The 72,089-nt window shown below is 40.7% G+C and overlaps 2 protein-coding genes and 1 long non-coding RNA gene across 15 annotated transcripts in view; all 3 read right to left on the minus strand.

The window, feature by feature from the left end:
* Positions 1-20,493: 20,493 nt before the first annotated feature.
* Positions 20,494-52,241, minus strand: LOC133461632 (uncharacterized). 3 transcript variants are annotated; one of them, XR_009784196.1, is made up of 5 exons: positions 52,116-52,241; positions 35,779-35,892; positions 34,088-34,194; positions 27,747-27,860; positions 20,494-20,619 (listed from the first exon to the last, which is right to left on the minus strand). It is a non-coding gene; the product is annotated as an uncharacterized LOC133461632 (long non-coding RNA). The 3 variants fall into 3 exon arrangements; XR_009784198.1 differs by having other exon boundaries at positions 34,084-34,194; XR_009784197.1 differs by having other exon boundaries at positions 34,074-34,194.
* A 4,157-nt stretch (positions 52,242-56,398) lies between these two features.
* Positions 56,399-58,435, minus strand: hoxa1a (homeobox A1a). Its single transcript, XM_061742756.1, has 2 exons — positions 57,817-58,435; positions 56,399-57,431 (listed from the first exon to the last, which is right to left on the minus strand). The coding sequence occupies exons 1-2, from the start codon at positions 58,427-58,429 to the stop codon at positions 57,052-57,054; spliced, it is 993 nt and encodes a 330-aa protein (XP_061598740.1). The 5' UTR covers positions 58,430-58,435; the 3' UTR covers positions 56,399-57,051.
* A 3,823-nt stretch (positions 58,436-62,258) lies between these two features.
* hoxa3a (homeobox A3a) overlaps positions 62,259-72,089 on the minus strand; it is a 35,213-nt gene continuing 25,382 nt past the window's right edge. For 5 of the 11 annotated variants that reach the window (XM_061742747.1, XM_061742750.1, XM_061742746.1 and 2 more), the window contains 2 exons: positions 63,935-64,139; positions 62,260-63,310 (listed from right to left, as the gene is read on the minus strand). In XM_061742747.1, the coding sequence (XP_061598731.1) occupies positions 62,595-63,310; positions 63,935-64,139 (921 nt within the window). In that variant the 3' untranslated portion in view covers positions 62,260-62,594. Of the gene's footprint in view, positions 63,311-63,934; positions 69,471-71,752 lie in introns of those variants that run through there. The other 6 variants (XM_061742738.1, XM_061742742.1, XM_061742743.1 and 3 more) reach the window with 2 other exon arrangements.

Consider the following 72,089-nt stretch of genomic DNA (forward strand, 5'->3'; position numbering starts at 1 on the left):
CTGCTGTTCTTCACATTTGAATGCTGAAAAATGTCCTCTTAGGGGGCTACTGTTGAATTTCATTTTTTTATTTGCGCTAATGCGAACTGACATTCATGAGTTTGTTCTTCAACGGCCGATGATGCCTGAATGTTCCTGGAGGTTTGGGAGTGTTATTGTCTGTTTGAATGAAGACGCGTAATTCAATTCACCACATATAAATGTCATGTTATTGTTTTTATCCCACTTGTTCAGTGAGGATTGGAGAAGATGAAAGCCAGAGAGTTTTTTTTTCAAAGTAAAAGCTGGAGATTTTAAATCACTGTTCTTAAAAACATAGATGATTGAAAAATGAGACAGACAGTTTGAAGCAGTAATTTTATTTGCTCTTGCTTTACTACATCATGTTAAGAAAAATATTAATGGGTTTGGGGTAAGTATCTCCTGTCCCAATAAAGTTTAAAACATGTTTTTTGATGCAGTGGTGAATAATAAAAAATAAAACAACTCAGAATAACCATCTGTGAACCTTAATTCATTATTTATTTTTTTTTACTTTCAGACTCCTCACATGTCCTAAAACTGCATATAATTATTAGCGTTCACCAAATATACAAGTTGATTAACATAGACATTAATCATTGTATACAATAACATAGAACTATGTTTATGGCTCAAGGGGTTTATGGCCTTTGGCAGTTTATTCGGTTCTGAGAAAGTGTGAAAAATGTGACCAGAGAAGACTTTTATGTTGAAGGTGAACTCTCCGGCCAGTGAGTTTCTTACTCAGCTTCATTGTTTCTTTGTAAATGAATAAAAGAGCCAACGTCCTGATTCCCTGAGACAATAACATAAGCAAACTGTTAATAACTTTAGGCAACATAGGCCTCACCTGCAGAGCAAGCGCGCACATACATCTGCATTAGTGAAAGTGGCACTATGAAATAGCCAGTCGCCCCTTTCCACGGCCATTTTTCAGCTTTAACAACTGCAGATGAATTTTACTTCATGTGTGGACCTCGTCCTAATCCTTTTTAGCTGTTGTTACCCCAGGCTGCTGGGGGGGACGTTATATGTTACCAGAGCCTGGGCTATGTATATATTTGTGTTTCTTTTTTTATACTTCTTTCACATCTGAGAGCCAGCCTAGCTCACCCTCTTCACCTCCCACTTCTCTCTGACCATTTAGCTCTAACAAGTGCTCTCATAGTTAATGAAATTTCCCTGTCTCTGCTCAAATTTCTGCAATTAATCTTACTGTCCCTTCTCCCACTTTTCATCCTCTCACCTCTTAATAACAGCCCCCTTTTCTCTTCTCCACAGAGAAACAAGGATTCCTGGCCGCGCTGCTCTTCCTCCCTTCTCACAGCCATCTCTTCCTCCTCACTCAGTTTCAGCCCCGTATTTTAATTTGCTGACATTTAATCATATGCACAGAAGAGGAGGACACGGCGGAGGAAGAGAATGAGGAAAGCTCAGCCAACATTTGCCTTAGGCTCTGAAGCTTGGATCGATAAGTGGTCTTAAGTTTATCTGATTTTATCAGCAGAGCCGACAGGGGGGTAGGTCAATGGGCTGTGCCCGCGTCAAGTTGACCTTTTCAGGGACGATGGTATGAGAGCTCCTCTGGAGACCCCCACGGTCCCCTGTCACCGCCTGACTGGCACAAGTCTGTTGCGCTCAACGACAAAGTCTGCAGAGACATCTATATCAGCGCCCGGTCCGGCTGACAGGGCCCGGCTGTTGTATTTATAAACTGTCCTTTGGCCGTGACACTTTGCCAATGATCGGGTCCTAATTTATGCAGGCAAATCTCCTCTGTGCAAAAATGAAAGCTAATAGAGTCATTAGCCGCTAATTCGTGCTGAGATACCTTGTATAAATTGGCTTACTTTGTAAAGCCCTCCCCTGATAATACCCCCCACCCCTTCCTCTAAATGCACCACCGTCCCTCTGTTTTCCTCCCTCTTTCGTTTTTCACTCGGACCATAGCATAATACACACACTGAGCACAGAAACAATATTTTAGTGCCTAAATGGTTGATGGTGTGTGTTTGTTTAATGGTGTGTGAGCCAAGACATTAAATGTGTGCGGAGACCAGAGGCTCTCTCTACATAGGTTAACCGTATTAGACAGAATATACAAACTCAATGTAGCAGAGACATAACACTGCAGAAGTGCCTCCCTGCATGCATTTGTGCTTGAACATGCGTGTTGCCATCCTGCTCTCGGTGCCCAAAGCTGTTAGTGCTGATGTGTTATTGTGCCGCCTGATGGCTGATTATGACATTAAATGTTTATGAGCATTGATCAGCAATTGCCCCAAAGTGTGAACCATTTCATATCCTCACCGGCCACTGCTTAACAGCATACTGATGGATGCACAATGATCTCCAATACGATGCAGCAGGGAGATCTGCACACATCGCATATAAACACTCACAGTCAACCCCTCATGGCTGATTCAAGCACGTGTTTATGGACTCACAGACATTAGAGGAGCCATTTTCATTCTGAACATTTGTTTTTTTCGGATATTTTTGTTGCGATAATCACGAAAAAAGACCCGGGGATGTTTGCCTCAATAGGCTAACCTGTTCTCTTTAAGACAAGCAGGAAGAAAACTTCAAAACTTTTGTCCACAGCCCTTCTATGCAAATCCTCCAGAGGTGTCAAAAGTATTCACATTCATTACTCAGGTAGAAGTATAGATACTAGAGTTTAAAAATACTCCTGTAGAAGTTGAAGTATCAACTCAAGTTTTTTACTCAAGTAAAAGTATAAAAGTACTGGTTTCAAAACTACTTAAAGTATAAAAGTAAAAGTAATGTAAGGGGGAAAAAAGCCCTTAAGGACAAAAGCCATTGAAAATGAATGCATCTTAGTATAATGCAAATATATTAAAGAACCATATATGTGTACTATTGAGCATTAACATGTGTTTCAGAGAGCAGAAGATATGATGACCAGTTGATATGATATAAGTATTGTAATGGTGCAAAAAGTCAAACTTCAGAGGCATGTTATCATTTATCCTAACCTTTATTGGAATGTACATCCAAGTTTAGTTGCAGGAATCTGAGGGAACGGATGTAAGAACAAAACTGGACAAGAACATCTGAAACAACCACAACCAAATTCACTCTATCCGGATGGAGCAATTTAACTGGATAGTTTTTTTTTAAAGGCCAAATGAAATAAAGTAACGAGGCTGTTTTTAAAATGTAAGGAGTAAAAAGTACAGATAATTGCGTGAAAATGTAAGGAGTAAAAGTAAAAAGTCATCTGAAAAATAATTACTCCAGTGAAGTATAGATAACCAAAATTTCTACTTAAGTAAGGTAACAAAGTATTTGTACTTCGTTACTTGACACCTCTGAAATCCTCACATATTAACCTCTTGCAGGAAAAAAAACCTCAGTCTGTACAGCAAAAACGACTGATCAAGTGGGGAGGTTTCACAGAGATACTTTAGTTTTCAGACTAAGTATACAGCCTATCTCTATAAAGAAATTGAGAAGTTTAAGGTGGGAGCTCCAACCGCTTCTCAGGAGAAACTGAGTCTGAATGGGTCATGTTTCATGCCTCTGGTGTTGAGGCAGCTGACCAGAGCTGTGGCTGCAAAATCATCTGTGCCTGATGCAGCCTCAGTGTTTGCTGAAACAAAAACTTGGGTGTGGAAGGAGTTTAGAGAATCCACAGGCAACAACTTTTGATTGGCTTTGAGAAGCTACTGGCAAATCATCAAACCTCAGGCGAGGAAAGCAGTGCATCACCAACACTGTGTAAACTGGGGAGCGGGGGGGGAGGGGGGTGCTGTTGACCTCAAGTGAGGGTGTCATTCGATGGAAAAGGAATGATCAGGATCTTCCTTATCCCCACCAACATGTCTTCTCCCAGAGGAGGCTGAGTCTGGGGACTGAGGGATGGGATCACCCTTTTCTGGAAACCAGAGCGTGAGTTCCAGTTATAGGAAAACTGCCCTCCTATATAACCTCAGCCTTTTTCATGTTGGGCGTTTACGTTTTCGTAGCTCATATAAGAAATTGGGGAGTTTCAGCAGCTGGGAAACTGACGAGGAAGTACTTGCTCCTTATACCTTTTCACCATTCAAGCTGTTGTGCTAATGACAAGTCATCCTACAGCCCTCAAATTCCAAAACATGAGCTGTATCACTGCAAAAACTGATTCCTAAGAAAGCAGGGGGAGAGTTCTTTTTGCTTAATATAAGACAGTTTGACTGGGTTTAGGAATATTACGCTTATTTCTAGAAGGGGCTGTTTTTTGCAGTACAAGCCATAATTTATTTAAGTTAAATCAGTAGACTGGTTGAGCAACTGCAAGTCAAAAGTCTGATGAAAATAAAGCAATTCTTTTCTCACCTTTAAAAGTACATTACACTGTAAGAAATGCCATAGATCAAATTCATTCTGTGTTGTATTGCTGGGAAAGAACACCTGAAGATGTCAGGACCAAATAAAGGGACTATGTGTCACTTTGTGCCAGTGTCCCTGAGAAAAAGGATGCACCTTTCCGTAGGAGGCAACAGACTCGTTGCAGGAGCTTGCAGAACATCGGTTCTGGGATGGAGTCAGGTGCCACAGGTGGAGGAAATAAAGGTTCTTCAAGTCTTGTTCACAAGTGAGGGAAGAATGGGGACGATCTACTCACAGATTTTACTCGCTCACATGATCACAAACCCTGAGTATAGCGACAGAAACAATAATATTGAGAATAAAATGATTTTCCTCCTAAAGGAGTCTGTACTGTCCCTCAGAGATGGGGAGAAGTTTGGTCATGTGGGAGGGACTTGAAGTAGAATTGCTGCTCCTCCACATCGAGATAAGCCCACTGAGGTAGATGATTTTCAGGAGATGACATCCACTGGACACCTCCCTGGGGAGGCGTTTTGGGTACGTCCAACTGGAAGGAGACCCGAGGCAGACCTATGACCAGACAAATGATATGTCTCTGCTGGCCTGAGAAGGCCTCAGTATCTCCCTGGAAGAGCTCGATGAGGAGAGGGAGAAGGAGGTCTGAGACTCTGCTTACGCTGCTGCCCCTGCAACAGTAACCTGGAAAGGCAGGGAGTGATGGATGGATGGATCTTTACAAAGGTAATTTTCAGAAAATTAGCATTTTAATGCTGTTATTTCTCCACTTCAGGAGCACTTACATACTTCACTAAACTGTCCACTTTCATTGTAGTATCTGCTGGGTAAAACTATAAATGTGGTACAGTTTTCTCTAGTTTCCCCTTACTATAGGTCTAACTCCTTAGTTTGATAGACTAACAACCTGCCATTCTTTTTACTCGTTATACCCTGGAGCCCCGGGACAGGGGGCAAATGTCATATAAGAACATAAGCCTGATATCAGGCAGGGCATATTTACTATTCAGTCAAACAGAAGAGCATTGTTTACAGTTATGATGGGCAGGTCCCTTTTTTTTAAGACGACTCTCATTGGATGTTTTAGGTTCATTTAATGTGTGGACTCCATCATAAAAACATAGCAAGATACTTTCTATCAAATTACAGTTGTAACAGGATATAAGCACTTTAGGCCCAATAACTGAACTGGGCCCAAGTGCCAGACAATTTTAAATTATATAACAGCAATATGTCAGTTTTTATCCACAGAGTTTGTTTTGTGAAGAAATGCTTTGTACTGGACTGGATCCTCTGCACTTTTGCTATCTGAATCATTTCCATTTGTGCCTAACTAAGAGGCTTACTGGGGATTTGTGTTGCTTATAATAACTCTTTTTGTTTCTTTTTTGGTGTTTCTTTTCATTTTCTGGCAAGTTTAATTCACATGTCTTTCCAGCTTTATTTCACATGTGCAACCAGCAAAGTTGTGTGGAAGCAGCTGAAGGGATGTTATTTGGAAGTTATTTGGTAAAGAAATATATAATTAGAATAAACAATTAGTTATTCTGTAATGCTGTTGATAACCTGTGGTGGAATATCATGACATCTGTTGGGTGCTTGCAGTCGCTTGTATGTTTTTTGTATGACGCTTGGCATAAATTAAGAAAAAAAATCACCCACACTCAGGAAAGTAATTTGTAAAAATCTTTCTCTGACTTTGATTAAAGCAGAGGCAAAGCGGGAACGCACTAATAGATGTGCAGCTGAAGAACATGACTTGGAGCTTGCAGGCCCTGGTAGTCCCTGGTGTTATATACTGTAGGTTAACCTAAGCAGAGCCAGCTGCTGCGTTTTACCCAGTAGCTGTAAATTTCACCTTGCCTCCCAAGCTGAACGAAAAAGAGCCGGCGTTCTTCTTGTGATGTCAGTTATGGGAAATGTGAATCGTTTTTTTTCCATTTACATTAGTGTGAAGTTAAAGCTCTAATGCCAGGCATTACACACGCAGATGCTCGTGGACGTAAACTGTGCCAGCTTTTTAAGAGAACATCCAAAATTGCTGCATGTGTTTCCTGGAAAAAGCTCACGGTCCTCACAGTGTAGGTCCAGGAAACACCCCCCCCCCCACACACATACACACACACACACACACACACACACACACACACACCATTCGCAGCAAGCAGCAGATGGAAAAGATGAAATGGAATCACCAAATCTCTTTCCAGACACGCTGGGAGTCACACATGGGAATACAATCACATAGTTATCTCTCTGTTATGATCGTTAATCATTGATATTATTAAGAATAACAACAAAAACTACAAAAACACTTTGAAGAAAAGATGTGTAGTTTAACCTGGAGAGCTCAGATGACCATTAATCTTATAGAAGTTGAAAATCATCCTACAGCTTTGGAAATCTTTTTTCACTTTGTCATATCTTGGAAGCTGCTTTCTGTCATCTGGAAAGTCTCCCAGAAATGCGCTAAAAGAAAGGTAAAGTCTTGGTTTCCTGGCTACAGCGATGCATATTATGCACTTTCTTATGTATAACGGATGCCCAGCTGGAGTTGAATCACTGCCCTCACTCTCACACAGCATCGAAACGCAGCACACCTCACTGTGTGCCGTTTTGAATATGCAATCTAAATTTTCTCCAAATTCAGGGCTTCGGGAAATAAATAATTAACACTATCCAATTAGTTAATTAATTATTTCATTAATCACAAATTTCCCTCACCTCAATTTGTCATGCAGCTCAATGGCTTCATTACAGATCAATGTGGAGCCGTCGCCCATCAGGAGTCGTACTGTCATCTTCCAGATTAATCAAGATGCTGCCTGCATGCAGAATGGGCCTTCCAGCCATCTCCGTGGCAACCTGCATGTAACACTGAACAAAATCATGGAGCAGTAACATAGTGACCAAATGCTGTTTGAATTGGATCAAATTTATTTTCACTTTGTAGTTGTTCTGCTTTTGTTTTTCTACATGCTGTGCTTGTACATAGCAGTTTAGTGCCGTGCGATCTCTTTATGTCGTTTGCCTTATGACACGATGCTTCATCATCGGTGAAAAAGAAGAGATCATCACCTAATTTACTCCTGCATTATTGGAAGAAGTTGCTCCCGGAGGACGTTTTGATACCATTCTTTGGCCTTTTGGCAGTGTCTTCGGCACGAATCGCAAGTACACTCACTGCCTTAAATGAAAACTTACCCCGAGCATGATTGGTCTTGGGATGCTTCAATGTTGGCACGATTTAGCACTCATGGTAGGGTTCATCTTGTCTTCTGTGAAAAATCGATTTTCCAGATTTCCCAAACATTTCAAAAGGGGCTTCATCTGTGAAAATAACTTTTTACCACAGTCGAGCTGTCCAAGTTTGCTTTTCCTGCAGAATGTCAGTCCGTCTTGGATGTTTTATTGAGAGAAGTGGCCTGTCTGCTGCCCTTCTCAACACCAGGCCATTGTCCTGTAGTTTTTGCCTCACTGTGCAGATATATTCAGACAAACACCAGCTGCCATTGTTCAGCGAGCACTGCGCTGGTGTTGACATGATTACTTAGCTGAATCCTCACAAGGAAACAATCCTGGCACTTGCTGAACATTTCTGGACTTCCTGATCCTCTCTTTGCAGCAATTTGGTTTTTTATATGTGACCGTTGTGATGCAGGGCAGTAGTATCTCCACACGGTCTATGATCTCCAACACTAACAGTGAAGCCATTCTGGATTTTCTTTTGTAACAATTTGTCTCATTTTATTACTCAATCAGAATGAATAGTTGTATTAGCTGACTTATATTTGTTAATAATTACTCCTGAGCTGATTACGGGGTTAAATAGTTGTTGAAATGATGATCAGCAAGGACTAAAATAAGGCTAAAATTGTTTGGTGATTTGCAATTAAGTAAATTTTTTTAATCAACAGAGTTATTTGCAATATATACAAGTACATTTGTTCACTTTACACAGTAGAAAACAATGACAATCACCACTTTAAAAACTGAAGCGGCAAATGATCAAACATATAATCTGCCAAAGGTTCTGGCTACGGCTTTACGTTTGGCCACATGTCCATTATGCAGCGTCACAATAAAGACAGAAATTGTATCATGGTTTTACTTGGACACTTTTGTATAAGACAGGCAATATGATGCGATGACGTTAAGCTGTAATAATCTAAGACAATGTGCCCCTTAACTGTAACCAACTGCAGGCGACAGCGATTTGGAAAAGTGGACAGTTTTAGGATGTTGGGCTTTAATGCCATTTCCCACCGTCCATTCCATCCTACATTCTTTTAAACATTTTTTAATATGTAATAGTTGTATGATATTGTGGGCCAGGGGGAAGTTATCATTTTTACTTTTTTAGTGTTCATTGTGTGACTACGACGTTCTGAATTGTGAACCAATATCACTATCACAAACCCAGATGTGAGACTGCACGCTAAAATTACAAGGAAGACTTAAAGTATGTAAAAACGATGTGTGAAATGTGTCTGCAGTTTAGTTTTATGAATATTGACATATCTTTCTATGATTTGGACATAAGATTTGAGAGCTGGATCTCCCCTCTTTGGTTGGGAGACTGGTGTTGCTGAGCATATGAGCCACTTAGTCATACGACCATGCATCTTCGTAGCAAAGAGCAGAAAACGAGCTGGAAGCTCATTAGTCATGCTACGGTTTTCATGCTGTTAAACATTTCAAAGCTACAACACATTACTTCTGATCAATCTGATGAAAAATTAGGCGTCTAAGTGTACTGCATTTGACCAGGCTCATAGGAAATGGGTTGATTTACTTATATTTGAGTATAAATATTGAAATGAAGAAATGCATTTTATGGATTTAAGACTTGCTTTTCAACATTTGTGCCAGGAAACATCAGTTCTGCAGAGTAAATTAGGCTTGATAGTGGTAAAATTGAAGTTTGAAACTGGACTGACTTAAGTTTTAGAGGTCTTTGCTACTGTAGCTATGACTACAGAGACTGCATATTTGCATAAATATGAGCTTACATCCAGTGTTGTAGGTATTTTTATTTGTGTGTGCCACAGAGCGCAAACAAGGGACACAAAACACGAGCTTTGAGACAAGAGGGGAAATGAGAGAGGGAGAAAACCTCCCTGTTTAAGTCTAAATTCCTCGTTTATTTGTTTGATTAATTTGCGCAACGGCGTGCTGTAACCCCGTTCTGTCACATGCTTCCTTCACGAGGGTTTATTTTAGCAGGGCGGTAAGTGGCCTCATAATGTCAATGTAATACTGGGTCAGGCTTTTCCGAACGCAGGGATGAGACTGAGGGAAAAGACAGGCCGGCAAAGTGTGAGATGGGAGAAGGAGGAAAATGTCCCTCGTTCATCTTCTGAAACTGAGCGTTAAAATAACACCTGGTCTGACTGTGGGTGTGCTAGAAGGATCAACACGTCAGGCTAACAGGAACCGTGAGTGGATATGCCCATGTATGCTGCCTGAACAGGGAAGGTATAGAAATTAAGAGGGAGAATTTGTGTTCCCAGCATCCATACTCATTCTCTATCATTTCTTAGTATATTGTATGGGGAAAACCTCTGGTTACATATATATATTAGGGCTGTCCAAGTTAATGCGTTAACGACGCGTTAACTTAACGTTCTCTTAACGCCGTACATTTTTTTAACGAAGGGGATATTTTTTGAGCCTTTTATTTTCCTCCATATGAGATTAGACATAATTACATGGAAAATTTAACTGACCAATGCACTTCTTGTACAATGTTCGTTATGCATATGGTTCATTGTTTTACTTTGAGCTGCTTAAAAAAACAAGGAATCTTAAGTTAGTCTTTACAAGTGTAAAGTTGGGGACTACATTGTGTTTTTATTTATGAAGGAATGTTACATTCAGGTCAAAAGCTTCTTTTGTGGAAAATTGAATAAACATTGGCATAAAGCAGCATATTTGCCCTTTCTCATGTTGTTAACAGTATTAAAAAACATTAAAAAAAATACCTTGAGGTAATTTAGAACCCAAAATGTGTGAATAAATTTGCAATTAATATGCGATTAATCGCAGTTAATTACAGAAATCATGGATTAATTAAGATTAAAAATTGTAATCGTTGGCCAGCACTAATATATATATATATATATATATATATATATATATATATATATATATATATATATATATATATATTAGTGCCATATATATTAGTGCTGGCCAACGATTAAAATGTTTAATCTTAATTAATCCATGATTTCTGTAATTAACTGCGATTAATCGCATATTAATTGCAAATTTATTGAATATATATATATATATATATATATATATATATATATATATATATATATATATATATATATATATATATATATATATATATATATATATATATATATATATATAAATATTTGCGTGTGTGTGTCTGAGGTAGTCTAAACCATGACAGGGTTCACAACCGAGGTAGATGGAAGACTTAAGAGGGATGGAGGTAGAGCCATCTTGCATATTCAACGCTCTGTCGCCCGGCTGTCATCGGCCAACTGAGCTCCGAGGAGATAGCGAACTAGTCAAATTACCGGACGTGCTTGATTCTGTCTCCTGCTCTGACAAGACTGTCAGAGATGGGATTTAATCTCTTAATAACGCACAGGCTGGAGATTTTCTGCCCCCCCGCCCCCCCCCATCTCCGACTCCTCTTTCTCTAACTCCTCTTCCTCTGACCGGGCTCTGATCATATCTGCTCATGTCGTCAAATCACATGCATTTCCAAAAGTGAAATATCCATGTCTGAATATCTTATATTCCCTTCTGTCTTTCTCTCTGCACCCTTTCATTCTCCCGTCTCTCTGTCTCTAATACAAGCTGTCATGCTAGATCATGATTGATCAGGGCCTTAGTGGCCAACTCCAGCTCTCCTGCTACGGAAATGAATGGGGATCAGATGCGCTCCTACTGTGGAGCTGGAAGCTTAGTTATTGGTGACATAAACTGAAGAGGGGAAGAGAAAGAAGAATGAAAATGAGTTGGAGGCAGATAAAATGAGGTGAAAATCTTATCATAATATGTGTTTAGAAAATTCTGATTTCGGACAGGATTTTGAGGAAAAAACACTCAAATCCACCGAGTCATCACGCCATAATCATTAAGAAATACAAGTGAATGAATAGAAATTAAACAGCATTTTGATTTCAGTGACGTTACGCTTTCCAATCTTTGTCATCAACCAGTTCACACACACAAGTCGTCGCAACTAAATATTCAGGAGTATGTACGTAGACGCTCTGGCATGACATTTCAGTAAAAGCAAATGTCAGAAATACATTTGAAAGATTTTAATTCTGATTAAAGCAGTAATTTAAATAGTTCATTCAATGATTGAGTGTTCACAGGTAAATATAATTTCCTTAGCTTTTGGTTTGACTTTTGTTGCTCTGGCACTATGGTTCCTTAGGTTTGCCCTGAGAAAAGTCCCTGCTTGAATTTCTGTTCAGGAGAAACAAAGACTTAAAGGTGCACTCAGAACGTAAGAGTCAAACTCTTACCTACCAGGTGAGAGTTTGCCGATCTGTAAACTTTGATGAAGTTTTGTTTCCTCTTTGGTTTTTCACTATAGCTAAACAGGCAAAAGTAAACATGCTTAAATAAATAGTGTCCCTGTGTTGGATCAGTAACATTGTGATAGTAAACTTGTTCACGTAACACCGTCTTTTCCATACTTGCTGCCTGTGATTGGTCCCAGAGCTAGAACAAGACTGGTCCACACCTCTCACCCTCAGGGTGGCAGCCTGCTCCCTTCACTGTCCTCGCATGACAGCCAGCTTGGAGACAACTGTAACGCTGGTGATTAATGCCCCAGGAAATTAAAGTGTTGCCAGGGACGATGTAGGAACACTGTAACTTCCTGTGTTCAGCTGGGGCTGGAACGCTTCGGTGTCCGACATCGAGCCTTTAGCTAATTAGCTAAATCAGCTCGCTGGGGCTTAATTAGAAGCAGCTCGCAGACACAATCGTGTCCTGGGGCTCTTTAATTACCCTCAGGTTCATTAGGAGGGAAGAGCTTCAAACACTAATTAACTGCCTCTGTGCACTTGTAGGCGTGTGTGTGGATGCATATGCACGTTCGAGGCCGTGTGTGTGCGAAGGCATGTTAGTCACTCATATGAAAAATAGGATTTGGAGACCAACAGGATATGCTAATAACTTGTTCAAATGTGTTGCAAACATGGCAGACGCAGCAAAACTCTCCACGTCAAGCCCAAAAGAGGGCGAAAAGAAAAACTCAGGTAACTAGGTAAGAGGAGGTGAAGATTTCTGCAGCTAAAAAGTCAAAAGAAGATGAAGAGGCACGGTGAAGGAGTGGAGGGGAGTGTGTGAGAGCGAGGGATGCAGATGGAAAGACGGGGACAGTGCCAGCTTTGTTTGTGAACCTGGAGGGTGTTATCTTGCCTTTTATGGTGGTTGTCAGCAAGAGCTGCCAAATGTTTTCAAGATGGCTCAAGCTGGAAGTGAGAAACCAGTGCTTAGTAGAGAGAACAAGAGGAGACGAATCTGCAAAGATGTAATCTGTTTGGCATGCACATTCATAGTTTAGAGGCTTATCTATCCAGTGAAAACTGTTATTTTGTTTTATTTCTTAACCTCTCTTAGTGTTTACCACTCCTTGATAGAGCCAGATCTGTTGTGGAGATCAGCAGCCACATCTAGGTCAAAGAGCTAATACGCTCCACCATGACTTCTTGGTAAGTTGAATACTTTAAGGGCCTGATTTACTAAAGGTTTGCGTGTGTAAAAACGTGTGCAAACTTGACAGCACGCGCAAACTTTTTCAGTGCACACGCAATTTAGTACTCTTTATTTAGGATCTTGGTAAATCGGGCCCTAAGTGTGTTCCTCTGCCAGGTGGAGGTGAGGAGAGGTTTCTGCACTGCGTGTCTGTCTGTCAGCGGCATTGTGATACCAAGCTCCTTTTCATGAAGCTTGATGGAAATCTGAATCATGGGTGAAAGGACAAGATCTTTAAGAGCCATGAAAGATTCCTTAAAACGGGAAATAATACTTTGTTTTATTTTTGATCTTTAAAACAGCATTTTAGATGATAAGGTCTTAGAATCATAATGATACCCATACAAAACTTAATGAATTGAATATTTTTAATTAATATATCTCATATAAGATTGTCTATGACATCCAAATCAATCTTTCTCTAGCGTTCCTATCTTTGGAGGAAGAAATATTTCCACCCAATTGAAAAATAAAACATTGACATAAAATGTAAATTTTAAAATGTTACAGCAATAAAGGGGAATAAAGTTCAATCTGGACAAATTAAATAATATTATTACAGATGCTGCATTAACACTGTTTTTCATTGTGGATCGGTTGTGAGAAGCTGAAAACTATATTAACCTAAAATTATTTAGCATAATTTTCTTACTGTACACTAACTTGGTTTGATCAAGGAATGTTATTCCTTTTGATTTGTGCTCTTTATTCTCAATTGTACATGTTTCACTTCAGAAATGATTATACAGCAAGAAAGCCCTCTTCTGAGGGGTTGGGTAGCAGGCTGGGTAAATTTTTTCCTTCCCTTTGCTGGCCGGGTCACAGTGAAGTGATATTAAAGTGTCTGGTGGTCCCGTCCGGCACAGCAGTGTTGTGTATGCCTGTTCTCAGAGAGGAAACAGAAAAGCCGGTCTCACGCAAAGTGGAGAAAAGAACCAAAACACTGACATTTTATCAGTGGATAGTACCTTCAACTCCATCTCACTCACTCTGTCTAATCACCATAGAAACCAACAATGAGTCCAAGATGTCCGGTGTCCACACGATAAAAAAATAAAATCAAGGGGGCTCACTTGCCTCCGCTGCCAAACTGCTGCACCCTCCCTGATCTAAATGTTCAGATAATAATGAAACAGCCCGTTTAGGTCTCAGAGGAAGTTTGTCTTGAAGTGCCAACATCTCCACATGAGCATCTCATTAGGCCTAGTCAACAATCCTGATCACAGAGGTGTCTGGAGACTTTTCTACAAGTAAAAATGAGGGTGGATAGAAGTTACATTTATACATAAATAAAAAATATGCTGATGTACAAATGTATTTGTTGATATTTACTTTGAAATAAATAGAATTTTAAAATTTCTTTTGGATATTGATATTCAAAATGTTTCAGTGAAAGCATAAAGTCGGACAATCAGAAAAAAGACAGAGAAGGAAGTTTATTTCTATAGCACAATTCAACAATTCAAGGTGATTCAAAGTGCTTTACAAAGACATTAAAACATAAATAAAAACAAGTTGATCCTTTGGGAGGAGCTGGTTGTAGCAGTCATGTGACCAGCCCGGCAGTAATGCTGCAAACTATATTGTAAAGGCATTATTTAGTTAATAAAGTTTTGAAAAGGGCCCTCGTATTTTATTACAATTACAAATGATCTGTAGTTAAAGGAGCTTGAGGCAGGATTTATGAAAAAAATGCGTATACGTTTTAAAGGAGCTGTATGTAAGAGCAATAATAAAACAAATCATAAAATGACCCCGATATGTCAACAGACATTTAAAAATCATGTTCATTTCAAATACTTATGTCACTGACAACAGCACTCAAGCCAGGATATTCCAGTTTAAAAAGAGGAGTTGCAGCCCTCAACTGATGTTTATGTTGTCATTTTTTGTTTTGGTCTGAAGCTCCACCCTCCACCTATCTCCCAATCACCAAGTCAGTATTGTTTCTGAAGCTCCACCCTCCACCTATCTCCCAATCACCAAGTCAGTATTGTTTCTGAAGCTCCACCCTCCACCTATCTCCCAATCACCAAGTCAGTATTGTTTCTGAAGCTCCACCCTCCACCTATCTCCCAATCACCAAGTCAGTATTGTTTCTGAAGCTCCACCCTCCACCTATCTCCCAATCACCAAGTCAGTAATGTTTCGGCATCCGGGTTGCCAGCTCGGCTCTAATTATCGCAGCCATGGCAGCCTACGTTCCTGCTGCATTCTGCAGCCTACCTGGCAACCTCTGGTCGGGGGGAGGAGGGGGAGGGTACACGCCGCTCAACAATATTTTGAAAGTGACTGCAGTACCAGTTTTGGCCATTTCTTACAGACGGCTCCTTTAAGTTTTCTAGTAATAATGTCAGATGAAGCGTTCCAAACCAAAAAGAATGAGCCCTCTAGTGTATCTCTCCGTTGCCTTGAACAGGCTGTGTGCTGCAAAATGTGCTGCAATTCCGGGCCCGAATTTCCCGCACTGTCCTGTTGATGTGACGTCAAATGACGCTGCATGCGCGTTTTCCCGTGCCGGCTTCGCTGTTGGCTGCAGTACCCCCGGCGGTCGTCGTGGCGCTAATGAGTCTCATTTCTTATTCTTGCCTCAAGCTCCTTTAAGTAGCACCTACAAAGTGTTGTGCAGTTTAATGAACACACATCATTCAAACATCTTCTATTAAGGAACAAGTGCAAAACTTTTTGTGTTTTCATATGTCATAGCAGCTTTCCAGTCACTGGTGATTGGTGAGAAGTTAGTCAGGCCTTTTGTCAAACTTCCTCCACAGTGTTGCGTATGATATATACATGCCTCTCTGTGCTCTTCACAAAGTGCTGTGCCATATCCTGTCAGGCCCGCGTGAGACAGGCTTCGTATGGATTCATTGATTGACAGGATGACTGGAGGCTGACAGACTTGAAGCATTGAGTTGGTTCAGTCGATTTGTCCTTGGCTGACAGAGAACTGTGATGACACACAAAAAGAGCAAACTAATAATTCAAAGAGTTGGTGTAACAGTAAACAGCAATGCAGAAACAGAGTATATCTGAGAAGTCACTCATGTTGTGAAGCACGAGAGGTCAGAGGCTTGATGACGGTGGTGACAGTGAAGATGAAATTAACCCTGATGGGGTTGTTTTTATCGTAAAGATTATGATTATGAGGGGAAGGAAAGTAGCATTGATTAAAGGTTTGAGACAATGTGTAAAGAGATGTGCCATAGAAATAAGTTTATTGAATTCTGCATGGGGAGGCCTGCAGAGCTCCTGTTCACAAAAAAAAAACAAAAAAAACAGGGGTTTCAGACTGGTATGCACTTGTTTACAACTAATATCCATAGCTGAATAATCAAATTAGGTGTCTAGACTCAAAGAGTTGTCTGCTATTGAACAACTGATTTAATTCAATTTTTTCATAAATATATGCATTAACATGCAGACATAGTTACTGAGTCAAAATGGACACAGACGGATAAAATAAACGGTTCAAGACTGCAAAACCTTTTTTCCTTTTGTTAAAATCCATTTTAACACAAGGTCCATTTCATTTGAAGGAAAATGTGATGAATTAGTCAACGTCTAACTCTCCAATCCTTACTATCTGTAACTTTGGACTCCTGTCCCGGCTGTTTCTTGTGACAGCAGTGTGTCTGTTTACGGCACGATGCCACCCATCTACAGGGATGAAACTAGGTCACAGAGCTGCAGTGGAAATCATGGAAGAGATGCCTAAAAGACTTAAGAAAGTAATGATGGAAGAGAAAACAAGAGAGGAACTGAGCAAGACACCGAACATGAGTAAATCTTGCAAACTGTCTTAAAAGCTCTTTATCCTCTGAGGGTTTAAGGAGACCGGGAGAGCTAAAAATGGCAAAAGGTGCTTCGTGTTGTTCAAAGTTGTAGGGATTTCTTTATTTATTTTTTGTTAACCAGGCTTAAAAAGTTACAAACGGGATCTTTACTGTGAAAAATAACTGCTTGTTAACAAAAAAATATCTAATCTCTATGAAGACGATGCAGAATTTTATGTTCAGAAAACACGTGTGAGTACAAAAGTTCCTTTTAAAGTGTTCTAAAATAGAAGTTAGTCAGGATATTCTCATTTCTGCTCCAAATGATTCACTCATGTAGCTTACACTCAGAAATGTATTAAAGAATTCCATCCACATTGGATGGCAGTTTTTGATATTATGGTTTATTCAGGGATTATATGAATCTCTCCAAACCCTATATTTTTTGCCACAGTCATTTTTGGGATTTAGTTTTGTGTCTAGTCCTCACAAGGGCCTTCAACAACTGAGGGCCTTGGTTCCGCCTTGGGTCATTTTGACCCGTGCCTTAGCCCCTTGCAAGGGTTAAATGAGACAGGTGTATATTGGCAGGACAGTGAAACCTGTGTCCTTGATGGTTTTAGCATTTCTAAGATGTTCCTGAAGTTAGTTTGATTTAATAACAAAGGTGTTTCGGAAATTTTGATTTGTATGGGATTATGATAACATGACTTAAATTAACTTTTTCATAAAAATGGATAAAATAGTGACTATAGAGACTATCCCGTCTGACTCTGAACCATTCAGTTAAGGATTAGAGTTAAAGACCCTCTGAAGAGCAGCATCTCTGTTCTGACAGCCCAGTTAAATTAATACTAATGTGATGAGGGTGATGCTAACATCTCACAAAAGTTAACGAAAATCAAACTGGTAATGATGATTATAGATAATCATTGTATTTAAAAGTATGGACATGATATGGGGTGGAGATGATAATAGTGACAATGGGTTAAAAACAGTGTGATACTGTATGTCAGGGATGTGGCTGCTTCAGGCCATGTTCATGTTCATGTTGATGTTTAGGGTAGTTTAGGGCCATCGTTTAGGTGTATGAATAAACCAAACAATGGTAATGCCAGTTTTGTTGCAGATTTGTGTTGATTATTTAACAGTAAATTCCGAGGCACTGACTATAAGTGGGGATGATAATGACACCGGCAACACTAACGATTTTATGTGTACTGGGGATTTTATGATGCGTGTGGTTTAGAGAGCATCCGTGATTCTGGTGAGGATGGTGGAAACCGAGCTGATGGAAAAGCTGGTGATGGTATGATAATATTTGAGAAGAGTAATCATTATGTTTATGATTGAATAAATGACATATGGTACTTACAGTCCGAGTCTCTGATCCAACAGGTCAGGCAGACTTATCACACGGACACACAGATCACAGAGTTGCAGTCTGACAGTCTTCCCTCTCCTTCCAACTGCAGAGAACACACCTTCAGCCATTCATCAGTGTCACCCTGTCGCCGTCGGTTACAGCCTGGGGCCCGTCGTGTCTTCATTACGGTCCAAATAAATATGAAATAAAACCACAGATGATTTATTAGCTTCACTTGGCGTCGTGCTGGTTAGCATGGTCTGCCGCCACTTGAGCAGAGAGAGACAGTTCCCAGACACGAGAAGCAAATATCCAATCTGACAGGACGACATTTGTATGATATCAGTTTGTGATCACAAATTCTGCCTGATGAGACGAGGGGGCATCCGGAAAACTGTCGTAGACCAGCGGTGGTTATATGATGCATCTCTGTGTGACACTGGACAGTATATGGAGACTGCAAGGTGACTTTCACTGAAAAACACAGAGTAAGGTTGAATTTTAGAATAATGTTTGAGATACTGCTTTATTCAGTTCATCTTAATAGATAATTACAAAGGAATATTTGATTTACACAATAATCTTCATATAAAGAATTTAAAAAAAAATAAAAAAGCAAATCTGATTGGAACTGGTACCAGGGCATCACAGCTATTGTCACCTTTCTCCCGCTCTGCTCTGGCTTTCCAGACAGAAAAGGGGAAAGGGGAATTGTGGCAACAGCTCATTTGATGAACTGATTTTTATAAGTGTAATAATATGGACACCAAATGGTTAACTCATAATTAACTAATTTTGGTCCAAATGTCAGAAATAGCCCAGGGTTTTTATTTTAGCTCTGACTGAGCAGAAAGCTGCTGGAAATGAGCACGATGTAGCACATTTTTGTTAGTAGTTTTGCGGAATTCATGAGAATTAGATTTGAGGCTGCTTATTCTTATACATGTATGCATCTTTCAGTTCGCCTGGGTCACTCCCTCACAAAAAAAAGAAAAAGTCTGATGGGTAAGTCATAATCCATTAATTATAGTGCTGGTGTATCCAGGTGTATCCAGAAGTCATATTAACTGTGATCTTGGTTGAAACGCTGCAGCAGCTTTTAGGGTGTAGGCGCGATGTAATCATTCTACATACTATTAAATTGTATGATGTCCGTTTAAACTACATATCTGTTGATGTTGCTGTTCTCTCATCTTTCCTGTCCTCTCAACTGAAAAACGGTTGAGCCGGATGGAGGTTCTTCTATTCCTGAGTCGGGTTTCCCAGAGGTTTCTTCCTGTTAAATGGGAGTTTTTCCTTTCCAAAGCAACCTGGTGCTCAGGAACAGGGATTGTATCAAGGAACGGTTTTGAGGCAATCTGTTGGCTTCATTAGCGCCAGAGTCCTTACAAACACCAGGAAACTGGACCTCATTACACCGGCAATGAAATCACTACACTGGCTTCCAGTGACTCAAAGGATAGAGTTTAAAATCTTACTGCTGGTCTACAAAGACCTGAATGGTCTTGGACCAAAATACATGGTTGATCTGTTAGTTCCTATGAAGCTCCCAGACCCCTGAGGTTCATCTGGATCTGGTTTGTTGTGGTTCCAGAACCAGAACCAAGCAAGGTGAGGCAGCATTCAGTTATTCTGCTCCTCACCGGTGGAACAAACTTCCTGTAGACCTGAGGTCTGCTCCAACTGTAGATCCTTTAAATCAGGCCTAAAAACATTACTGTTTACCAAAGCGTACTCCTAAATTAAATACTTACCTGCTGTATTCTACTGCTCTTACTTTTTAACAGCTTGTGCTTTTTATTATTTTACTTATTTTCTTATCATCTTATTCTTATTTTTTTCAATCTTATTTGTTATTTACTTGTCTAATTATGTCTTGCTTGTAATGTCAATGTAAAGCACTTTGAATTACCTTGTGTTGAATTGTGCTATATAAATAAATTTGCCTTGCCTTGCCTTAGTGACACAATAATAATTATTATGCTTAATTTCTTGGCTCTGTATTAATTGGTCTTATTTGGAATAAGCCGAATCGTATTGTTGAAGTGACTTGAGATGAAATGTGTCATTATTTGCCACTATATAAATAAAGCCATACAACAGCAATAAAATTCACAGATTTCCATTGCATTTTACTCAGGTCCTGCTGTGATATATAATTGAATCCATCCATCCATCCATCCATCCATCCATCCATCCATCCATCCATTATCTATACCTGCTTTATCCTTTGCAGGGTCACGGGGGTCTGCTGGAGCCTATCCCAGCTCATTTTCAGGCGAGAGGCCGGGGTTCACCCTGGACAGGTCACCAGTCCATCGCAGGGCTGTAGTTGAATCTGAAATGCTGAATTTAAAAAAAAACAAACAACCAAATAAATTATAGACTGAATTTAGTTTTTTTCTATGTTCATTGGTTTAGTGAAAATAAACAAGAGCACCAGACTTTATTTGAAACTCTCAAATGTTATACAGACCCAATGTATTTATAACTGTTCCACTTTATTATTTAAAGAGTCTTTGAGTTGTTCTGAGAACAACCTGCTCTTAATTTCTTCTTTTTTCTCTCTCTTCCTCTCTCTTCAGAGATGTTCTGCCAAGTTTTGAATACCTAAAGATTGATGTCACAGAGGATCTTTCCCTGCATTTCGCTGCTTCTTATCAGGCCAAAAGACAAAAGGTTAGGATTTAGACTGAACCCTGGAACGGTCCCAGCATTGCCGCCTCGGTCCAGATGACAAAGCTCCAGCTTAGTCCGGGCCAGTTCAGCAGAGGGAGGCACAGCTGAGACCTGCAGGTGTCACACCGTCCTGGTTGTCACTAACCCAATTACACCTGGATAGCTGGGGACACGCTCGCTATAGCCTGCAACATGAGGACGCGGACACACATGAATATATACAGAAGCAGGAAAATCATGCAGATATGAAAGAGCCCCACAGGGGAAGAATGAGGTAAGCCTTTGTAAAATAATAATAAAAAAAAAAATGACAGTCCGGGAATTAATTTCCTCTCTGTCTTTAATTATTCATGCATTAGAAAAGGTAAATAGAGTAGATGATAGCAAGAGAAATGAGGCATTAAAATGAAAGTGAATTTTCAGCACACTCTTCCCCTTCACACCACACTATATCCTCCATCCTCAAATCTCTTCATTGCTCCTTCTCTCTCTTCAAGCACCTCTTTGACAGTCACTTTCCTCCCCTCTATGAGCGAATGGTGTGTGTATGTGTGGTCCAGATACAGCATCGCTCATGTTATGAGGATATAAAGATCTTACTGCTGATGCTTAATGGGGTCGTGTTACATAAAGAAAGTCCTCATCATTTGAATCTGTAGATTTAAAGACAAGATGCATTTTAATGCTAATATGGGCAAATGGTAGTTAGTGTTTAAGTCTTCTGAAGCCATGCAAACACAGCTGTGTGGGTGTGCGCCTGTGCTCTAATGGTGTTTAATGCCCAGACTAATGGTTTCAGCAGGGAATCCTTTCGCCGAGCTTTAGTTCAGGCCAGGGCTGATAGTTGGCAGGACCATTCCTCATCTTGATCCCGCACGGAGGTGAGAGTCAAGAGGAACACACACACACACACACACACACACACACACACACACACACACACACACACACACACACACACACACACACACACACACACACACACACACACACACACACACACACACACACACACACACAAACCGTCTGTGCCTCTCACCAGCTTGCTTGATCAGGCTCATGGTTCCTCATCCTGTTTCCTATTGTCTTCACTCCTGTATCTCTCGCTTTCCCTCTCTGCACCCTCTTAGCCTGAATCAAATTTCTCAAATCTGTCCCTCTGCTTTAAGTCATGTTGTTGTGTTTTTTTATTTTTTATTTTTCATACAATTCATAAAAGTTAAACAATGAAGTAATGAGACAAATATTTATAGTTAGCATTACTACACATTGGTGTAAGACAGATGTAAAATATAACGAGTTACCTTCTGTAAAAGTACTTCCAGGTTAAAATGTGTATTTGTAAAGGAGGAAAGAATAAATTAGTTTGGCAATTTGTTGTAGTTGTTGTTTCAAAAATCCCAGCTATTTCAAGTTTACCCGTTTGTATGAGTAACAAAAAGCCACTATGACCATAGTGTCAGTCAGTGAGTGTTGGGTCTTTTTGCCATAAAATTTTGTCTTATGTAAAAAAGAAAAAGGTTAAAAAAAAGAAGAAAAAAATCTGTCAACTATATAATAATTACCAAATATCAATTTGCATGCAAATTAATATTTGGCAAAAGATGTAATGTCGACACTTTCTATTTAAGAAGTGCAATAAGCTATCTATGTAAATCACTGTAAATTTAGACTAAATTTAAACTCCCAAATTGAAGTCGGTCAAATGATTTTTTTTGTTTTTGTTTAATTCATGCCTGAACTGTTTTTCAAAACATGTTTAAGAAGTTTCAGCCATTTTTAGAATGTAACTTCTGCAACCTTATCGTCTTTGACAGATTGTCTGTATTAGTGTTTAAGTAAGAATAGCTAGGCTTGGTATTGAGAAGTGGGAAGTATTTGTAGGAGGAATAAAAGATTGAATAAAAGCCTTGCATTTTTTAGCAACTAAAACTGAGACAAATACTGGAAAATTCTAGACAGGCCCTTTAAATTACCGTTAGTTATTAATGTTCATCAATGCTCACCTCATACTTCTTTTATTTTACCGTTTTTATTTTCTGATCATAACATTATTAACTCATAGCATAGGAACTCATAATGAAATAGTTTTCAACATTAAATAATTCATACTCGCATGCATTTGAAAAATCCTTAAAATAACTATTACAAATATCTCAAGATAATATACATCTGCAAGTCTTTGTTTATAAGCTGCACACATATTTTGGTGTTTATAGCTGATAGCTGATGGTGTATCTCCATCTGCCTTTTGCCTCTGAGGCTTTTAGCATGGCAACGTGTAGGAAAATGTGAGTGGTTGTGAATGCTTTATGGATCTGTGAGATACATTTAGATGGAAATAGACTGAAATTGTTTGAAGAAGTGTGTGTGTGTATGTGGATGGCACAGATTGTCTTGAAACGGGAAGGCAAGCAGAGACGAGCATGTTGAGAGGGCAGGGGTGAAAAGTACAAAGTGGTGAAGAAAAGAGGAAGGAGTGGAGAGGCGGATTATAATGGGATGGTAAGGTTAAGGTAAAACACAAGGCAGCAGAGTAAAAGAGAACATTAAGATGTGCATTGCAGGAGCGAGAAGGGCAGAAACTAAATTGAGTGCTGGGTTGGAAATGAGATGAAGGCAGGGGGTATTTATGTGTACGTGTTGGTGTGGGTTTAAAGATGTGTAGGCAGTGCAGGGGAGCACTAGCACCGGGCACTAGATCTGGAGGGGTGGGGGTGTCAGTACAGATGCTCTGTGACCGGGTGTCACAGTTCGGGCCAGGAAGCTGAATCCAACAATTAATCACCGGGCCCCTCCACTTGTAATCAAACGGGCTCTGGTCATGATGTATGAGCCATGTCACAATTACTGACTCACACTCACATGCTTGTGCGCACACACTGCACTCAGACTTGATCGCGTGCGCACTTGCGTTCACACATGCATGAGGATGAACAGACGTGCACAGTACCCGGAACCGCTTCTGGCGGCTCGCTGGGATTATGGCTGTCCTCCAAGAGGCAACCAGGGCAGATTTCAAAGACACAAACATAAACATTGTACAAAGCCAACACATTATAATCTTAGTCAGCAACACGGGCGTAGCAGGGGAGAGGATGCTAGCACGGGGAAAGACTGGGAGAGAAAAAGAGGTATGGGAAAAAATGCAGATGGTGAGTTGGTAGAAGTTCAGGACTAATGAAGAAGACCGATATACTGAATAACGGGAGTAGAAGAAAGACAGAAAGACTGAAGAACTAAGAAAGACTTAGAAGAACGAATCGGGGAAGCGATAATGAGCATGTGAGAGCTTGAGAAGGAAGTGAGGGCTGAGTAGAGGATGAAGAGGTGAATCCGTAGGGATGAGGGTAAAGCTCTTGGTCAGCGGTTTCCACAGCAATGCTGGACAGGGCAGCTGACAGGATGAATAATTTAGGATAAGGTGTGTGGACATCGATCCCACAATGCACTTCTGCTCGACCACACTGTTCCAAGCACATATTCTCACACAAGCACACCTTTGCATCATCTTTGGCAGTTCTTCAGATAAGCGCTAACCTCCCTCAAGCTTAGATCCTCACGAATGATTGCTGTCTTGCACCAACTGAACGGCCAACAGCATGCCGCTACACAGCTGCATGACTACTTTGTGTAACTAATGCCTTTAAATTTTCACTGCATTTGATACATGTTGGCAAAAGCTTAATTTTTTACACTAATGTGTGAACAAAACAGTTGTTTGTATCACCAGCTTGTATCCTTGTTTGTGCCATCCCCCCTCCATATATATCTATATCTATATATATGTATTCATATATTTGACCACAGATGGTTATGAGTGTTATTGACTTCCAGTAGCCTCCTCTGCATAAAGTCCTTCCTGTTTGGCCCACCAGCATCCTGTCTACTGGAACCTGATACTTCCTGATAGAGTCAGATGTCTTTGACCCTTATGGCCTGGCGTCCAAACAAAACACGACCACTTCCACTACAGGAAAGACGCGGCGGGCATCAAGCGGGTATGAATTTTGGATGCTTATTTATTTTCAAAACCCCTCATTGAGCTACTCTGCACAATCAAATGACTAATATTAATTTTTTATTACTTTATTACTTTGGTGAGATTGATATTAAACACTGGGTATGATGAACATACACCTAAATTGCATTTTTTTTTCTCCGGTAATGTTCCCTCAGCCTCTGGCACAACACAAGACCATTTTTAACCCAGTGGAACAATGTTTCTCCCAAATCTCTCTGGCTTTACAGGCACCTCTCCTCTTCATTCATCACGCAGCCTGAACAAGTGACCGGGGAATGACCTCGCTTGCACACAGACACGCACGCAAACACACACGAGACGGCACACACAAGTACACAAACATGGAATCATCCCACACAAAACCATGATTCATTTATCACAAACGATACCTTGGAACACATGCTCAAACGCGCGCCCCTACACTTTCACATAGACACACACTTTATGGCGCACACTCGCATGTCGCGGTTTCTATCACATCCGTTACAGATGGGTTCTCCTCCTCCTCAGTCCTAAATGAATATAAATATGTCTCTTTGACATCATTCATCTGCCAGAGATGAACACATTTACCCCATCCTGCCAAAAGAGGCAGTGTTGTTCTCTGCTCCACTCGAGAGGAATGCTTATGGGAAATAGAAATTGAAAAGGAGAATGGCAGCAGGAATAAGGACTTCTAAAAATAGGACTGATCCAGCGGCATCTAAAATGCAGGAGCAAGACAGTAAATAATATTAGAAGTGTTTAATGCTGTTTTTTAATCTCGTATTAACAATTTATATTGACAGTCAAGTATTTGAAAGTCCAATTCATCCACTTTACAAAGCCAATGGCCCTCTGATATCATCAGTATTGGTCCAAGAGTAGATGTAGGCCAGACGACAAGTGAGATGTGGCCAGAGAAAAAGGAGTTGAGGAAACTAAGAGATATCGGTGATGGGTGCAAATTGTAACAAAATGGCGGATGATATACCAGAACGAGATGCTTAAGCAGCTGCCATATGGGCCAGTGACAACAATTTTCAGAAGAAGGCAGATCATCATGTGGTGTCAGACATAATGATCGTTCAGGAAGTGATACTCCTCCTGCGTTTTATCTATGATGTTTTGGGAAACAAGAAAAAGAAAGGAATACAACTGTCGAGAGCCCCTTTCAAACCAATAAAAACATTTGGATCATAAAAGAAAAGGGAAGTGGAAGTCATTTAAGTTCACCAGACATGACCCGAGTCCTCAGTCGTCCTGTCTTCCTAATGTTCTGCCTGCGAAGCCCTGAGGGAGGCGACAGCGGTTTCAAAGTGAACCAGCTCCTGCTGCAATCTGTGCTCCATATGTCATTAAGCCCATTAGGGAAACACTAGGTTAACATTACAGCTAGAGCACCACCATTTACTATGTGAGCGGTCGAGGTTCGACATAAAAGCGGTGTCTCACTTTGTCTCCCTTCCTCTCTTTGTCTGCGTGTCTACGCTAACAAGCCATTGTCTTTTCTCGCCGCCACGCTTTTGCAACTGTATCTTCCGTTTTCCCCCATTTTTCTGTCATTCTGCCCTTTTTCTTGCCTTTCCGTTTCACCTTCACACATGTTACACTTCACCACCGGGGGCAGCAGGACAACAGAGGTGTGTTTTTTAGGGGAATATTTAGACTGTGTATTTTGTCAACACGGTGCAGTGACAGCATGTACAATTCTACAACGTCCTCTTTTGTGTATGTACTTTTTGCACCAATCAATCCAGTGTCTTTCATGACTGAACCGTTGTCAAACTTTTGCAGTTCTTTTATCTTTTTTAACTCAGGTGATAGAACCCGTCTTATTTAAATAGAAAACAGTGCATCACGGCGGGAAGCCAGAAAACCAGTATGGTGTGTTCACCTAGAGGTTAGCTGGAGGTCATGGCTCTGCTGCACCCCTCCACCGATCACCCACCCCCCACCCTTCCTCCTCGCTGCGCCTCCTCACCTCCTCCTTCTCCATTGCCGTGACAAAGAGAGCCAGTTTAGTTGCCAAGGAAACAGGATTTTTCCATGGCAATGTTGGAACACGTGGGAAGGGCAGGGCGGCTTTGTTTCGCCCAGTGATGAAGGATTCTCCCCATGCATGTTTAATCGCCAGACTTATGGACCCAAGCTCAACAGCCGAGCCCATCTACTACCGCCTGATTATGCTCAATGGAGCTTCTGACACAGTCATTTTGCCTGTTTTATCATGCTGTGTCGCTGCCATCACAGGAACCTTAGCCATTGTTGCACAGCATTCCTGATGAGTACAGCTGAGACCACAGATAGCCAGGTCAAACATGAAAGCCATGCATGTGTCTGTTAAGTGGTACACGCCTGGACAAATAAACATGCTCAATTTACACACTGATATAAGACTGGGCTTTTTTCCTTTTTGGGGGATTGTTGGCACCCATCCACTACTGTTTGGTTTAGCACGGCAGGAGGGAAAATGGCTGATCACCATGGCAACTATGTGTGCCGTTCTGCTACAGCTGTGATGTATGTGATGACACTTTTGACCCTCTGGTGAACTCTGTATTCACCAGAGAGTCTATATTGCAAAACAATTGCAGAAACACTGCTCTCCTCTTTACGTGGCATATTGAGTTAAGATTTATACGCCCAGATCACTGGGTGAGGATGAACGATATTGCTTTCAATTTCCCTGCCATTGCGACTATTTTCAAATATTTATTAAAACACAGTATAGTAACATCAAATTTTAAAATGCTTATGTTCAATATGTGCACAAATCAGCTATACTCACTGTGTGTAAATGAATCAGGAAGCCTGCGACCATCTGCTTTGGAGTCTGATAGGTTTCAGGGTTTGTTTGCCCCTCACGGACGTGTTTCCGACTCACCCTTCGGTTATGTACGTCCTTTATTGTCACACAACACAACACTTTTTCAGAACCACTGTCGGCACGCCATTTCCAGTGACATTTACAAATCATGCACACTGTTTCATATATAAAAGGGTCAAGTGAATGCATCTCGTGCCAGGACATGAAAGTGAACGGCATCAGCTGTCTCCATGCACAAACACACATACAGAAAGGTAAGCATTGTTGTGTGACGAGACAGACACCAAAATTTCACGTGTGCCTCCATGCACCTGCCTCCACCAACATTGACTAAAGCACACATATATTTCTACCATTGAAAGCAAAAAATGCAGAAGCAGAACAAATAAAGTTCAAAGAGAAGTTGTGTCATCCTGTCTGGTTAAAAAATGAAGCGCCTCTTCTGTGTTTCCACCACTAGGTGTGCTGCAGCTTTGCAATAAAACCAGTCTTCCCAATACCGCCACAGCTGCTGCTGTCTCACACTGAGCCACCGACGAAAAGAAGAAGGGGAGTCGACACCCGATAAATGCAGACAGGCAGACACCATCTTCATCACTCACATTAAGTTTTTCTTTTCTTTTTTTAAAGAAACAATTGGCTCCATACTGAACCACAGAGCGAACACATACATTGTGGGAGAAAGTCTGCACAACAGATAATCTAGACTCCTGGATATGATGATAACATAAATAAGTTTAAGTGGAGAGTTTCAAATAAATCATGTTTCAGCAATCCCATAGAGGAAAGAAAAGCCATACATACTTAGTTACTGCACACAACAGTGTCAGTTGTTTTTTTTTTTCATTTTTTTATACGCTCAGGTAAACTTTATTCTTTAGAATCTGCCTCAGTCTTTGCCAAGATTATTTATTTGCATTGGTAATTGTAGAGGGAGGAATTTGCAAGATTGACTACAAGAAAGTACGGAAGAAAGAAAAAGAAGGAGAACATTCTCATGTCCTGTTGCAGCTCCTCCGTCCTGTTTGTCCAGTTCACAGTATGGGAGGGTCGTGACCTCCTAAGATACACTCAGACCTGCCGTGCCACTGAGAAGTCAACTTTTAAGTCTATAAACTGAAGAAGAGAAGGTATGACATAATTAAATATGTACAAAAAGGTCAGGACATATGGGAAAATAAGAGTTGAATGGAGTGTGAAGCCAAGGGCTCATATGTGTTTGGATGACCTGCACATACTCAGTCAAGTATAAGCATGTACTGCATACTATTTGATGGACAATGTCTTAAAGAAAATGGCTCGGCTGTTGTTTTTATAGGAACCTACTCAGTTAATCACACTGATGCTTACTAAAGAGAGAGCATAAATAAGACAAACCTAAAGTACCAGAAAAGCAGCTCCAGTCATTGACATGAAAAATGTATTACATGCGTGAGACAATAGTTGCTTAAAACATGGTGGTGGGTGGGGTTGGGGTTGGGGGTCACAAGTAGATTCCATGACACAATGGAGTAGGAATTTCGGCCCACTCCCAACACTGTAATGTTATAAATAGCCCCATTTTAAATCAGCTATCTTAAAACTAGCAAGCTAACATGCACAACTCACCAATTCTGTTAACTTTTTACATTTACATATTCATTTCTTGCACCATGCTAGTTTGCTCCTGCTTAACTTGGACTTTAAGAGATAAATGCTGTCCTCAGACGCAATATAGAACTCCTCCCATCAGCAATTTTCACACTAATCCATGACACCTGTATGAACTATATTCAGGTTGGATGAGCCTCCAATCTTACTTCATTTTGCAGATAACCCATGTAAAATTTACTTGAAGTTCACTTGTTCCATTGTGCATATTAAACAAGTGTTTTGGGGATTCACTGTGAACAAGTGTACATCCTGATGACGTTCTTGTTATGTGACTGATGCAAAAACAAACAACTGATAATGAAGAACGCCTATATAGGACGAAAAGACACCTGTAAAAAGTGTAAGTAGAGAGATGATGACATCTGAAAACTTCTATGAGAAAGGGCTGACGTAAATGTAGGGAGCAAAGAAGAGACGTTCGGACTCAGTTGTGAACATGAATATACACTATATTGCCAAAAGTATTCGCTCACACATCCAAATAATTGGAATCAGGTGTTCCAATCACTTCCATATAAAATCAAGCACCTAGGTATGCAGGCTGTTTTTACAACTATTTGTGAAAGAAGGGGTTACTTTCAGGAGCTCAGTGAATTCCAGCGTGGGACTGTGATAGGATGCTACAAATCCAGTCGTGAAATTTCCTCGCTCACGGATGCTGAGACGCCTAGTGCAACGAGGTTGCCGACTTTCTGCAGAGTCAGTTGCTTAAGACCTGCAAACTTCACGTGGCCTTCAGATTAGCTGAAGAACAGTGTGCAGTGTGAGAGCTCCATGGAATGGGTTTCCATGGCAGAGCAGCTGCAACCAAGCCATACATCACCAAGTGCAATGCAAAGCGTTGGATGCAGCGGTGTAAAGCATGCTGTCACCACTCTAGAGCAGTGGAGACAAGTTCTCTCGAGTGACGAATCGCACGTCTCCATCTGGCATTCTGATGGACGAGTCTGGGTTTGGCGGTTGCCAGGAGAACAGACCTTGCCAAGTGTAAAGTTTGGTGGAAGGAAATCTGAATGCTTCAGCATACCAAGACATTTAGGACAATTCCATGCTCCCAACTTTGTGGGAACATTTTCACTTCCTCTTCCAACATGACTGGGCACCAGTCATGTTGTCAAGCAAGCAAGGTCCATAAAGACCTGGATGATGGAGTCTGGTGTGGATGAACTTGACTGACCTGCACAGAGTCCTGACCTCAAGCTGACAGAACACCTTTGGGATGAATTAGAGCAGAGACTGAGAGCCAGGCCTTCTCGTCCAACATCATAGTGTGACCTCACAGATGCACTTCTGGAAGAATGGTAAAATATTCCCATAAACACACTCCTAGACCTTGTGGACAGCCTTCCCAGAAGGGTTGAAGCTGTTAAGGCTGCAAAGGGACCGACGTCATATTGAACCCTATAGATTAGGAATGGGATGTCATTTCAATTCATGTGAGTCAAGGCATGTGGACGAATTTCTTTTGGCAATATAGTCTTACTTTTTGTATCATGTATCTACTGAATAAGCCACACTGATATTTAGGATAGGATATCTCCAACAAATCTTCTCTGCCAATGCCAAACAGCTTTTTCTGCTATTGACTCTTGTTTGTGGTCTTTTGGATTGGATGATTGAAGTTTGAAGAAACAACACATATTGGCAATTTATTTATGTTGTCTAACTCAAACAGTCAATTGGTGTTGTTTACATCTTTAGAGTGGCATGTGAAAACCTCGTCCAAAGATGTTTTAGACAAAATTTGGACACAATGGGGCAACTTTTTTATTTGAGGAGCATTTAAATTATATGGGATGATATGTACACTCTAGTGCTACACAATAGGTAGTCAATCTGCATAATTTCATATTATTTCCTCTCTCTGGGATTGACAAAGTATTTTTAGTATTTGAATTTGAATTTGAATCTACGATTAGCTTTCTAGTACTACAGCTATATAGATATAAATAGCATATATAGGTAGCTACCAAGCACTATATTTAAAGTCATACCTTTGCATCTGGTACTCGGTAGCACCATAATCTCAAGTAAATTCAAAACATTAGTGGATATTAGTGTCAGCTAATTGTAGCTAGCGCACTTATCAAGCCAAAAGCTATGTTATTACACAACAATTGTAATTAAGTAGCATTAAGTAAAAGAGTAAGTTAAGTATAAATTAATGAGAATTCATGTAGATATCCATATAGACGTTAAATTTGCAGTTTAAAGGGGACCTATCATGAAAAACACGTTTTCTCTTGCTTTAACATATATAAAGTGGTCTCCCCTCAGCCTGCCAACTCAGAGAAGGAGGAAAGTAACCAAATTCTGCAGTGTCTGTACAGCCGCCCGGATGAGCCGTCCAGTGTGATGTGGCTTCTACGAGCCGTTCAGATTCTGCTCCTGTCGTTACGTAACAACGGGAGCGATTTACAGTGGTCGGCCTCCGATGGGTGAAACCACGCCCACAACTAACTCCGCCGGCCGGAGCTTCCGCCATTTTTTCGTGGCGGTGTATCGCGTCATTCAGGCAGCCAATCAGCACAGAGCCTCATTATCATAGCCCCGCCCACTCAGAATCCTGCATAGATAATGAGGTTAGAGATCAAAAGCTTGTTTTTAAGACATTCAAGGTCTGTTTAAAATAGGTTTTAGATGCCATAATAGGTCCCCTTTAAAACAAAGCAGTCATTTAGCTCTGCTTGGCTTGGATTTAGGAAAAGGAATAAAATAAACTCTTTTTGGTTTTGTTTGGCATAAACTGCAGCTGTACGCTGCAGATGTGGAGCTCCGGTCCCTGTGCAACTGATATTCAACAGCCATTGGCTCATTTGAGTTTAAGGGGTCATACGGATGGGTCAATACATTGGTTCACTTTTGGATTCTTTTTTTTTTTTTATTTTTACAACTGTTTACAGTATATTAATATATATATATGGTGGATTGCTTATTCAGTCTTATTCATATGTTTGATTTGCAGCAGATGTAAGTTTTCTTGTCCACATGTGGGTGTGAGACTGAGGGTGAGAATGAGTGTGAGCGTGTCCACTTTGGGATTTCCTGCCAAATACTCTAGCCTAGAGTTTAAAGTCTTTCTTGCACAACTACATCATATTGTTTCCCCCTTATGAGCCTGGTCCTGCTCAAGGTTTCTTCCCTCCTAAAGGGGAGTTTTTCCTTGCCACTGTTTGGCTTAAGGTTTTTCTCCCACTAGGGGAGTTTTTACCTGCCATTGTTATTTAATAATTGCTCGGGGGTCATGTTCTGGGTCTCTGGAAAGCGTCTAGAGACAACTTTTGCTGTATTAGACGCTATATAAATAAAATTGAATTGAATTGAATTGAATTTCCATCCAATTAAATTGATGGCCAGTAGCACGATATAGACTTGTGAACCAGATATCATTCTGATAATGATCTGTTGTCTTATATCTATAGCACTATCAGTTGTGGTCATCACACTTAGGGACAGTCCCCATCACCTGTCCACCCCTCCCTGTCCCTGCCTGTGGTCCTGCCAGCAATGTTGAGTGGGTGACCTTTTCTCACAGCTAATCCGAGCCAAAAAGCCCTAATTACTGCTGCCGCTCTACCAGCCTCCTCTGACTCTATAATCAATACAGCCGATCGGCTGGCGGATCACCCCATCAGACACCAGCTCTTCACATGTGACTCAGTGTGCCTGCTTGTGTGTGTGTGTGTGTGTGTGTGTGTGTGTGTGTGTGTGTGTGTGTGTGTGTGTGTGTGTGTGTGTGTGTGTGTGTGTGTGTGTGTGTGAGAGAGAGAGAGAGAGAGAGAGAGAGAGAGAGAGAGAGAGAGACTGTGTGTTTGCTAGTGTCACATAAGGAGGGTTATTTCATGCTGGAAACGGGACATAGCAGGACTGAGAAGGGGTCAGTATTTGGAGTACCTGCACAAGCAATAGAAAGATAAACAGAGAATGACTACAAAGTAACCATACACATACTTGTATTTACACACATTCCTCCTTCCAACCTGAATGTTGTGACACCAGTTGACCTTATCGAGCTGCTGTTGTGTAAAGAGTCCCTGATTAGAATATCTTCCCTTTAACCTTTAGCAGAGTGACGTGCCTCCCGAAACCTAAGAAATAAGCTATGGGCTTATGCCGGGAGGTAAATGTATGCTGGCATTATTTCATTAAGCTTTGGCATTTCACTTAAAGTCCTGATAGCATTTATGCAATAGTTCTTGCCTTTTTTTTCCTTTTCTTTTCTGTTTTTGTGGAACGTGCAGGTGTGTGCTTCTGGAGATGCACTATGACGAGCTGACAGTGTAGAATGCATACTGCCCAGAGCACTTGTGCTTTTATTGCCATATTATTTATGTGTATACCTGTGTGTGCAATATGCCTTAGGACATCTGACAAGCAATAAAACACCCAACATGATGTTATCGGAAAGAAAAAGGGCGTTTAATTTTAGACGCAGCTGTATGAATGGAGTCATCTCCGTTAAAAGAAGTAGGCGAGCTCTCTTTCCTTCCTTTTTTCCTCTCTTTTTCTGTCTTTCAATTCTGTTGACAGTCCTTGATTGCTTTGGACAAGTTAATGAAAAGCAAGAAAGAAGAAGCGACTGGCAGCCCTCTGTGCAGTCTGCACCTGCCAAAGCGTATGTCCGTGAGTGCATACCTGCCAGTACCTACGTCAAGCCGTCTTGTGTCCTCAGGCTTGCCAGTCAAATTGATGATGAGACAGTAAGAGAGTGATGAGAAACTCCTCTATGCCTTCAGGCTTTGGCCCATTCTGCAGACTTGAAATGGATATCAAAATAAACTTCTGTTCCAATATAAGATACCCTGAAAACATTGTGCTGCGCTTTGAGCGTGCCTTTATCACTGGCTCCTAAATTCATATTCAAATGTGACTTGTTGAATCTCTTGAATGACACTACAGAATGTGTAATACCAGTCCATTAAAGTTGCTGTAACTATTGGATATTTTTGAATGAGTTGGAGATGTGATACGATAATGGTTTGACTCAGCGATGCAGTCATGTCAAAACAAGGTCACATGTGCATGGTGAAATGCATAATTATCGGAGTGATGTGGTAAGAACATTTAGATCTGTGTTCAACGCCTCGAGGACATTTTAGCACCTGTTTTCTAAATGTGCAGCATTCTATATTATAGCTCTCTTCAGGCCAGGTCCTAAGGACAGATTGCCTGCAAGTTTTAGATGTCTCCCCGCTCTAACACTCCTGGCAAATAAATATCTAAATATCTCATATATGTAGGCCAGTTACTCCTGGGGATCTGGATTCAAGATCACTGCTAACCATGTTGTTATCAAGAAAATTGTCCTTTTTTTAACACCAGAATCCCCGAAATGAGCATGTTTACAGTATACAGGACTGTTTCAGAAAATTTGAATATTGTAATAAAGTTCTTTATTTTCTGTAATGCAATTTAAAAAACAAAGATGTCATACATTCTGGATTCATTACAAATCAACTGAAATATTGCAAGCCTTTTATTATTTTAATATTGGTGATCATGGCTTACAGCTTAAGAAAACTCAAACATCCTATCTCAAAAAATTAGAATATTCTGTGAATCTTAATCTTAAACTGTAAGCCATAATCAGCAATCCAGAATCCAGAATGTATGACATTTTTGCATTACAGAAAATAAAGGACTTTATCACAATAGTCTAATATTCTGAGACAGTCCTGTATAAGGGCTGGTCTGTGCTCCCCTCACCTATTCTCAATTGATGTGCCCGTAGTTTGTTTTGTTTTATCAGCCGTTTATTAGTGTGTCACATGACACAGGTCTCACTCTCAACCCATCATGTGGTACCACTTTGTCAGGATGCACTGAGTAGGCTGTAGTTTCTTACTGAAACCTAAAGTTAAAGGTGTGTGAAGAAAACTAATCTTCTGCAAATTCTATCCAAGCAAGTTGAAGACTAAACACAAAAGGTTTTTGAGGTTCAAACTTACCAAACAATGAGCCAGAGTGAAACCAATAAACTGGTGTGACCCAGGTCTCAGAGGGGCACAAACCACAGTGAGACATGTTTTTCTTGTTTGTCCAGTGTGAAAGAAACTTCATGGTGTGAAGGCCTGGGTAGCGGATATTGCTATCAAGCCCCCACCCCCTGCCTTCTGTGATTTTTAAAACTGCATTACCAATATTTCCTTAAAATTCAGTTAAAACTGTTTCAGTTGGCTGGGTAGCCATAAATTGGCAATAACCATGCTTTATTTGCTGTTAGTACAGCATAGCAACCATGGTCTAACTGTTAGACCATGGTGTGTTACACTCTAACACACACTCTACAAAAAATACATAAAAAAAAAATCTGACAAAATCTCTTTACTGCTTACCACACCTGTAAATATTGATGCTCTTGTCTGCTGTTTGCATCGCAGGGCCTGTTGGATTGGAAATCCAGAATTGGGCACAGTCTGTAGTTGATGATGGCTTCCGGACTCATCAGGAGGACCTGCGTAAACAAAAACAAATAAGAGAAAAACAATATATATATATATATATATATATATATATATATATATATATATATATATATATATATATATATATATATTATATATATATATATATATATATATATATATATATATATATATATATATATATATATATATATATATATATATATATATATATATATATATATATATATATATATATATATATATATATATATATATATATTGTTGTATGTCTGTGTGAATTCCAAGTTCCTGTAGAGTATTATGTGTGCATAAATGAATAGGAATGAATAGGAAAGGAGGAGAGGTGTTTTTGGCCTTATCCTGGTTCATTATTGTTAGTCTAAAATCTTAAAACAGCTTTTTCCCAACAGGGATGGTTCTTGAGTAGTAGCCTGTTTGTCAGTGCGGTCTAGTCACATAGACTATGATAGTTTGATTTTTATGGAGGTTTATCCGTCCTGTTTATTGCATAACATGAGCAGGGAGGTCTATTAAGCTAGCGGTAGAACATTTAATGAAAAGACAATCACAACAGTACGTCAGGAATTTTCAGAAATTCAACACCGTTTTCTTTGTCTCTAGTAGATATTTGTCACAAGGAGCTGTGTATTTTAATATCAATCAAACATTCATGTTTACGATTTTGGGAGGATGTGGAAAACCCATGCAGTGATGGCAAGTTTATGCAAACTCCCCATCAGAAAGAACTCCATGGACTATGTTGAGTTTGTATGTTAAAAGTGGAAGCTTCCTTTATGTTGATAATTATCAATTCTGTTCCCATTAAGATTGTGGAACATTGTGTGTGTTTGTGTGTGTTTTTCTCTACTAACAACTCATGCAAGTGTATTTTCTGAATGTGGATGTAATTATGAGTGTGAATGTAAGACTAAGAAGTGAAGTGAAGTGAAGACGAATGCACTCCCACAGAGAGCTGCCCAAATCAGCCTGGCGTGCTGAGTGAAACCCTGTGGTAATGTTTAGCTTAAAGGGTGAAGAAGAAGGTGAGTGGGAGAAAGGAAGGGGTAAGGACGAGGGGATGACAGGCATGGGGTTCTGCGTGTAGAGAGTTGGTGAAGAGAGTGAAGAGTCTAGCGGCTGAAGGAAGGCAGGGACGGGTCAGGGAGCAGTGACAGGGAGAGGGAGGGAAGGAAGGATGAAAGGTCCAATCAGGATGGAGCACAGAAGGCGTCCCACTTGGGTTTGTCAGTCAGTCGTCTCTCACTGACACCTGAACCTCCGCTGACCGGGTCGTGACTGCCTCTCTGGTACAGGAGATATCACTGGGAGGGCTGACTTTTGACCTCTCACCTCTTCATCGCCACCATAGTTCTCACCCTCCCTTCTCAAACACCCCTGTACCCACCGCTCTGCTTTTATTTTTTTATCACTTATCCTCCACCCATTCACCGGCACACTACCCAAAAACTGCTACTCTCATATAAATAAATGAATATATGTGTGTGTATATAAATATATATATATATATAGTATATATCCCTGGCCACTTGTTTTTCTTACACAGAAAACATTTAGTTGTCAGGTGGTAATAGTGTGAAATGAGGGCATAGCTTGAAATAGGGAAGCAGAGTTTTAAAACGGTATTCCTAAATTACATTTTTGGCATCACTCTTCAAAAGATTGCTGTCACATTATGGGCTTGACATGAAAACACAATTACCGCCATATCCTATATTTCCTGTACATGCCAGTTTGTCAAAAAGAAAAAGAAAAAAGTTTGACGCTATATAAAACAATTTGTATGCCAAAAGCACCCGGATGCTACTTGTTAGGAAAAAAATCTGGAGTATGCATGAGTGGACCGCAGCTATTACATTCCATTGCAAACTGTTCAAAGGTCACAGGGTTGTAAATGACGGAGAGCAACACCTTTTCTCGAGTGCTGGGCCAAAAGCACAAGCTAAAGTTGTCACTTTTGCGGAAATTAAGAAAACTTGCTGGTCATGGCATGGGGCAGATACTACATTCAGAGGCAAATGTACAATATACTACATACTCTGGATTATGTCACCTACAGGGACTGAAAGTGTTGTCCATTTTTGGAGATGTTAAAGTATGTTTAGCAAATTGTTTTTCTAAATATGGCACATTGTAGGGCAAAAAAATTAAAAAACAACTATTGGAAAGCGAACGGTAATGTAAAAGATGTATGGTAATATTTAATGTAGTATTTATAGCGGTATTACACTACAGTTACTTTTCAAAATAATGATATCAAATACCATTCTTGGAAAGCAGGACATAGTATGCAGTTAAGTGAAAAATGAATCTGTAGAAACTTGATTTTGTAACTAAGTTTGTCTGCTGCATGTTGCAGGGTGTGTTTTGTAGTGAAACTAAATCAACCAAAGGTTTCCACTTGGAAGAACAAACCCTTGGCTTGCAGAATCACACGCCTTATTAATGTTGCCACATCTCTGTTGCCTGGCAACCACTTAGGAACCAAACGGCAGGATGCTACTGCACCTGACCATGAGACAGCCATTTATAACCCTCTAAATCCCTGTTGTTTATTACTTTGTTGTTTATAATCAGGGGAATATCATGCTCATAAACCTCTAAAACACACTTCAATATTCTCAAAAAAATATTCCTTGTGGTATTTTATGTTTTGGTATCTGAAAAGATTTAAAACTATTACTAATACTCCCCTGACCCTGATGTGTTTCACTGCAAGTACCAATCTATACCAGAGAGCAGCTAGCAAGGACCTTTGACAGCCAAATAGTCAGTTTGTTGCCTTTACTGGCTTGTTCCTGTTTGCAATGAGCTTATGGGACCGTACACAATCAGAAAAGAAGCCTATTGAGAAGATGATGCGACATTCAACAATCCAAGAATATGCTTACACACACTCAAGCATTCACACGTATCCCTTGAGAGCTGGGTCTAATCCAGGGTTTACATTGTTAGGACAACAAGGATAATCCTGCTAACTGGGTGTTTATCTAGAAAGTCCAACTGCTGAATCCCCAAAACACATAGCATTGACCTGGAAAGACAAATATCAAGAAGTTGAGAAAGCAAAGAATGTAAAAACACTATATCTATCTATATATCTATATATCTATCCATATATACACCTTATATATACACCTTATATTTCCTTGTTGTCCATATATATATATATATATATATATATATATATATATATATATATATATATATATATATATATATATATATATGGACAACAAGGAAAGGTGAACAGAAGAGACGGGGAATAAAAAAATGACATTAAAAGGTTGCGCTGAGGGAAGCACGCAGACAGAGATGAAAGAAAGGTCTGCACTGTCAGGTATGCAGATGAGAATGTGATGGCATCAATGCAGGAGTGGACACAACCGGTCCCTCAGGAACATACACACTAGCCTGAACACACGCGTGTAGGGGCACACCTTAAAGCATATAAGCCTTCATTAGAGATAGAAAACACGGATGCATACGCAGAATACTGATGTCAGCTCAATACGCTCATAAGAGTTGAGCTAGAGACTTCCTGTGGTGAAATACTACACAACAAAACTGTGCACCACTGGGAAATAGTTTGGTATAGTATAGTATAGTATAGTATAGTATAGTATAGTATAGTATAGTATAGTATAGTATAGTATAGTATAGTACTGTAGTATGGCCCATATGTCTAACTTGCTGTTCCTCCTAAGACCTGGTGCATTTTTTATTGTTGCCAGATTTTCGGAAGTTAATTGCATTTTAGCACACAGTTAGTTAGCTAGTTAGTTAGTTAGTTAGTTAGTTAGTTAGTTAGTTAGTTAGTTAGTTAGTTAGTTAGTTAGTTAGTTAGTTAGTTAGTTAGTTAGTTAGTTAGTTAGTTAGTTAGTTAGTTAGTTAGTTAGGTAGTAATCATTTGAGTTCCTGCTCATATAAAACTATCCTCAACCCCAATACATTTACAACAACAGTTAGGAAGTTGGGTGAAGAGTTATTTTTGCTTGTTTGTTTGTTTGTTCAGGCAACTAGCCTCAACTGAAAGTTACAGGTGTAATTATGCTGCAATGGTCACAGTTGTAATAATTTTATTTCAGTTAATTCGTATGTCATGAGTCTTTTTTATTTATTTGTTTTAACATTATTAGATTCACTAGCTAAGAGCATAATTGAATACCATTTTAAATTTGGTGATATTCCTGGGACGTATGCGTCCAGCTACAACATGTATCAACATAAAGATAAACTGCTAGGAGCATATAAAGAAACTAAATAACTTTAAAATGCAAGCAGCTTGTGTGTAGAACACCAAAATCTGAAAAGTTGGGGTGCCACTGAAAAACTCTTTGACTCTACGATTTACTTTGACTTTTATTTCATTGCAGCCAGTTTGAGCACAATATATTTCATGTTTTGTCTCTTCAGCACTATTTAATTTGTTCGCTTGAAAAATACTGCCATCACTCATTAATTTTCTGTACATGCTGCAGTCCTGTTGAGGCTGACGGCGGTCTGCTGGAGCCTACCCCAGCTGTCAGCGCTGCCATCACACAAGTGTAAATTATCTTTGCCTACGGCGCTGATGCAACTGCATACCACCACAGACCCCGGCTTCAGGAATTGTTGCTGATAACAGTCTGGGATGGTCCTTTTCATCTTTGGTGTCCTTTTCCTCAAAAAGAAGATCTGAGGCAGCACTGCAATGTGGGGGTTAGCCAAGTTGCCTCACAGCACTAACGCTGCTGATTTGAATCTTGACAGTTCTCTCTGTGTGGAGTTTGCATGTTCTCACCATGCCTGCATGGCTTTTGTACTTCCTCCCAAAATCCTGAACATATATGTTAGATTGATTTACATCACGTGGATTAGTTGGTGCAGATCCATATTATAGCGCTTGGAAAAGGTTTTGTAAAATAACCCCTTGCCCATGTTGTTATTTGAAGTGTGACAGCACAAACTGCAGTATATTCACCTGATCTGTGCTGAACTTCCTCCAGATTGTTTGAATAGTTTAAATCTGCAGTATGTCAGATTTACACTTTAAAATATTTAAATATGCAGCAAATTATTGTGAAGGTATAAAAAACAACCCTTTCTTTCCCAAAGCAAAAAGATTTGCTGTGTTGACAAAAAGCTTCTGAAAAAAATATTGTTCTGAACACAGACTGTATAAAAAGAACTGGGAACCCCACCTGTGATGTCACCAAAGCGTTTTCTGAAGACTCCTTTGTTCAGTTACTACAAGTTAGCTATTTTAGCTGTGCTTCCTGGCTCATAACCAGTACTCGAGTTGAGGGGGGATGAGGGGGGATGGCATCCCCCCTGAAATAAAAACAGTCAAAATCATCCCCCCTGTGAAACTGCCATCCCCCCTTTCCATCCCTTATGTCATTTCATCAATGAATGTGGTTTTACTGCTATTTCAACATTTAGAGTCATCACCAGAAATTTGACAAATTTCACCTGTTTCAAGTAAATTTTCACTTAAAATAAGTAGGAAAATCTGCCACTGGGACAAGATTTATCTTATCATTACAAGCAAAACAGGTGAAAATTTTTGTTTTTTCCAGTGATGAGTCTTGTTTTAAGTGTAATGAGATTTTTTTACTAAAATGAGACATTTTAACTAGAAATAAGACAAATATTCTTGTTAAGATTTTGAGTTTTTGCAGTGATCCATTTTACTTATCATGTGAAGGACAGAGGCATATTGATAAGTTCAGAAAACTTATCATTATTATCATTATTATGTTTTCTATTGTTGTGTTTTGATGTATTTGATGTAAGCCCAGTGGATATTTAAAGCTTACAGAAGGCTGCATTTAACTGCTGCTATGTCATTCCTGCAGTATTTCTGCAGGTGTTTTGGTCAGTGCTATTATTTGTAATATATTATATTATTTGTAATCAGCACAAATTATCTGTCCCCATATGATAAAATCCACCATCCCCCTGATTTCTTTTTACAACTCGAGTACTGCTCATAACTATGAGGTTACCTAATATTAATTCTGATTGAATCTGTCCATCCATCCTTACTTCCACCCTTACTTCAGATCTCACTACCAAAATGAATTACAAAACATGTACTGCTGGAGCTGAAATGAGGACTACCTGAGCTCCACTTGACCATTACCAGGAGTCTCAAAAACCTTCAGCTAACTGATTATAGTTTTGGGGTACTTGGAGCTCCATCAAAGCTCAGTTCAATGTTGTGGTATGATGTTAACTGCCATTACCGGTACCAAGGGCGTAGGTTTGCATAGGGACGGTAGGGACATAACACTACCAACTTTTCAGGAGGCTCAAATTGTCTCCACCAACTTTTAAGCAACCTTATTTGCATTATATAATGAGTTCAGATATATAGGTAATTTAGATTGTCTTCCCAAATGTTGTAAGGATAGAATTGACCCTACCATTATTAAGTGAATTATTTTCATTATGTTCAGACTTACATTTACCCCTTTTCACTTGCTGAACTGCCGGTCCATTTTTTTTTTTCCTCAAACGCACATTTGATTGGCTGATGACTTTATTTATTTTAGTTTTTTTTCAGTTATATTTCAATTTATTTATTTATTTAGACAATGTTGAGTGGTCTTAAGACAAATGTTTATTTTTTGCATTCTGAATACTTAAGAGATTATTAATAAGTTTGTATTTATTGTGTATGTTAATATAATTTAAGTTTTGTTCAAATATTGCAATTTAAATTGCTAATAAAATCCTGGAATATTCTGGAAGTTTTCAAAATGTTTCTTTAGTAGTTTTTGAAAACAAAGGTTTGAATGGAACCGTGTATCAGGTGAACCAATACATGAAAGTTAGTATAAGTCAATACAGATTTATTTTGCATTGATCATTTAGCCTATCAATTAATTAGGTTCATATTCGTGACAAATGTAGCCCCGACCCCCGTTCATCCAATCTGTTTGGTCTTATTAATGTCCCGTCCCCAGCAAAAAGTACATGCAGGTTATGCTGTTATATCGTCCCTACCAATGTTGAGACCAAACCTACGCCCTTGACCGGTACCTTACATGTATTGTCACTGAATCTATCCTTAAATCCTCCACACTCTCGTTCTCTCGTATTACTGGAGCTGAAAAAAGGCCAGGTGGAGCTCCAGTCAGGCACTACTGGGGCTGTTGCTTGGTCCTGGTGGAAGTGTGGGCAAAGTTTGTCAGTGTGAAAGTCTGCAGGCCAACCTGGTTGCAGTGCTGGCTGTTCCAGCTGCTGCCAGGCCAAGGAGAGAAAGAGGAGGAGCCTTTCCATCAGTTAGCTCTCCGCTGTAGGCAACTGCAGATGGCTGTCACCTCAATCAATCGTCATGTGTAAACAACTCAAAGACCCTCACAGAAAAGCTATCCCCTACTGCAGACAAATATCTAGTCATTGGGGTGATCGCCATTCAAACTCCAACCTAAGAGAACTAATTTTAGGCTGAATACACCGTCAGGAAGGGAGGCGATGCCATTTGAGGTACTGTAGCAACTCAAAAAGTTTTGAAGTCACTACTGAGGCTACTCTCTGTATCTCAACCAATCTTCTGCCTGCATGTAAGCCATCCCTTTGCCTAGGTTTGTTGCCATTTCTCTTTTTGTTCGCGTTCTGAACAAATCGTAGCGCAGACAGCTTGGGCCGCTGTTACTTCCCTTGGCCCATTTTAAAAACAAACAACTCGGTCTTGCACGCGGTCACGCATTCTTTCCCACGTGTGCTTTGTTGACAAAAGTGGTTTGGAGACCAGTTATATGACCGAGTCAGAGTCAGATCACGCGGAGTGTGACCACAGTTTGGTTGCACGTTGGTTAAGCACCTAAAAGTCTATTGGCTGGACTATAGGGCAAAATGACCGCACCGCCACCGGCATCACAGACACCGGAACACTGAACTGCTTTCTCCCGATGGAGGTAACTCTTTCAAAACAGAGGAGATAAATGTACTGCAGATTGGTAAAAAAGCTAAACTGTTGTTGCATGACTGCATGGGTTTTTCTACATTTGCTTTTGTGAACAGGGAATATGGAATGGGGGGAGTTTCCGTGCACTTTGTTGTGTCTTACGCCAATAACTGACAAACATCTTTCTTGTGAAAGATGTGAGTCCTGCAGACTGAAAGATGTGCTGCTGTCCTCATTTCCCCACCTTTGCTCCTCAAAGACTCAGCTTTTACTGCGCTGCTTTTGTAACAAATAATGAATACAGTCACCTGTCGACGTCACAGATTTAAATAACACATTTTTTATTTCCTTTTTTTCTGTATTTTGAATATGTTGAAAGCCTGTAATAAAGTAATAAATACAGGAATACAATTGTATTACCGTATTAAGTGACAAAATAATATCATGGGATCATACTGGCTCCTGTAAAATAAAAAATAAATGTAAGAAAATGGTGAGTTTGTTCATTTTTATCTTCCATAGAGTCCCAGCATTTTCTAATTCTGGGTTGTTTTTAAAATAAGGCTTTTTAGTTTAAGTGCCACGATGCAAGCTCCAGCCTCGCACGATCCTGAGCCATAGAATAAATGAGTCATGTTACTGAATCCATTTCTGCGATATGTGTAATGGGGTTGGTTTACGTTCAAATGACTGCTCATCCGAAATGCTGAATTTATCCTCCTCCGCAAACTGTAGATGATTCTGAAAATGCAAATGACATTACTTTCCCCCTGCTGCAAATATATCCTAAAGATACAACCAGCACAAGACCCACATCAGGAACCGTTTCATCACCTGGGGACGAAACTGAATTGATTATGTTCAGTGCCAGAGGTAGATATCACTAAAGTCATTACTTCTACAAAAGATATGTAGCTTAATACTCAAACATGGGCCCTTCCTGGTGAGTGAGACCCCGGTCTCACTCCATCATCATGCTTTCATACCTCTGCTAGACTACTGAATGAAAATGAATCTGCCTTGAACTTGCCTGTTGTTTGTCGTATTTGACACATTGAAGGATGCAAGAGCTTGTAGCACATATTTTAAATCGGCAAACTAGACTCAGCTACAGGGGGTGCTCCCTAATTATTATTAGTAAAGTCAGGAGTTTATGCAGGGAGCATAATAAACTCTTCCTGTCAACACAAAAAACAGACAAACTGAAAGATGTCAATGCACTGTGGGATAAACGAAAGTATTCAGCATTAAGACATCCTATCAAAAGGCATCATTATAAGAAACTTAATCAAGAGAAGTAAAAGAAAAGTGTGAAATGTTAGGAACACACTTAGTATGAACGTATTATTTATTTTTCAGAATTCACTGGTATATAACTTACATAGAGATGCAATACGATAGCTTTGTATGAGGTTTATGAAAGTCAAAGGTTAGATTGATTTAGTGTTAATGATATATATATATATATATATATATATATATATATATATATATATATATATATATATATATATAGAGCTTTCAGCTTGCTACCATTGTCTTTTCCCAGTTATATTATATATATATATATATATATATATATATATATATATATATATATATATATATATATATATATATATATATATATATATATTTATATGTATGTGTGTGTGACTATTAACTAAATATGAAGTCCTATTCACAAAGATAACAATCAATCACAAGAACAGTGTCAATACTATATATATCTAATTTGCTTCTTGACAACATTTACAAAAAGGCAAATTGCCCTGTACATTCATGCATGCCTGCAGATTGTTCATACTTTTACGTGGAGGGGCCTGAACTTCAACAATATCTAATGCTGCTTGTCAGAATATTGCGCAGGTTGGCGTTAACTCTTCTTTGGGGGGAGGCAAGGGAGGCAGGGGGATATTGGCAAAACAGCGGCTGGCTTTAGCATGCATGTCAGGGCCTGGGGACACTCTCTGAGCCAAATGCCAGTCTATAGATCGCAGAGGGGACTAAAGATCACATCATTGTCCACACGGACACTGGTGACACGGGACGGGGGACGAGAGAGAGGGAGGAAGGACCGAATGATCCCTGCCAGGACGAGGTATTATAGACAGCAGCTGTCATTACAGGGCAAACCTGCTCTAGTTTGAGAGCACAAATGTAAACACACACCCAGGGTAACACACGTACACGAGCCGTGACAACGACATTATAGACAAGTGCTGTCATTAGAGTAGTCTCTGCGGAGCTCAAATGATAACGAGCAAGGAGGAGGAGGAGCGGGGGGTGTTGAGGAGGGGGGCTGTCTGCAGGTGAGATGGTGGTGTTTGAGAGGTCGGCTTGCTGCAACAAACAGCGACTACACAAAATAAGCTATACAATAAAAGCACGCTTTTGTAGTTCATCCATCCATCAGTATCCACCATAATTTCTCCCAAAGTTTTTGAAGAGAGTGCGAGCAGTGCTGCCTTTTGGAGGTAAAACACTGACTGCTCATAAGTAGCTACAACATGACTTAACAACAACCACAATGACTTCAGACGCACAGGATGTAATCTTTATCTTTTACGTTGGGGCTTTGTTAATGATTATGCCATTCAAACAAATGCTGCCTATTTCATCAAAACTAATACAAATGAAAGTCTCCTGTTTATAGAAAATAAGATAAAACATATCTGGAACAATGATGCAATTTCTTCAGAGTATGCTTCTCTCTTCACTGTGATGGCTAACATAAAAAAACAAAATTTTTTATGATATTTTAGACCAGGTGTGCCTTCCCTGTACAATAATAACAGACGTTATCATTGAGCTATAATAGTATGATGCAACATTAAAACTGATGAACATCTAAAGTCTGACTGTTTATTGAAAAATGCTGCATGTTGTAAGTTTGAAATTTGCCACAATAGGCAGATATCATATCAGCATAATCCTTGCTCACTGCTGGTAAATGGTTGCTGAACAGTGATCACGCTCATATGTGTCCAATCTGCGTGGGTCTTTTCTATCTTTATTTTTTCCTATTAAAACATATTGGTTCATTACAACTAGAAGGACTCTAAGCACCTTGCACACTCACACAAGCCTGTAGACATTTTTCTTCCAACATCCTACATCACATATAGGCTAATACATTTCGGTTTTCAACAGCATCTTACTTTTTTCCCGTTGAACTGTAGGATGTTGAAAGGTACCAAACTCATTTGCCTTCAAATTCCTGTTCAGCAAAGGATGCAATAGATGAGAGTAAAATTGAAACCATGCAGAGAAATTACAAACAGGGTACAAGACATTTTTAGTTCAAATGACATTAAAGAAGACAATTATAACCTTTTTACGCTATTCCCTTAGGTCTTATTGAAATGTTTGTGACATGTTTTGGTTAAAATACCACAGAACAGGATGAACAAGCTGCTTATTTATAGCTCCATTCATGGCAGCTGATTTTTATGTCGAGGAGTCAGACACTAAACTCTACCTTTTGTAAGATTGGTCTTAAACTTTGTGCTACCCACTTTGATTTACAGCAAGTGCAGCATGAAGTTAGGTTGTGATAAAGATGATGAGGCTGGATGTTCAACACTGATCTGGTTCTATGATATCCTACAAATCTGAACACCTCCTTTACATCTGACCCCTCAAATAAACAAAAAGGTTTTCACTTTCTTTTTTGTTTTCATTTATATAAAACGCCCATATTGATTCTCTCAAGCAGAGAAACAAGTATAGTTTTTCTCATATGCCCCTTTGATGAGAAATATGAAAAGTGTAAAAAAATAAAATAAAAATACAAAAAAAAAGACAAATAGACACATTCAAATAAAATTACAAATAGAAGCTCTGCAGACGTTTGACAGCATAAAGAGGACTGATGAATGAAAGCATGAGACCAGTGCGTCCCTAATGCTGTAGGGAGGAGTGGGTGGAGTTGGTGGCTGATGGGAAGGGGGGCATTTTTTTACTTTGGTTTAGCTCCACTTGTTCTTGAACTGAAAAGGAGAATGCATGTTTATTTTGTGATATGTCTATCTCCATAGCACCAGTAAATGTTTTTTTATAGGTCTTAAAATAATAGAAAACATATGAAGGTTTATGGTGCACTGATCTCAGTTCATTATTTACACATTATGAGACAATTTGTTATACAGCTAAATCATGGACAAGCCCCAGCCACCTTACTTCCGCATTGATACTCATGCAGAACTGAGTTTCATTGCAGTTCCTCGACTGTCTTGTGTGCAGAAATAAACATATTTACAGCCTGGTTACAGCCTGGGATGGGGGGTTGGTAGAGTTTATATCAAGCATTAAATGTATTTCTAATATGATTGATTGCCAGCTCAATGGCTAGCTGCTATCACTTCCTCATCTTTAATCGTCATGCAATGCATTTTTATTAACCTACCCTTGGGCAAACGCAACGGTCATTTTGGATTCCAGTATATCCTACTGTAAATTTCTGACGGGAGCTCTGCAGATATTTCGGCGAGTTTCAGCCAAAGGAGCTGGGAGCAAAACTGCCTTTGATTAACACACAGTGGGTGTGTATCCATGGGCTTTAGAAGCAACATGGTCTTCAAAAACCCCTGCGTTGTCCATTGTTTTTTACAGTCTGTGTATTTAACTTACGGTCCTCCTTTATTTTATCATTTGCATTCATAAAAATATACTGAAAATGAATAAACCACAGACAAATTGAGAGTGACTTTCACAAGTTTGACTCTAAACAGACTAAACAGAATTTTCTACATTGCCGATGTTGAACAACAATAATGAAGTGCATATTTATTTTAGTCCAATACAGGGTTCTGGGTAGAGGTTATGAAAATGAGGCCTTAGCTATAATAGGTTTTATGACCATCATGACTTGAGAAATGAAGCTATGATCACCTTTGGGATCCGCAGTGCTAAAACATACTTGAAACTGAAAATAATTAAAAATGGCCATTGCAGCTCTGTCAGAGTCTCAAACCTAAGAGTGTGACAAAAAGCTCTCATCTATCTGTGTTAACACAGCCATAAACAAACAGATTCTCGAAGACTTAATTTAAGATCAATTTGTCATGCTAAGCTTACTGTTACGAGAGCTGGAGATTCTAATCTAGACAGCGCTTTACCCAAAGGGGACAGGCAAACTATCAGTGCATAGTTTCACTCCAGCTCTTTAAAGACTCCCACAGTGCAATGTGCTTCAGGGTGTGTACAAATGAGAGGCTCTACGTTACACTAAACCTAACATCTGTCACTAAAACATCTTTCCCACTCTTTATAACAAAAAGCTGAAGTATTAACACTGTTTTAACATTCATGCGGAAAATTTGGACTCTTTAAAGTTGACTTGAAGGGATATCCTCATCACTGACTGGAAAGTTTCAAAATTCGAATTTTCCTTTTAAAAAAATCACAACAAAAAGTCCAACAAATGAAGTACCGTAACTGGATCACATCATGCTGAGATCCTGAATATGATCTGATGCGTTACCAAGTTAGGAGCCATCAAACAGGTGGACGACACCATTCTCCATCAGTTAACACAAATTGCTCCCTAATCCCTCCCATATTGTGTTTCCATCGGTCTTCTGTCTCAGCACACGTGAGTGCCATTGCTCTTCCTGTGAGGGGAAATGACAGGTGGTTCTCAGGTAAAATGGTGTCAGGTGAGTTCAAACCCCCCCGACAATTGCCGCATGTCCCTCCCAGCAGAATCGCACAACTCACATATTCTTCAAACTCGGCCTGACATTGAGATGTTTCACTTGAGGTGCCGAAACCTGTCCTCCGCCCTGCAGCCATGTGTGTTCATATCTATGCGTGAAAATAGTTACTGTGGTTCACTATTTCTCTCTCTGTGGTCGTGGTTATCTCCTGCAGGGGGTTTGAACATGTGCTGTTTCACCTGTCTACTTATTCATGAGACCAAAGGGCTCAGTTTCTTGATATCAAAGCCTTGGCTCAGGCTTTATTTCCTTATTGACAAGCACTGCTGGCTATGCAGTTTGGAGTTTGGGATTATGCTTTCGCTTTGCGTTGACCTTACATTTTTGGCTTTATAAAAATAGAAATAACAATATGCATAAAAAAAAGGATGGCCTATAAGTTAAACAACACAGATATGACAAGAAAACAACATTATTTCTATCTGCAGCAATTGTTTTCCAATTAAGCCTCCTCGATGAAAGACTGTCTCGTCAGGTTCCTGGAAATCATGAATATGAGCGCCCCTTTTGTCCTGCTGTCATTTTGTGTTTCTTAGCAAACTCTCTGTGAACATGCAGTTTATACTTCATAAAGCAAAACCAGCTAAAAAAAAACACAGGAGAGGATGGTTAGTGGACTAAATTTCTGGAAGGGTGAAGCCTTTGTATGACAGAAATGATTTTCACTGACCTTCACTGAGGAAACTGGGATTTTCAGTCCCCTGTGAGTTCTGTGTGAGATATTTTATTTACTTGTTATCTTACATTTTTTCTCACAAACCGGCTCTCAGCAGGTTGTCAAAACTGATGTATCGTTAAAGACAGCACAGTCTCTGATGCAAGCACAAGATATGATTCGGTGCTGGCGCCTTAATGTACCAGCTGTAGCAGAATTAGCAGGGTCTGTTTTCCCTCACTAATCAGGTTCGGTCAATAAACCGGTTAGGTTTGGACAACAGAGCCTCTTGGTTAATATCAGGGATCAAAGGTATTTGGTTAGGGTTTGGAAAATGTCACAGTTTGACACAAATATACACCTTCTTCAAAAAACAGTTATAATATGATGAGGAGGGAGAGCTATAAGGTTATTTTAACACGGAAAGAACAGACTTGCATGTGAATCAAAAATGGAGGCATAATTTGTATCCATGGCTTGATACAGAAAATGTTAATTGTATTAAAAATGTTTTCTCAAGTCTAGCAACTGGACTGCGTTCTCACTTGGAATTTGTCAAGCCAGAAGACTGATGAATGCGAGATATGTTAGTCTGGCACAGAAACAAGAAAGAACATCTTTAACATCTCAGGTTAGATATTATTGTGAGCTATACACCAAAGATTATAACATTAAACTACAGCTACAATCTTATGAGTCTCATTTCCCTCAAAATTATATATATATATATATATATATATATATATATATATATATATATATATATATATATATATATATATATATATATATATATATATATATATATATATATATATATATACATATATATATAGAGAAAAATATATAGATATATTCTATTCTATTCCTCTCTCTCTCTCTCTCTCTCTCTCTCTATGTATATATATACATATATATATATATATATATATATATATATATATATATATATATATATATGATGTGATATATGATATGACAGTGTGTATATATATAATGTGTGCTGATGCATGACTCTCTCTAGAGCCATACTGTTTATTTATTTATATAGTTAGTTATTCATTCAATCATTCATTCATCTATTCTTTAGGTTCATCATTTGTATGTTGAATTTTCACCCTAGCTCAGCCTCACAGCGAGGACATTCCTTAGTGGTTATTCCTGTTTTAACTAAAGTGTGTGTGTGTGTGTGTGTGTGTGTGTGTGTGTGTGTGTGTGTGTGTGTGTGTGTGTGTGTGTGTGTGTGTGTGTGTGTGTGTGTGTGTGTGTGTGTGTGTGTGTGTGTGTGTGTGTGTGTGTGTGTGTGTGTGTGTGTGTGTGTGTGTGCGTGTGTGTGTGTGCGCGCACATGTTTGTCAGGTGTTGCTACTCACATTAGTCACGTAAAGAAACAAAGGATTGTGGGAAGCCTCGATGGCCTACACAAAAAGCATCCTGACTCATCTCAGTGTCACCCGATCTCTTGTGTGTGTTTGCACGCACATGTGTATGTGCTGCCAGATAAGAATATGCGTATGGCAGGGCGCTTACTTTAAGGGGTGAGGGCGCCTCATTGGCTGCTATGTTGGGGTCAACCAGAGGTCAGGACATGTGTGATGGATGGAGCTCTGTCTCTAGACCACTACCCGGCCAGCTCCCAGTCCTCGCTCCTCCCGCGGGCCCCAGCCTTGTTGCAGTGCCCCGACTGTTCTCTGCTGTTTTCACATCTCTTTGTATAACTCCGTTTGGCACCCCAAGTAGGAGTGCTAGGAGGCAGAGAGGAGCTCAAAGAAAACCGCAGATTGCTCTTTGAGGTGAGTTCCGATGTCAAGATGTGGATTTGCACATAACCCTAAGATGCTCATGTAACCTCTGCTTCTCTTACATCTAGTCACCCACATCCCTCCTTTTTTTGTCCTTTATTTTCTCACACCTTAGCAACCATGGTCTAACATGCATATCCGGATGGACAGGCACTGACCGTATGATGTCATCCCTCTTCTTCTCTCCCTCCTCCTCTTCCTCCATCAGTCTGTCAATCCTTCCATCGGCACAGTCCATCTATTGGCACATGGAGACGCACATCTGTCGATGGCGGAATTCATTTTGGCTGCCAATCACACCAGGGGAGTGGTCAGTGAGTGCAGAGTGCCAATACCTAGTCCACCGTGATGAGTGACTGCTGTCTGTTTGGATGTCCAGCTCTTCTGTCTGAAGCCATGCACTTATACGGTCTACCTGAGAAGCAGAGTTGCCTGTCTCGTGCTCTTGATTTGATTTTATTGTGAAAGGCATCATAAAATGGCAAACTCCAATTATAACCTATTTGTAAAAGCAGTAAAAGCAGTCCTGACCATAGTACCTTTAATTAACTACAGTCAACACAGCCTCCATTGTGATTATTCCCTATACTTCCTTTGGGTGCTATCTTGAGACATGATGTCTCAGTTACAACAGAAATATCCTAAATAATCAATATGTTTTGATAGAAAATCCAAGCTGATATTTATAGTCAGTATATCGAGTCTAAAATCTTTGGGAACTAAATGCCTCTATTTTTTAAAGCTCTTATTAATATTTCAGAACTTTGTGGATAGTCTTCTTTTCTTCTCTTTTATGTACATAGACAAAATCCAAAATTAAATTACATCATAAAACCAACAAAACCTGTAACAAGCCCTCCTGCATGAAGCAAACCTCATTGCAAATATCTTGTACATGTTTCAGCATCTCTTAGTGCATGTTTAAGTGTGTTTTAAATACATGAACACTCTCAGGTGTTGCTTCTTGTGGTCGTTGTCAACTCTGTTTCCTTTTCATTCCTCACAAGTCATGTTTATTCATCCACTAATGCTGCTGGAGAAAAGGATTCCCATTATCACATTTTCTTTATTCTTCAGCCGAGTATATTGACCCTTAAGGACCTGGCATCATTTTACTGGAAGAATTTAACTTGTTTGTTTTGTCAGACTATAAGTCACTACAGTAATTATGGAAATACTGTTTTTAACAGATTGGAGGCAGATTTTGAGAAAAAAAAAGGTAGTCAAATAGTTCTTCACGTCTCTAAATTACAGATGTTATCATTAAGACTTTGTCATGTTGTTATTATAATTGATATCAATTCATTAAAGACAATTCATTTCATGCGTGTGCAAAGAAGAAAAATGCCAGAATAAGAAAATGCAACCCAACCTAAATGTTAGAATAATTGCAAAAATACTTAAAATAAATATCTTAACAGAGTTAGAATGTAGCTAGTAAAAAAACAATAGATAATTAAAACCAATATATAAATAGACAACAAAAATTAAATAGATTAATTAAAAATAATGATAAATAATCAATAGATACGTAGCCTAAATATTTTTATAAGCAGAAATTAATCAACTACACCTTTTTTCTAAAATGTTTCCTTTTAGGGCGAAAGGTTTTGTTCTTGCTTACATGTTAGAATACGTTTTACGATGTTGAATAAATTGACATTATTTCACTTTGAAATATATTATCGTTGGAGCCCATCAGCTGATTTCTCTATTGCAACAAATTGCTCAATTTAAGGCTTTTTAATGCTGTAAATTACTCCACAATTCGCGTATATCCACTAAAGTTTCAGATGAACGCAGCCGTCGTGTTTCACTGTTGCTCACGAACATTTAGGCCCCGAAGCTCATTTACCTTCATGAAGGAACAGCATAACGCATTTCCATTTCCATTTTCGTATTTGCTCTTATTGCTTCGTCTCGGGACCGATTCATATCATATTTTTTATATGTTGTATTCCGATAATAATTTTGGTTCTGACATTTGGTTGCTCTAAAGGCGCACGTCTGTTTTCAGGCACGTCAAGTCTGGGGAAATAAATCCTACATAATTTCAGCATTACATCTTCAAGTTGGAAGCTTCAAACATTTATCCCCCCTTCCCAGAGTCTTAATGGTTTGAGTTAAACATCTGTCATCGCCTGTGTGTTTATCTCGGACTTTAATGGGAACCATCAGTTGCGCAGGACCAGATTCTGGTCGGACGGTCCCATCTCACAACACTGACGCACCGTTTTTTTCCTCCCTTAAACCTTGAGCATGTAACTCTGCCTTTGAGAAGATTGTCACAGCCTAAATGTGTCGGACTGCGTTGGGTTTTTTTTTTTTTTTTTGGTTGTTTTTTTTTTGTTTTGTTTGCCCAGTGTTCTGTAAACTGAAGGTTTGAAGGGTGATGTGACAACAAACTCGAACTGTGACCGAGGATTGACCCAGGGCTCTTCTTTTGAGAATCAGCTGCGTTTGGGACTCCTGCAGCGGGCAGAGGCGAGTAGGAAGCTTTAGAGGGCCTCGACTCACAAACTGGTTTCCAGAAGCATCTACTATTCCCCGAGGAGATTAAGATTCCCCAGTATAGACTCTATTTAATTTACCTATAGGATACTCACATTAGTCTCAAGAAAGCTACATATAATGTTCCTCAATGTCATTTTTCAACTTTAAAATAATAATCATCTGTGTAAATTCAAAAGTTGGACTGGGTGTGTTCGGGTTTTATGTCTAATTCAGATTTAATTCTTCATTTGTGTCATTTAACCAAATCTTAAAAACTTGAGGAACTGTGCATGCGGTTTAGAAATAATCAAAATAAGTTTTCAGATAGATAGATAGATAGATAGATAGATAGATAGATAGATAGATAGATAGATAGATAGATAGATAGATAGATAGATAGATAGATAGATAGATAGATAGATAGATAGATAGATAGATAGATAGATAGATAGATAGATAGATAGATAGATAGGATTTTTTTAAAGAAAATAGTCCCACTGTTAAAAATAATAGTACTTTTTTGTTTTGTTTTTTTATTTATTTTGTATAGCCGAATGAATTGGAAATGGTTAAGTCACCAAAAGACAATAAACAATATTTACTGTACAAAACTACTTGTCCCTATTTATGTAATGTATTTTATATTTTATCAATGGATCTGGGTTTTTTTCTTTCTTTTCTTTTTTTAAGTACTGTAAAGGGGTTAAAAAACTGCGATTTTTGAGGTATTCATTCTGTCACCTTAACTCAGACTGGCCTCGAAATTGCAGAGGCCTCTGGGCAACAAGTCTGTGTACATACTCTACTATTTACATAAAAACAATCAACAAATGAGGGTGTCTGTAGCTATCACACTAACCTTGTCGGCTTTCATATAAAACGGTCTTTGTCCTCTAAGTGGAACAACAAAATATAATACTCATATACTAAATTTAATCAGACAAGATGTTATTAATATTAATTAAAAAGGATGTATTGGTAACTTACTCTCCTCTGCCAAGCCTGTTGCTGCTGAATTGGACTGAGCGTCCCGTGCTGCAGCCCCAGTGGGTCTCCGGAACTCAAATACAACCGCTCCTGCAGGTGGATCCAAGGTAAAGGTGAATGTCGCTCATTAATCATGGCCGTTTTGGCGTTTCTTTGCCCTTTTATGGTAAAATGGACTCGCATCTTGCACACCAGGAATTACAACAACTAAAGATTCAGGAAACCCCAACTCCTTCTCACTCCCGCAGCTCCATATTGTTGTTTTGATTCGTGTCAAAATCTTAATTCAAAATAACATATAAGCATAGTTTATACATAAAAAAAGTGTATTAAATAAAATATTCTATATGATTTTGCAAAAGTGCTGGCCGTGTGACATGCAGTGCTGCAGCTTTTCACTGTCGGTCTTGTCATCAGGTGAAGATGATGACACCTCAGTGTAAGTTGGGGAAGTGGGGAGGTGACGCTGACAGGACCGGTGGGGCTCCCATCCTTGTCAATACCCCGACCTCGATGTTTCAATCAATAGAGTTTCTTTTTGTCCCCTCAATAAGCCGGGAGCTCGATAAGGTTGTCATCACAAATGACGCTGACATCCACGCTCTCTTCTTCTCCGAGGATAAACATGCCTCTGTCATGCCAATAACGCTTTACTCCAGGGACGGGAACGCGCACGGCCGCATATATTGAGAGACTGGATGAATAAAACAGACGCATAGGGTTCCTGCTCCTTTTTGGACTGTGGGGCTTATATGTTGGTGTGATGTATGGATTTAGATCTAAAATTTGCCTTCATAAGTCTATAACCGTTTTGCCATGACTTCCCCACAGACATGACACAGAGGAAAGGATTTAGAAGTAAACGCACTTTAATACACACGATTTACCCGTAAACATCCCTCAAAACAGTTTGCATGTGCCATACTTGATTAAATAGCTATAGCAGATACAAAGCCTGAACATACAAAGCTGTGAATGACCGCTTCCGCAACTGATAAAACTCAGCGCCCCACTCATTACACATGAGGGTATAACGCATCATGCAAATGTCACACACAATACATTCAAACAGTCGATGCACGGATACCTGAAACTGAAGTGACGGTGATTAAGGAGTTACTTTAACAAATCACTCACAAACGATTAATAAACGAGATCATCTCGCTGATTGCGCCCTGCCCAACTGACTGCATCCAGTGCACAGACTTCCTGTGGCGGAGATGCAAAACTTTGGCACGGTTTGAGGTATTTGTTTGTGTGTACAGAATTGACTTTGGCACATTTAGCAGCACTAGTCAGGGGCGAGTGACAAGATGGCACTGAATCAACACAATGCAAACATTTTACGCTAACTTCCCAAAGCAAATATACACTAAACCATGACCAACCATTTTGGACAGCAGTGCTATTTTCAAACACATTACACATTATAAAAGAGATCTAAAGAAGTGGCTCGTGTTATACTTCAAAGTTTCCAAATAGTGCATTAGCTTTTTTTTTTTTTTTTTTGCCTTTTTTTAATGTCCACACAAATATTATCCATCAACAGAGACTTTGGTTTTCATACATTATAGGCCCCGCAGTGGCCCAGAGAGGTAAAGAGGCGACTGGTCCTCAGTTGGAAGTGTAGGGATCTGCCCCTGTGGAAGACACCGTGGAGGATGTGGGAGAGGGAGTGGATGGAGCCGATATTGACCGTTCAGATGCGGCATCGTCCATTTTTTCTGGAATCCTCTCTCCTGCGTCTGAGATGGCAGCTTTCGCAGGCAGAATCCCCTCTTTCTCCCTCTTCTTTTGCTTCATTCTGCGGTTCTGGAACCAGATTTTCACCTGAGTCTCATTGAGCTGAAGCGCCGCTGCAATCTCCACGCGGCGCGCCCGGGTCAGATACTTGTTGAAGTGGAACTCCTTCTCCAGTTCTGTCAGCTGCTTGGTGGTAAAGTTGGTCCGGACGGTGTTCGGCTGACCAGAGTAGCCGTACTCCCCAGACCTTCCTGCACACAGGGACACACATGTCAGGGAAAACTGTTTATCCTGGTTGTTTAGTTGTCATCTCCATAAGCTGTGGTTGCGCAGGACATGTCAACTGCAGCTAATTAGCAACTTTTACGCAGCTGATTATTATCAGTTGATGACCATTATGATCTGAAACTGCTATGTAACTGCGGAAGGATCTGTTATCTCATTTGAAGTCAATTTTAGGGTTTTTGTATTGTTTGTTGTTGTTTTTTCTCTTTTTTCTTTTTTGCATCAGTGTCGGAAAAGGAAGAAACAGCAAGCACTGCCTTATTGCACTCTAATCTAAGTCCTGGATCATGTAACTAATCTTTATTGTACACTCTCGTGTGCACCTATACACACACACAAGCACGAACCCACCTGTTTTGGGGGGATTCCTTTTCACTTTCATCCAGTCGAAAGTCTGCGCGGATGAAGCCCCCTCGGACAGGGGTGAACAGCACGCCTCTAGGTGAGCTGCATGCAGGGGGGACAGCGGGTTCGACGCTCCGGGGTAAGGGGGCGCCTGCTCGTGCCCGCCGCCATAGGCCGCGTGGGTATACTGCAGCTGACCCAAGGGGGCGGCACTGTAACCATGGCGATGCGGGGAGACCACTGAAGAGGATATATTACCCGCATACATCACAGGGCCGCACTGGGGGAATGCTGTTGCAGAGTCTACTTCCTGGTTGAGCGTGTAATGGTTGTACGTGGCACAGAAAGTTTGGGGTCCATAGCCAGAGCTGCAGGCCGAGGCCGGGTGGGCCCCGTAGGAGAGACCCAGAGAGCCCGTGGTGGGCTGGTATGAACCCGGCTGGTGAGGGAGGCTGTCAGGGGAAGTCCTGCTCGCAATAAAGTGGTCATCAGCCCCGCAGTTGTTGACAGTAGCCCCGCAGGACTGGAAAGTCGCAATTCCGTGGTCCGAGTGGAAAGCCCTGACCGAACAAGAGCCACCTTCCCCGCTCATCACCGAGTAGTCTAAAAAGCTGCTCATTGTAGCATTGTTGTGCCGGGACCGAGGGATCGTCCTGCGCATAGACACCCACTCGTACCCTAAGTGGCCGTGCCAACCTTTACCTATACTCTGTCCTCATCAGTGGAGTGAGGAGGGCGCACTGACCGATATCAATGAACGGGCGCTGTCACGTGGGCCCGGTCATCCAGTGAGATACTTGTCCACATCCACTTAGCTTGTGACAGATTGGTGTTTGAAGAGCTATTTAAATTCCAGGCGCTCGTCGATCAAGGTGACGCGCGTCGCCACTAATGTATTGGCCAAGCAAACAATGAGCTGGGAGGTAGAAGGCTGTGGACAGCTCTGGGGTCGCACCAGGAGCAGGGCACAGCAAACACGGAGTCTTCTAACCCCCGCAGCGCGATCTCCCACTGGAGAGAGATTAACTTTCCATCCTCCGCCACCTCCCTGTAAGGATGACCCCGCACTCTGACCTCAGGTACGGTATTTTAGGAACACGGAGACGGGATTCTGGTTCGTAACTGTATATGCATTTATCTTCCCGTGCGCGTGTCGGCCGTGCAGAGCAGCCGTGATGCGTATGTGTATAACAGTGTCATCCTCCCCTGGATGGATGGATGGCTGAGTGCGTGCGGCTGCCACGGGCTATATCTGGGCTATTAATGTCTCATTCCGATGTGAAATGTTTCACGCTTGAACATTAAGGGATATTCTCAGCAAATGTTGTCCCAGAGAGACGGTGAGGGCGGTGAGGGTGAGGAGGGGGGGGCGCAAGCAGGGTTCACTCCTGATAAAACGGAGATTTCTTTTACAACTTTGTTCCTCTATGAGTGAATATGTTAAGCTCGTGACCATGCAGCACGCAAAAAGTCATGTGGCGCCGCATCACAACACGTCCGTTTTTGCGCGTGTAATTTTACACTACGTGTTGTGAAATAATGAAAACCAGGCGTGAACATTTTGACCCTAACCTTAATCGGTTTGCGTCTGATTTGACACTGTAAAAATGATGCGCAAAAGGGACAGCGCGTAAAAATGTGACTGAAGTGGTGTGTGATATTGCGTTATTCTGGGCTGTCGCGGGTGATGAAACGACAGCACATTTAACATTATAATGATGTTGTATTAATTTTTCCTCTTCCTAGGTCATGGGGTCTTCCATCCACCCCGGTCTCACTACCGCGTGTATTCATTATGCATGTAGACTATCAAATGATATAATAATGCGATGCCCGTCGTGGAGCTAATGCGCATATCGCCCGAGGTGCGAGTGTGGGATGATTATTCTGTTAAGTTCATCAAATAAAGCTGTTGGAGGAAAGAAGGGCTGCAGAAAGCAGCGGCAAAAAGGGGCGAAGGGGGGGGGGGGGGGCGGAAGGGGTAATGTGCAGATGCCCAACCTCTCACCGAGGAAGAAAAAGGAAGGGGAGGGGGAGAAAAGATAAGATGGTCACATGGAGGGGTGAGCGCCCCCAAAGGCCTGAGTTGGCCAAACACCCACCAAAGCTTTTTACTGCTTATATGCAAGAACGTTCGCTATATACTCTGATATCATACCGCGCTGCTTCAGCTTTAAACAGAGTAAGAACACTAAGACGCACTTTTAAGATAACGTAGGCTCTTTTTTTTGTGTGACTGTTTTGATTTCGTCACCCTCTTAAAATAATAGCCTATGAAATATATTTGTCAAGTTTTCCAGAAAACAGGAAAAACTTAACCAAATATTTGGTTCAGTTGTTGTTGTTTTTTGCTGTTTAACAACCTTCAAGGAAATATGACTTGAGTCATTATTTTAAGAGGGTGACGATGTGTTGGTTCATTTCATGATTTCTCCACAAGTGAGTGAACTACACTTAAACTTACCTGAAATTTAAGGAAACTTCAAATGAGAATAAGTTTAAATAAAAGTTAGTCCTAGTGCTAGCAAATTAGCTATTTTGCTCATGGTCTATGAAGAAAAGGGTTTCCTCTGCATTAAGCAATGTCTTGAATGCAATGTGACGTTTGTATTTAAGGAACGCAGTCTCCTATTTTTACCAAGGTTCTGTCCAAATTGAGAGTTTTCACCAGCTAAAGTAATATAAAGTAAAAGTGAAAGAGTTTTTCAAACTTCCCACAGGAAAAAAAAGAAAAGAAAAAAATGTAGTAGGGTCAATTCCCCCACCCACATGTTCCCCCTCCCTCCTCTCAGTTTCCCCAGCTGCCTCTGCAGTGAGTGGGCGCAGTGGATTCTGCCTTGCCAGCTTGTGGAAAGAAACTTCTCCAGACCTCGAAGTTTTCTCGGCTCTTTGTGTGAACAAACGCGCACAGAAAGGGCGCGCTGTCTTGGAATGATTTGGTTATACAGGCCCCGTGGGTAGTCACTGGACAGCAAGACCCCCCTCCCCGGCTTCACCCTACTTCCCTTAAAGCATGCACACACACACACACACACACACACACACACACACACACACACACACACACACACACACACACACACACACACACACACACACACACACACACACACACACACACACACACACACACACACGAGCACACAACTTTTCCCCGTTCCCCCAGTCAATGAGTTGCATATGCCTTCCAGATTACTCGATAAAACTTCGATCTGAGTTGCACACATAAAGATGAATTCCTGCATCGATCCACGCCGACCCGCCTCGCAACTGGTGGTTGTTTTGGTTATTTCCACTCTCAGATCTGTTTAGTAAGACTTATCTAGTGAGCAAATCGTGCACGTGCTAATAACTGATTCCCACAAGTCTAATCAAGAGCAATACAATAGAGCAAGACTGTTCATAATCTCTATATTGAATTTAAGGATTTTTGCAGAAGCAGCATCTCCAACAGTGTTGTAAAATCCCCCGAACACACTCACTTTCTTGATAAAGAAAACATTGATTATATCCTTGTTTTTCAGACAGCTCTTCTTTGTAATTATGTCTGATAAATCACATCTGACCCTCGAAAAGTCTGGTTGAAGTTTGGAAATACTTTAACACACTGGGAAAGAGTGCAGGCATTTAACCAGGGCAGGCTGCTGCTGCTGCTGCTGCTGCTGCTTCTCCGAGCAAGTGTTTAAACAAGCTATAAAAATGAATTATTACCAAACGCATGCAGAGACTCAGCTCCTTTTAGTTTAAGAATCGGGGAGTCCCGTATGAAAACGTAAGTGGGGTTTTATTTGTGCATATTACGCCACAATTGGTCTCCTTAATGTCCGTCTCATTCATGCCACGGAGTGATTTATGAGCTCCTGAAGGCAAACATGGCTCGGGTATTTGCCTGCAACTTGCACACGATGTTAAGAGCCTTGTCATGCTCAGATCCGTGCTGGCATGTTTGCTTTTTTTCCAACAGTATTAGACTCTAAGGTGAAAATAGAAATAATCTATTCTCCGGCGCTGCATGAAATGTTATTTTTATGTTGATAATTGAAAAGACAATTTAATAATAATGATTAAATTTTTTCCCCATATAAAAATGTTCCTAATTTCAACATATTTATTATGTTACAATGATGTACATGAAAATTAAAGTTTTGTGAAAAAAGGTTTGAATAAGAAATTAGCTAATTTTCCATTCATAAAATATTGTTGCAAACTTTTCAAAATAATCTGCGTGTTAATGCTGTTTAAAATTGCGGATATTCAAACATGTGTTGACCTCAAGAATTCAAGGCAAATTAGACTATTTATATTCAGGGCCAACCTGTTGTTAATTTGCATACAGCATAATTTCTCTTTCCCTGCATTTTCGGCATTTCTTTGGTGAATTTTGAGCATTTTCTACAGTATTAAATCAAGCAAAAAGGCACACGGCAAAATTGAAAAAGAAAAGACTCAAACACCCAATGAAAGATTGTATCAAGTTAATTGTATTCTAACAAAAATATCCAAGACATTGGGAGCTATACAAAAATAAAAATAGCAGGTTCCATAGATCTCATATGATGGAAATATTCACACACACTCATAGTTTTCATTCCAAGTTGAGCTCAAGTTATTATGGTAATTACAAGCTGGCCTAAGCAGATCTTTTTTCAGTGATTTAATTTCATCCTTACCTTGTTTTAATCGCCAAGTCAATAATCAACAGAATAAATGTGCCGAATATACAAATAACATCAGCGTTAATAGCATCCTGATATTTAAAAAAAAAAAAAAAAGAGTGACTTTAGTTAGTAGCTTAGATGCTGCAGGTCGATTGTGGTGAGAGACTCCGAGAAAAAATAGAAACTGTCCGCAGAAATGTCCACGGGGCTGTCCAGAGACTCTGATAGGCTCGGCGAAGCTGCATCTGAGAGCTGCAGGCAGGAATCCGAAGAGAAAGGTTGAAAATCGTGTAAAGAAACATCCAGGGCCGAGGGACTGTCGCCATTGTCCGGGCCAGATGCCGAGCCCGGGCCCATTGTTGCCATGCAGCCCGGAACAGTGGGTGACGGGTTGGGGAAATGTTTCAGATTTTTGTCATTGCTGTTCAGCGGCGCGGCAGCGCCAAAGCCCGCGGACTCGCCATTGTGGAGCTGCTGCGCGTTGTTCTGAAAGGAGCAGGTATCTCTCTCCAGCAGGGCTCCGCTCTGCTCGTGCAGGGGCCCCTCGTCCTCCTCGTCGCTGTGGATGCCGTCCTCTGCGCCCTGTCCTTTCCTGTCCCCGTTGTGGTTCTCTTTGCTCTGGGTCTGCCGCTTGTGCTTCATGCGCCGGTTCTGGAACCACACCTTGACCTGCCTCTCGGTCAGGTCCAGCAGGGCGGCTATTTCCACCCGCCTCGGCCGGCACAGATACTTGTTGAAGTGGAACTCCTTCTCCAGCTCCAGCAGCTGCGTGTTGGTGTAGGCAGTTCTCAGGCGCCGGGAGCCCCCTCCTCCCCCACCGCTCTCCACGATCTCAGGCGAGCCTGGAAAATAAGCAGCCCGGTAGCTTGGGATTAAAAACGCATGGACACAATAATTACATAACCCCGCTGCCCGTAAATGTACCGTTATGGCAATGACAATCCACTAGAGAGTGGCTCACAACACTCTGCAGCAAAATGGCCGCTGGAGCAACTAATCTAAGCTTGATGCAGGCTTCATCCAAAAAGTCATGCCTGCATAAAGATACTCATCTGATTCTTTCATAAAACCAAACAGAAAAAGAAAGAAAAAAAACAGCTTGAGAGTGAAGCAAACACTGCACGATAGAACAGTGAAGTCCACGCTGGTGTGGGATTCTAATGAATGCTCCAGCTGCCCTCCACGGCAAAGGCACTCCATCACTCTTCATTACTGTCACACATCAAACTCTGCTTCAGCTAGGGGAATAAATCATCTTACATCACCAAACTTTACCCAAACTTTTTTGTTTTTCCTATAAAGCGCACACGCGCACAGCCAAGTCATAACCATAAATCTAGAAAAATAATATCACTAAATTTTGCTGGGATGTGAGTGGGTTATGATGGGCCTCCCAGGACATCATAATACAGCAACAGATAGTATAAAGATATATTTCCGTGTATATCCTCCCTGAATGAACCCACCTTTTGGAGAGAAGCAGACAGGTCCATTGGAGATGGTGGTGGTAGCGGTGGAAGTCGGCAGGTGGTTCCTCTTGGAGGCTTTCTTCTCCCGCATCCACGGGTATTCCGGGGGTAGAGAGGCTGTGGGCAGCGGGCTGCATCCGTCGGGGCTGTGTCTGGGCCGGCCGTGCCGCGGATGGCTGCCCGGATTAAGGCTGGGAATGGTCTGCTCAAAGGGAGGAGGAATCAGTGTCGGGCGTGAAAGCGTCGAGCTCTTGATTGATGAACTTTGAAATGAATCAGCGACAGGGGGGAAAGATGTCAGGCACTCAGCAAGCGACGGCTGACTATTGATAAAACCGCTCTCTCGCTCGAATTCGTAATTCATCTCCGCTCCCTGAGAGCCGAGGAAAGTTTGCACGCGTATTTTTATAAATGATGCTGCTCAGTGAGGACGAGAAGAAAAAAAAATCATAAAAAAAACCCCCTCCTGTGTTGTTTTTTCTATTTCACTGATTACGGCCGTGTGGGGACCCAGCCACTATTAAACTATTGAATTCATGGAGACAAGGTTGAAATTGGACCGAACTGCCTGTCACATGATTACCTCTGTCCAATGACAATTTGGGGTTTAGTCAAAAGAAGCCACTGTCTGCCTGATTGATCCAAAAACTGGTGAATCTCGCCTCGCTCAGCTGGGGCACGACTGTTTTTATTTACATCTTTGTCCGCTCCGCTTATCCTCCTCTCGCTCCTCCAGTCCAGTCCACTAAGCTACAAAATGTGTTTTTTAAGAATGGCCGACTCTCACTATTACAAGGAGGGAGCCCAGCCTAGGGGTGCGCGGATTCGTGCACTCCTCTTTCTCGTATTGTTTGAGGATGTCAGTCGAGAACGCCCCCGCCTCACACACACACTCACACACACACTCACACACAGACACACGCACATTCACACTAGCACGCACACACACATACAAACACACACATTTCACGCCAGTAGCTCTTCATGTTATAGGCAGACTTCAGAAATGAAAAAGAAAACAAACCCCAAAACTGAGTGTTCTCGGTGGGAGCAAACCCAAGCAGACAGATCTATATTCACTGAGTGTGAACAGAATACACGTGTTGTTGCATAACAGTAAGATGAGCAGCGCATCCTTTGGCATATGTTGCAGTAAAATGCCCAACCATTAAGTTAACACTGACAGATATGACACGTTCAGACCATTTCCTCTCATAAGAGCTAAACACTGGCGAGGAATCTGCAGAAAAATGGATACATGTGTGCACGAGCATTCGCAAATGTTTGTTTAACCATCCTGACTGCAGAAATATGATATAAAGGCACATATTCGTTTATTCCACATAAGGTCGATTTCATAAGGAGGTCAGGCGCGCTCACGTACGCGCATCTTTTTCAGAAGCACTACACAGAGGGGCTCTTTCTCTCGTGATTGCAATTTTTCGATGACTAGAAGCAGCCATGGCTGCTTCACTCCTTTAAATGGCATCTCTGTGTATAAAAATAGTGTTGTGTTCATGCTTAAACTGCGGAGCGCATGGACGAGACCAGCATTTGCTTGGAGTGACACTGGCTGCAGTGGTTGGGGGAAGCTCACCACCATATTTCCATTGTCACATACCTGGATTTGCAATGAAGCAAACATCAACACATGATTTACCAGTGACCATTTAAAAAGAATCTATTTGCAGCGTTATTATGCAGATGGGAGTGTTATTGAATGGTTCTTCCCCGCCGTGTTTGGTTTCATAGCTCTTCCAGACTAATCTGTGAAAGCCACATTCAGGATGTTATTCGTCGGGCAGTACATGCTGTACTTTCATTCATTAAACCATATAGGCTATGGCTTGGTGGATAACAGAGGAAAGAAGAGAGGAGAAGTGGAAGGCCTCTCTCAGTTTGTTGCTTATATACCAAACAAAGAGTCCTGGAAGCCTGCGCGCGATCAATCTTACTCGCCAAAAGGTCTGACAGCTCGGTGCCCTCACAACACATTTAAGGCTTCTAACTCTCCCCCGGATCAAATGCAGCCAGGAAGCGCCGAGAAACACTGGCCACTTAGATTAGAACCAGTTTATGCTCGCAGTTTTAGCCTGGTTGTCGCTGGAGGGATGTTTTAAAAGACAAATAAGAATCCAAGCACACAAGATGCGACCATTTCCTTTTTGAGAGGGCAGCAATGCGCCAACGGTGAGTAAGGGGCACAGCCTGCTTCCCCCACCTGGATTTTATATTTTAGATGTTAATATACACAAGGATTTTTTTTTTCTTCCCCAGGCATGCATGTCTGTGAGAGGACCAGTGAAAGAGACTTGCTAGGGGAAGAGACGCATGGCTTTTTTGGAATTACGCACAGGCTTTGTGTTCAAGAAAAGGAGTGGGTGGCTGCATTTAGTGGAGCCCAGCCTGTCTTACACACTTATCTTCCTAGCAGGATTGATTTAGGACCACTTTCCCACGGATGCGAATGCAAAGAGCGAAACACAGCCGTCCCATTTCAGTGAAAACGCCGTTTGTGTGCTACCTGTGTAACTGCGCATATATGGGTCAAACCGTTCTCCTGTTGTGTAAGCCTGTACGTGTGCGTGCCTTTATCCCACCGTGTGTGTGTGTTGTGTGTCTGTGTTGGATGCCGAACTATGCATCAATGCATTTTTTTTTTTTTCGTGACAGACCATGCTTCAATTGTTCTAGGTTTCCCTGCTAACCATATGTCATGCAGTAATGTTCATGCCCTCCGATGACAATTAGTTCTGGGTTCAAATTTCGTTTAGGAAATAAAAGTACATCAATAAATCAGTGCAAAAAAAAACAATTATTACAAACGCACAAAATATTTGCAAAAATATTTTTGCACTTAAAACAGGATTTTATCCGGAATCTGACGTAGTAGCTCCATGTGGGTTATGTGGGGTTTTTCTTAACATTTAAATGCGAAGAGATCATTGAAAATATGGAACAAAAAATACGTTACATTTTACTATTTGTTTGAAGCAACATTTTGTATTTTACCAAAGAGGAAAATAGAAATAGAAAAAATAGAATAAGAAAAAGCATTTAGGCCTACAAAATCATTTCAGTTTTCCATCGATCATTTTTTTTCCCCGTGGCTTTTATAATAAGCAAGGTACTTTGTGCTGAACTGGCTTTACGCTGGCATCCGCAAATCTGCAGAATGATAAGACAAATAAGCACCTTTATGATTCGAGTTCACCCTGCATCCTCTCAGACCGTATTTGACTGACTGAACATATCAGGGGCTTATTTTTTTTAAACGATTTCTCATTTAGCTTGTTGTCTTCTTGCAGAACCTCCACAAGGGCCCGGGTGACATTTTTATTATTATGGATGTGCCCACGCAGATGAGAGGAGGGGAAAGGCCACCCTCGAGTTCTCTTCACGTCAAAGCACGAGGAGGGGAGGAAATAAAATCAAGTAGCTTTTATTCAATGTTTGATTTTTATCTGAGGATAGTTCTCCTTATGTTATCGATTAGTAATTTGAGCAATGACTTTGCAATCGTTTGTCTCCGAAATAAACAAGCTATATTTAATAATTTATAGTTGTTTTTTGTACATTTTAATTATCATTAAACCTTTAACTTTTCTACCAGTTGCCTGTGGATGGATTTATGTGATTTTAGGATCATTTTATTTTACCTTGAAATTTAGGTTACATTGCTCTATAATAACAAATCTAGAAATGTTTTTTTTTTTTGTTTGTTTTCATTAGGGAATTGCTTGTATTTGGTTTTATGAACATGTGGGATGCTGCTGAGAGCTCTGAATTAAAACTGAAGGATGTTCTTTCATTTTTATTTCAATTCTTTTATTGTTTTCGTCGAACTTGAGCAGCATGGAATGTTTGACATCGAGAAAGAAATGAAGATGATGTGTTTCTGTTTTCTTCAATAAAAAAAGAAAAGAAATCTGCTAGCATGTGTCCTTCTTTCCTTATTGCATGACTGATTGATTTTACATTCGCTGAGAAAAATAAAACACCTCCTCAAAGAAGAAAAGCTGGAAACATGGCAATAGCAAGAACGCCATGGTTTGCTACTGCTCCCGTCGAGGAGCGTCAGACTAGATGTACGGGCTGAAAAGGGCCGAGACCTTCTTCTTTTTTTCCCCCACCAACCTTTCCCTACACGAAGATGGAGGGGTGTCAAATAATACTAAAGGGGTATTTTATCTTTACCAACCAAATAAATAACATAAGAGAGTCCAATAGAACAAAACATAAGCAAGAGGGGGCTGCGTGAAAGCCTATGGCCCTTGTTTTCGAAAATGAATTTCCCTCATAATCCCATCTCGTGGCTCTTGAGGTTTCTAACACAAGTGCAACAAAATGCAAAAAAAAACACAATACTTCAACTGCGGATAAATAAAAGACGGACAACTTCACATTGAAAATGAATAACGTGTTCAAAATACCCTGTTTGAGTCTCGATTTGAAAACAAAAAGAAAAAGATTAAATAGGCCTTTGCATAGGCTATGTTGCCACCCCCGCCCCCCACCCCCCGAGCCATTCTAGATAATGGTCTTTGTGAGACAATGACACAAGCAAATAGAGGAAAATTCAAGCAAGTCGTGGTTATTTATCCTACGCTACTTCACACATCAAACTATAGGGAACATAAACAAAAGCAGAAGTGAAGATGGAAACCGTGAGGAGGCGCAGAAACAAAGCAGTAATATGTCTGGAGGTGGAAGGAACAATGGGCGGAGTGATCCGGACAGCGCCACTGCTACAGATGCGTCAGTTTGGGCGCTTCCTGGATTCTTCCCTGAGAGTAGTGCGGTGTTAGGTCTGTGTACGTCGGTGTCGGATCACACACTCCGTGATGCTGACTGTTGCCCATTGTGATTGCTCCATTGTACTCCATATTTGCGGACGGCGGGTGAGAGAGGTGGGTCAGACCGAAAACGGAGGCCCCGGAATTGGACATGGTCTCGATGTAGCCTCCGCCGACATAAACGGGACTGCTTTGCATGTGCGATCCGTAGTTGCCATTTCCTTGCAGGGGATGCGCGTCATACTCGGGCGTGGCCGAGTCTGTCCCGGGGTACCTCTTCTGAGAGGGGGGGCAGCTGCTGAGGGAGTTGTTCATAGGAGGGGGATATGACGTAGCCATACTGTATGCATTTTGATGAGGTTTATTGTAAGAAGTGGGCGACTGGGATTCATATGGTACACTGTTTACAAGAGAATGCATAGAGTTGAGGTATCCGCCGCCGCCGCCGGAGCCCGGGCCCACGGGACTCCGCGGGGATTGTCCACCGGGAGAAGACATCATCCCCACGCCTTTTTGATCCTTTTTGTACTTCATTCTGCGGTTCTGGAACCAGATTTTGATCTGTCTCTCTGTGAGGTTGAGCAGGTTGGCCATCTCCACCCTCCGGGGTCTGCAGAGGTACCGGTTGAAGTGGAACTCCTTCTCCAGCTCCACGAGCTGCGCGCTGGTGTAAGCTGTCCGGGCCCTCTTTGATGCTGCTGACCCCGGAGGGCTCTTGTCTCCGGGGCAACTCTCCACTGTCAGGGAGAAGGAGAGGATGATGTCATTCAGTAATCCATTACAGACACATGCTCAGAGGTACAGAGGCACAGACAGCTTAGTGAGAGTGAGAGCAGAAACGTGTGACAACATGCACTGATAGTGAAACTCTGCAATCAGGGGGGCGTAGTAGTGGTGATAGAAATGTTAAGTAGATACAGATGTCCATTAAACTGCAGTTTTTACCTCTGTCAACTGGCTCTTTTTCATCCTCCATCTTAAAATGTCTATAAGTTCCAAATATCTCCAAACATCTATGAATCCATTTCTGACACAGGGTTTATCAGCAGGGTTCAAACAGTTCCTCTGCTTAGATAATAAGTGCAAAACGAGAAATATAACTGAAGAATATTGGAGCGGTATCTGGTACAGATCCAGGTGACCTCAGGTTTTCTACTAGAACATTTTGCCCCTTATCTTGCCCCACAGTCACACAGTATGCACATAATTCTAGCACAAGCATTATGTATCCCTCAGGGTGTATAAAACAACTCGCCTTCCCCTCACTGATAAGCTTAAAAGGCTGGAGCCATGTCTGCAGAACAGAAAGGTTGGTCCACTTACCATTGTGGCAGACGGCCAACACTTAATACATTTAACTACCTGTCTCACAAACCTGGAGTAAAAAGAATGCAACATGACATAACCTGACCCCTAATGATATTGCACAGATGAAAAAGAGGTTACCACGTGGAGTATGAGGAAAGCTTGTATGGGGCTTGCATATAGAGTGATCACAGGTGCACACAAGGATTTTCAGACTTATCTTTTGATTTATTTTTTTAAGTTTATTGCACTGATCATTAGCATCTATTGTATATATTGTATATATATATATATATATATATATATATATATATATATATATATATATATATGTGTGTGTGTGTGTGTGTGTGTGTGTGTGTGTGTGTGTGTGTGTGTGTGTGTGTGTGTGTGTGTAGGTCTGCCAATATATGTAAGCATTTTGAAAGTCGTTACCCATGAATTGAGGAGGTCTGTCTTTCATTTCATTGCATATACTGTTTACTGAAGAGGATACCTAACTTAATAACCCAATATTTACCTAATATGTGGTTTAAAAAAAGAATCTCAGAATTTCAATATTTAGATTGAACCTCAAACCAAAGTCAAGCAAACCACTACCACGTTGTTCATTCAAACAAAAAGGTGTGACTCGTACGTTTGGGGGAATGTGAAGAGTTATCTTGGACCAATCTAAATATGCACCAATTCAGCTTCATACCAAGCTGAATTGGATAATAGTTTTTTTTTTCTTTGCTTAAAGATGTGCAACTATTTGCTAATCAGAAACTACATTTTGCCCATCATCCCTCCATTTCTCACCAGAACTGCAAATTTACCTTGCATGTGTGCCCAAAAATATATCCAGACACAAACTGAAATGAAAGCTCATGCTTGTATGTTCTCTTACACACGTCGTTCACATCTCATAACCTGCATCTATTCCCTCACCACATTTACAAAGGTCGTGGGAAGATGAGCTATTCTAAAGTTTTAGGTTGACTCCAAGTAAATACACCACCACCTCCTCCTCCTCTTCCTCCTCCTCCTCTCGCCCCCTCCCACTCTGTGGCCACCAAGTTTTTCTCTAATCAAAACAGCAGGACAAACTGAAACAACTGTTGTGTGTGTGTGTGTGTGTTTGTTTGCTGTCTCTCCGGGAACATTATGTGATCAGTAGAGATGTGTGTTTACAGTAGGGACAGGTCAGCTGCAGGGCATGAAGACAACAAATGAGGGGGGGTTGTATCCTTAGAAGTGTAGGTCCTTTAGCCTTACGTTGCATGGAGAGTGTAATAGGTCTAAAATGTATTATCATTATTATTATTATTGACTAATTTTAGTTGAGACTATGTTTGTAAATCTATAAAAGGCTGCTAGGCCTAGATATAGGCCAGGGTTGTTTTTTTTTAGTTTTTTTTTAGAAGTGTAGTTAATCTCATTGTATTTTTGGCTGCAGCTCCTGGGTAACTTGAGGGAGCTAAATATTGCAAATAGTGCAATTTGACACCGCAGGACTTGAAAATGATGAAGTGAAACAAACACGTCTCTGCCAACACCACCGAAAACTGAACAATATGACCTTCCTAGTCACTATTGTTCTGTTGTGGTTTGCCTCCCCCCGTCCTCCCCTTACCTGCACACCCACCCACATACCCTGTGCATTGAAATCCTCCCTCCGCATGAATGCAACCCTCGGTCTGTGTGAATGAATGTCAGCAGCAGCAGCGAGTACCTGAACTGGAGCTACTGGTGGGTTTCTGCTTGGTGTTCTGACGGCATTCCTTCATCCACGGGAAGATCTGTTTGCTGCGAGCGCCGGAGGTCGGGGAGGCGTTCTTGGCACCGGGCTGGCTGGACCCGTTGCTTGCGTTTTGGCTGATGGCACCGGGTGACTGCGAGGAGGGGGGCGGGCCCGACACCGGCACCTGCGGCTGATTGCTTTCGGGAAGGACCTTGGACTGCCCCGCTTGAATGGCCGTGGTCCTGTCGCAGCTCTCCGCCATCTCCCCTGGCTTCTGCAGCGTTACGGAGCCGCCGGGAGACTGCAGGGAGCAGGCAGGTCGATGGTA

The sequence above is a fragment of the Cololabis saira genome, chromosome 15 (genome assembly GCF_033807715.1).
Source record: "Cololabis saira isolate AMF1-May2022 chromosome 15, fColSai1.1, whole genome shotgun sequence".
NCBI classification, from domain to species: domain Eukaryota; kingdom Metazoa; phylum Chordata; class Actinopteri; order Beloniformes; family Belonidae; genus Cololabis; species Cololabis saira.

What these genes read in the sequence shown, in the direction of transcription:
- hoxa1a (XM_061742756.1), bottom strand. Translation starts at nt 58,429, where the DNA reads ATGAGCAGCTTTTTAGACTACTCGGTGATGAGCGGGGAAGGTGGCTCT. An exon ending in AAGGAATCCCCCCAAAACAG is followed by an intron (nt 57,432 to 57,816) that starts GTGGGTTCGTGC and finishes CCCTGTGTGCAG; the next exon opens with GAAGGTCTGGGGAGTACGGC.